Below are 60,948 nucleotides of genomic sequence, written 5' to 3'. Positions count from 1 at the left end.
GTACGGGATGAAAGGCTCATTCATTGTACGTTTAGCCGCGAAATCTGTGTTGGCGCATATCGAGTGCCTCATAAACCGTTCAGCCCCAGGCCGCCCAGTTAAAATCAAGTTTGACTTAATCATGTATTCTTTGCGACTCGGGTGATATCCACCCGTTTCCAAGTCAGTCTCCAAGACTGAATTAGCAAAATTAACCAGAAATTGGATTCAGCCTGTTTGAAGAGCATAGCAGTCTTTATTCACAATCCACAGGGAATAACTTAGAAGCGGGTACTGTTAAAATACATCATAAAATAAAAAGTCTTAAAAATGTCAGAAACATGTTACTTGTCTACCCACCAACACAAGAAAGCTACAAATCAATTCTATTTGTGACCATAAGTGTATGAATATAAAAGGATACGTTAAAACTACTTTGTCCATTCACTCACGAACTTATTTATCAGAATTATAGCCGTCGCTTTACTCTTACATGAATCTATGAATTAAATAGTAGCACCTCTTTTGAAGACGCTTGCGTGACTTGCACTTGTGTTACTTAACGAGGCTTTAGAGATATCACAATTAACTGTAATAGCATGATGTAGCATGTTCACATGATGTCCATTATTTGTCACATTTAGCTTCTATACATATCAAAACCTGCTTTGTTTGTTTGTTAACCTAAAAGATAGTTACAAAGAGTCAAATCTAAGACCAGAAAGACCACAAAAGTTACCGAGTAACTGCGCTTGGAAAAGAAAACTGACGGAGCACATTAAATACATGTACAGTGAAGACCTCTCGTACAGTCAGAAAAAGGCTAGGATTACAACACAAAATCGCCACTAAATTCAAATAATGATGATGTTAGTTTCTTTTCATATATATGTTACTAGAGAGACGGAAAAATATGCCTTTTTAACGTATTGACACAGCAATTTAATTCCATCGATTTCTGCAATACCTTAAAAAAGTTTAAATATTTATTTACTTCTTCATCCCCCAAAAGCGTTTTTCGGAAACAAGCCGACAGGGATGTTTAAGTATAAAATATGGAGCACCAAAGGCCTTCATTAAATATATATATCTACCTTGAGCGATAATTTGTTTCTAAACTGACAAACATTCAAACGGGTTACTAATACACAAAGTAAAAGCAATTAAAGAAGAGAGATTGATCTTTGCCACTCCTGTATTGCGCGGTCCAATAGACATGACATGCCTACTATTGCGTGACTTAGGTGAAGTCACGAGACTTCACTTTTTAAACTTTCACAAAACATGAGCTGCATGTGAAAAAATAAGTAACGTCAACTTTTGCAATAGAGCGGTTTTCAATTAAATGTCGAATGTAATCAGACCATTATTTAGGTTAAGTAATTGCCTGACTACTTCCGGCACTCGATCTCAAACTGCTCTGTTGGCCGAGTAGTCTAACTGGTAGGTGGCTTGGTTTTGGTTTTACAACTCGATTGAATAAAGCTCTACTACTGGGTTATGGGACATTCACAATTTCAGGAGTGACGTATCATCAAACCCCTTGCATGGGATGATGCAAAATATCTATATACCTAATGACTTAAAACACAGCGAGTTTATCTTCTCTTAGAGACGCGATCAAGGACAAGGAAGAGCTCCTTCGTATTAGACCCAAGTGAGATATTTCAGTCTCTCAGGCTCTCATCATAATTACATTTACACATAAAACAATGCTGGTGATAACCAATTTTCAACATCATCTTGATACTGTACAATAATTATTTGAAATCCACATTAAATAACAGGCCAAATTCAGGTCCCCAGTTTTCCTGATGGTAATTTTAAGAGCCACACAAGCCATCTTTATTGATAAATTAGTTTTGGGGAAGTGATGTGAAATAGAAATACTTTCCACTCTAGTCTATGTTATTGCATAGACCTGTAAAGCTTCAACATTGAGGAAAGCATTTTCTTGAAATTTTCTTACAAAAGATATATTTGATAACTCTTTCAAAAACGCTTACAAAGACTACTCATTCACAAGTAGTTCTCTTTGCATCTTTGCACAAGCCACTTATGAGCAAGGTTTTACTCCTCTACAAAGGGCACTGAGTTTTACTGCTCTACAGAGGATATGAAAAAGAGATTTGTTGTTATGTAAAAGAACAATCAAGATTCAATACCAACAGGAAAATTTCCTTGTTATCTACATTCTACAGGAGGGATGCTTGGAGAGGGTATGGCATGTGATGATGACGAGGACGACGGTATAGATTTATGTACCTCATGAACCTCTTCAGCTTCGGCTGCTTCTGCAATACAACAGAAAGATACAACATATTACTATTCATACCGTATGTTTCAAAACCCATAGCCATCAGCATGGATAGTGAGTTACATTTTGAAATGATCTCAATCAGAGAGGCATTCCCATTTATCTCTGAATTGCTTTCTTGAGAAAACTGGAAAATAATAAAAAACTCGTAAAGGGTTCGAAGAATTAGAACTCGCTTGCTTTCTTGGTAAAAAGGTGAAGAAAAAAATAGAAACACACCTCTTTTCTTCTTGAGTCTCTTCCTCTTTCTGTCAATACTGGCGACTTCAGCTTTAAGGGAGCTGTACATTTTCCTCATTTCATTTATCTTGTCCTGGAGTAACCTGATACGTTCCCCACCATCTTCCTTTGCTTTAATTTCCTCTAGAAAAATAATACAAGAGAAAACTTAAAATTCTTTTTCACATGTCTGCAGAAAGCTTTGCAAAGTCCTCTTAAAAATGCTGGCTGCTTGAAATGTTAAAGGGGAAGTAGCAAGTGGATTGGGGTCACTTCAAAACAGAAACCTTGCTGCTGAGTATCTTTGATGATGAAATGGATTGTGACTGGAAAATGTTTGGCTAGTTTCTTTCAAGTTCTCACATCTTCCTTTCCAGAATGCCCCCAAAACAGACCACGATTTCCTCCTCTTCAGTTGATTCTACTCTCTTGGTGTTCTAACTGTATTCTGTTTTTAAGTAAGGATATCTTAGCACAGTTTTGACCACAATAGGTTTAATCCTCCATGATACTTTTTCTTCAAGGAAGAACATATACAGTCTGTAGAAAGATGTTTCTTGCATCAAAGTGAGTTAATTAAACCTTACAAATGTTTGCCTTTATGCAAACATACCAAATAAGAAAATAATGACCAATATTTTTGCTGGTAAACTTAAACACCTTTTCACTGACGACTTATAAATTAAAATTGATTTTGTGTTCGTTAAAGGCTGGTTTTCACTAGCGACGGAGTCGCAGTTGGAGTCATAGTCAGAGACGTAAGAGTGCTTACTACCTAGTGAAAATCGAAAATTGGAGTCGTGAGCAGAGTCATAAGCTTGACAGAATTGGAGTTGGAAGAATCAGAACGTTTCCATTTCTTCCGATTCTGTTTACGACTCCGTCGCTTATGATCTAGTGAAAACAGATTATTGGAGTTGGAAGCAGAAGCAGAAGAACCAACCAATCATAAGGCCTGGAATCGAGATTGGTTTATTCTTCTGCTTTTGCTTCCGACTCCGACAATCTAGTTTTCACTAGATCGTAAGCGACAGAGTCATAAGCAGAATGGGTGTTCTTCTTCTGACTCCGTCGGTTTGATTTTCACTAGATCGTATCTCTGTCGCTAGTGAAAATCAGCCTTAAAAGGCAAAAGTATAAAGTTCTGGTCTGTACATGTATGTGGGAGATCTTTAGATTGGTGCTAGCCTTACCTAGATCCATGTCAAATGACATCCTGGGACGGCGGGGTGATGAAAATACTCTCTGTGACTGACTATACACTGGACTCCCTGGAGCGTCACTACCTGTGCTGTCATTACCAGACGTGTGGCGATGTTTCTTCTTTTCCTTCCTTTTCTTATGTTTCCTGTGATGATGCTCAGAATTTTTCTTCTCCGGTTTGCTATCCTTTTCAGTACTGTTATGTTCACAAGTATTTTCAGTTGTATCTCTCCTAGGAGAATTATCAACTGGCTCATTAGTTTTCTCACTGTCATCACTACACTGAGCAGAACTGGATGCCGCTGAATCACTGACAAGATCTAGTTTAGTGTCCTCTGATGAGGAGGAGGCTGAAACTGTTTCCATGGTAGTTGTGGTACCCAGTGTTTGCAGTGGTTGATTTCCTATCTTAACTACTGTGTTGTCACTGAGCAGGTCTTCAACATCTCTGTCTTGCATACTGTTCTCATTTTCAACTTTGACCTTCTTGGGCTCTGGGCATGTCTCACTGGTGTCTTTGAAATCTTTACTAACTCTTTCTGGAGATGCAACACTTTTTATTAAACCATTTACAGTTCTCTTACTCTTATCTTTCCTTTTTCCATTAACATTACCAGAGCTGTGCTCAGATCCTTGCTCCACATTAGAAATTTCAGATGACACTCCATTTCCACAATAAGAAGTTAAATTCTTTGAGATATCCACTGATTCGCTACTGCACACAAAATTCTTCTTTTCCTCAGTTGTTGTATTTTCTGTTTCTCCTGAAATTACTTCAGGGATTGGCTGAACATGGTTCACTACATCTGCAGATTTGTTCTGTTGCTCTGTTTACAAGAAAATAAAGCCACAGTCAGCAATTTACCTACTATATTTTTCAGAAATCTTCCCACACCAAATAATACAGTTACAATGTAATAACAAAACACATTTAAGGGAAAAAAGAAGAAAAATTGCTCACAGGCAATAAACTCCCCGCCATCAAGAACATTAACAGCAAAATACTGGAGTTAACTTGCAATGGATTAGTATCCCATTTGTGAGTAACAGGACTATTCCTAGTTGTTCATACAAACTTGTGCCTGTGGCCCATGCTCCTGGGGAGCATTTTTTCTTCTTTAAGAATCCTCTGTAGAAAAATAAGATGGTGGCTGTACATTTTACCACAACACCATGCGAGCCTAATACAGTACAAAAAGTACAACGAAAGCCAAATTTTTGCAGTATTTGTCACTGTACTATTGACATTGTGTGTGCTAGGTTTGATGGTTTTAGAACGTTTCTGTACATTTTTATGAGCGTTTTCTAAGTTTCCGTGCTCTAAGAATTATGGGTAAATGTACCAGTTGCCGTCTTTTTTCCTACTGCAGATGCTGAAAATAGAACTTTTTGGCATCCATTATATTATCTTACCGGTTAATGATGGTTCTGGTGTAGTTGACTTTTGCCGCCTTCTTGACAAAGGACTTTTCACTGAAAAAAAGGATATGATAAGTTTTAATTCCTATTTTGCATGCAGGGCTCTTGTGGTTTTGGTATCTCTACAAAGTCTAGATGTGTTTGGTCCCAAAATATTTTTTTCGATTTGAACATGAAGGTTGAGCTTTAGATGACATGCATAAGCCATGCCCATCCAAGTTGACTACAAGTCTTGTCCTTGTAGGGTCATGACATTGCTTGGGGAAAGACAAATCTCTGAGCTTCTTGAGAAAGTGGTTCCTTTGAAACATTTAAAACCTTACGCAGACCACAGGAGTTATGGTTACAGGAACAGTGAGCATAACAATAAGTCTGCTTGTTAAGTATCCTTCTATAGTCATTTTATCGCTGCCCTCTGTACACTGATGAAAGTGAAAGTTGGAAGTGAATGGCTTCATGTGCTTTTCTTCATGTAATGTGATATAATTAGATGTCAGTGACCAAGACACTGGTCAACTTAGCTGGGCAAGGAACGTTAAGCCATAAAACATTCGTTGTTCATAACGTCAAAAAATGGAAGTAAACACATAACTTAATCTCCCACAAATTCATGTCTGACTGTCAGTGTACAGTTTTTAAAATATCATTTCTACATAGCCATCTTACCTTCATCCAATCCATTCGACACCTCTGAAAGCGAGTTCCTCTCTGACCTTGTGCGGCCTGTACCTCTGCCAGGGCCAGTTTTAGGTGACTTGCCAAGAGATGGTGACACTGATCCAGACCTTGTGGAAGGAGAGCATGGTCTCTTCAGTACGCACTTAGAACCATTTGATGCTGATGATGGCTTAGTAACTACTTCCTTGGCTGGTGCCACTGCTGCTTTAGATGTCCGCCTGCCAGCAGGCTTTGTAGTGGGCCTTGTCATGGGCTTAGGAGTGGATTTTGAATTGGAATCCGGTCCTTTGCTTGTACCGCCAGTTCTATTCCTTGTCTGTCTTGTACCCCATCCTGCAATCTTTTCAGGCTTTATCCATTCATCATACCTTGAACAAAATGGGGCAAAGCTGCTGCAACTTAAGTGATCTAAAGATTTTTTCCTAACAGTGATCAACATGTAACATGAACTAGCAGACAGGTTATGAGAGTAACCAACATCAACAATAGGTCACTGTTGGTCTCAGTTTGAAAATGAGCACTAGCTGAAAACGTTTTATACGAGGACTTCATTAGTTTGCTCATTCTTTTTTTTATTATTTGCTTGCTCATTTCATTTGTCCATTAAACTCATCATTCGCTTCTTTAATCGCTTGTTGGTTCCTTCAAGTATATGTAATGAGCATTCTACATACCTATTATTCCAACCAGCATAGTGAATACAGTAAATTGCACCTTCACTAGATTCAGGGTCAATATGAATTATCTGAAATAAAAGCAAAAGCTGATTATCATTCATAAGTTTGTTGACTGTTTCGTGTGTTGCATAGGCCACCATGTGGTTCAAACCATTAAGATCACAGTTTTGATTTATACTCTGAATCTCGTCAGTTGCTAGTATCAAGTGAAATGTCATAAACACACAATTTACACCATCTAGGAGTTGGCTGCCAATAGTGGAAGCTCCTGGATGTCTCAGGCACCCAACATCCATTTAGCGATGCCGTTGTCAATATGGCCTTTAATTAACAGCCAGTGATACCCCTTTGAATTATTCCTGAAAAATGTCAGTACCTTTCACGACAGATTTTAGATACACAACAACAAGTGAACATATTGCATGAGGCTGAACCGCAAGTACATGCAGCCAGTCTGGGAGGGTCACTCAACAAATGTGTACGAATAAGATTAATATATAAACGGGAAAAAAAAATGCTTAGAGTCTAAAACTGACTGACTAACTATATTAGCAAGAGAGGTTGGTTACTAAAATGAGTAATTAAACCAACAAGAAGGGCATGATCATTCAAATTGATAGTATACAAGAGTTTGTTACTACTAAAATCTTAACTAGTTGACCATACCTTGGCATCATAAAGCCGGTGATTTCTCCCTCTTCCATACTTGACTTGTACCTTATCACCAATTTCCAAATTTAATTCATCCACAGCCACATCAGATTTGCCATCAGAATGTGGCTCACTCACATCAGATGAAGACTCAGGACTGTTGACGACATCCACAGAAACATCTTCCTCAGGGCTCTTTGCTTGAGATTCACTTATCATTCCATTATCAAGACTTTGCTGACGTTTCATTTCCCTGATCCTTGTGCTTTGTTTACATTCTGCTTTCTTCACAACTATTTCATCATCATCTATGTCTGGTAAAGGTTCTAAACACTCCAGATGTTTTTCATCACTGCTGTCTTGGGCACTGTCAGGACTTTCTGGTTTGAGATTCTTGTCATTACTAATGCTCTGTTCGCCAACTTTGTCTTTAGCTAATGGATTTAGTCCTTCCTTCTCGTGAACTTCAAAAGGGTAAAGATATCTATATAACAGCAGAAAAAAGATGTTTGAAACAACCTTTAAAACCTCTTTAAACAATACTGGGCAATCCTGGGTTTCTAAATCTTTTTGTATACTGTATGGTTCCATAATGGTCAATATTGAGGCTCACCAAGTGATGCTACATGCTGATGCCACAACAAATTGTTTAATGAGAAAAAATCTTTTCCAAAACTTGACCATACAATATTTACCAATGAATGCCATCATAAACTGATGACAACCAAAAGATTTAGTAGACATATTCCAAGAGATATAATATGCTCTGAGTTTTAGAGAGTAACTATTCTCAATTAATAATTATGCATCCTGGGAATGGAATCAATGCTTTTGGTTGTTTGCTTGATGTCTACATTGTATGATATGTCCCTATTTCAATCAATACTGTATTCCAATGTTTTGAACAGAATAAAGCACAGTTAAGTCTCCACACTGTTGAAATTCACAACTCAGATGTAAATGGAAGGTATATACATGTGGGTTTAATAAAAGCAGTGATGTGTAAATCTGAGGACTTGATCACTCTCCAGGCCTGCAAGAGAGCTGAAACTGTGAACAGTGACATTTACACACTAGATCAAGGGTACAAGAGACTCAAAGAGCAACAACACTGAAAAAAACAACACACACTTTTTGTAAGCCATTTTAATGTGATGTGATGCACTTGGTGGAACAACTGGAATGTCCATTTGCTGATAAATTTTTCTCCAAAGCAATGATTCACTGGAAACCTGCAAAAGTTAGAATACATTGGTAATTATTATATAAAACATCTTTCATACAGTACCGGTCAAAGGGACTGCAGCACCTACACGCATGTAAAATGCGTGTAGTCTGCGTGTAGTATTCGTGGACAGTGCATGGCCCGTGTGTGTAAGGTGCGTGTAATTACATGCATGTAAAATTTACTGATCTGGTAGTTACACACATTTGTGTGTAATTTTACACAAATGTGTGTATTTTAATTGGAGCAAGAAACCTTTGTTACTCATACACGCAGTTGCGTGTATTTTGCAAACCAAAAAGCCACTACTAACTTGTATTCGAAACATGCGACTTTCAATGTTCACAACAAAAAGTAAATTCACAAGCCAACAAGCATTGCTAAATTACTGGACTAGCTTGAGCACCTATCAAAATACTCTTTCTTAATCTGTAGCAGTCCGCACTTGTGCTTAACATCAAACCCCTGAAAGATCCCTGAGCTTTCGTTTACGTTAAAACACATACAATGTACGTCGCAATGTAATATTTACCCACACAAGAAATGTCATTGTCAACTCCTGTTCCTTTGATAACAATGAAATAGGGATTCAAACAGAAACTCGCGGATTCTCTCTTAATTTTAACAGCGAAGAATCAAAACTTTTTTTCACAAAATCTAGACGAATTTGTTAATTTTCAATTCATCAGATTCGTGTGTAAACCCGCAATATTTACACTCGGTTCGTTCGATTATTTGGCTTAAATTACAATACATTTCACTCAGACTACTGATAAGCTAAGGTCGAGAAAAACAAAGGGATTTTCATCTGTGGGTTAAGTCTGGTTGACAGATCGTCGCGTGTCTGTATATGTATTCGCGTATGGAATAAAATGAAGCAGTGACTAATTTCAAAACAACTCTCACATTGCACAGGATTTCCACCTGGGGTAGATCTTGGTCACGTGCTAGGCAACGCTTTTCAAGAAACAGATCGAATTTCATTTTTACCACATCAAAACAATGTTTTCAGATGGAGAACATTCGCTTCTGAGCTATTAATGACGAATCTTCAACGGCTTTTTAAACTTAAAGAAGGATACCTGATGTTTAAAAATTAACTGAAAATCTCAAGCAAAATATCATGTTTTGCTGTTATTTCATGTCCATCAAGCCTCAGTTTGTCAGTCGCTGGTGCTTTTGTTGTTTCTCATGAAAAGAAAAAAAAAACATGGCCGGAAAAGCTTTTGAACACCGGTTAACTCCGAATGCTTCGGAGAACGAAATATTTTTAATGAATCTCTGGATTGATTTAAAGTACACTGATTGCTGTAATTTAGAATTGAAAGAGACATTATATGTTTATGTTCTGTTATCTCAGTGAATCCTAGCTAGCATGCCTGCCCGCCGCTGGTGCCGCTTGTTGAAACTACAATGGATAAATACTTTTACTGTAAGGGGGTAGGCCGGTTTAAGGAAACTGTATCGCAGTGCTGTCCAGTATGGTAAATGTTACACGGTAAATGTTTTGTTTTAATTACACGCACTTGTAATATTTCATTCCCATTACATGCACTTAATGAGATCCAGTTGAATGACTGCAAGTAATTTTACACATAATATCACGTTTACCGCGTGTAATTACACGCATTTTCGTGTATTTGCGCGTAAGGTGCGTGTAAGGTGTGTGGACACTGCATGTAATGTGCATGTAGTACATGCCCTTAATGTGTGTGTAATGCTGCAGTCCCTTTGACCGGTACTGTATTCCAAATACCTTGGAACAGTAATAATCAGCTGGGTCCTTGGATACTCAATACCTTACTACTTTATTGTACATGTCCAATTATCCCACTTACACCTGCACTGGCCTAAACTGGCTTTGGGGAAACATGGTTCTTCTACCACTTGTAATGCCATCAGTGTTCACACCAGAAATTGTCTTAGATAATCAGCTGCTATATTGGTAAAAGGTCTTATGAAGTATGCTAAAACCAGCACAATAGGATCAACTGGGCCAGAAATACAAACAATAAACCACTAAACGTTTTCCTCTGAAAAAACGGAATGAAATTGTGGGTTGTTTTAGCATCAATTGTTTGGGCAAAAGAGCCAGAAAGAAGCATGTGTCATGCATAGAAGAAAATTATGGGAAAATTCTTATGAAAAAGAAATTCTTATGGGTTAATTATGTTGTATTTTCAAGGCTGCTGCCTAACAGGTGCCCAGTTGCTTGAGGTGCCTAAGTTACAAGTGGGGGCGACTTAAGTTTTGTTCAAGGCCTAAACATGGAGTTTTCATTCCCATCTAATCAGTCCAATGACTGTAACTTTGTTCTACCAACATAAAATGCCTGCCAACCATTGCCAATTATTGTACATTTGTTCCCTAAATTTAAGGGTTCCTGGCTAACACACATTCTGACTGCCCGGGATGTTGCTCATGAAATCGGTTAAAAATTCATTCATGCAATAAATTAAACAAGAAACAACAGCTACTCTGATCCTGTTTTGCTTTTATCACTAGAAATATGGGCCAAAACCAGTAACAAAGTCTCTCTCTGCTCACAAAACAGCCGGAAACAGCTATATTTGAAATTCGCCTACGGTGCACTGCAAGCTCAGTGCTGAAAAAAAGCTGCAGCACTTGTGTGGATACATCAATTATTGAATTTTGTTCAGTTTGACCATAAATAGTATTCTTCCTCAGTCATGACCTGAACACTTTGCTGAACGCTTGATTCCAAAAATTGATTGATATTAGACCATACTAGTGTCTCATGGAAAATCTCAACAGAGAGAAAGGGGCTACCCTGGGCCCCTCCCCTAAATTTCCACAACTCACTCCAACACCCGCCTCCCTCCCTCCCAAAGATTGACCATGGCAAATTTTATCCTGGGCTCCTTACAAATTTCCTTAGGTAACAGCCTTGATTTTGAAGTTTACCTCTATTTGAAGGTAAACTGTACATTTACAAAAAATTACCAAAATATTGTGACATTTAGTAGTCAGCTGATTGGAGTAAAAAGAATCAAGAAACAAAACACTTAAGAGCTACAGTAATCGCCCACATATAAGAACCTGAAGTTTTCAATTTAGCCTAAATAGGTTCTTATATAAATGGTACTTAAAGCAAATTTAGGCTACCAAGGTTCTTAAAACAGGTTCTTATATTTTCATATGAATTTCATCTGAATATACTATATATATTATAAATATCATCTCATAATACAGTATAAATCATTTATTTGTACCATAGAGCAATGCCTATAGGCAGTTCAGTGCCGTTACAGTATATGTCCTTAACAAAACATAACAAAGCAACTCATGTTGAGAAGCTGAGGCATTGCTCATTGGGAACTTACATTGTTTTGATATTTTACAATTATTTATTTCATTGGGATATATTTTTATATTCTACATTTAATATTTTGTGATTCTCACAGAGTTGGAGATGGTCAGAAACCTTTCTTTGATACTGTAGCAGAGTACAGTACTTGAAAATACTTGGGGAATTATTTGAATGGCAAACACAATAGACATACAACATGGTACTTAAGCTTGAAAGAAAAAAAAAAGTGATCTTAATTCACCAGTTTCTACCTATACACTTTTACAGCAACCCCACTGATAAGAACCTAACTTAAAATGTTAGCCTTAATAGGTTCTTATGTGGAGGGGGCTTAAAATGAAAATTTTAGCCTAACAGGTTCTTAAAATCCAGGTTCTTATACGTGGGCTATTACTGTATTACAACTAACAACAATAGAGGATAGTGTGCCACTAGTTACCTTCTCCATGCCTCCATGATGTTGTACTATCCTATAAAGTTTGTATAGGTCTAAATCTTGATTTCCCAACACTGGAGGTCTTGCAATTGGTGTTCCTAAAAATTTACAATAAGACCATTGAGAATCCCATCAGGAAAGGTTAAGTCTGCATATGAGCCAAGTGGCCCATTTGGCCTTAGAACTACAAGCTGAAAAGGAAGAGGCAAAATGGAGACAAACTAAATTTAGGGCTGGCGACACTGCTTACTCAACACTTAAAGTGCCACTAACACCCCAATTTTTTTTTCCTAATATCAATTTCATTTTTCTCCTAATCACCACTGCCAAAAAATATCATTGTAACTACTTTCGTTAACTTTGCATGAATTTTCAAGTTTGTTAAATTGCCTTTTTCCATGTTCACAACAGAGGAATAGAGGAGAATGGGACAAGTTGGCTTCTGATGTCATTTCGGGAATAACAATATTTTGTTTCTGAGAAGAATATACATGCGAAAGTGTGTGTCAAAATCATTGCAGAATGCAAGGAAGATGTGCTGTTGGAGACAGTAGCAATACAGAATGCGTAGGATAGAGTACTCCTCTTCATTCAATACCTCTATCTTTATGAAACTTGATTGGAAATGAGAAAAAGACCAAAGTGGGCTGATCTGTACAAAACTAAAGCCAGGGAGCCATAGAGGATTTCTTCGATCTCGCGTTCGCTGCTACTGTCCTACAGATTTTCATGGTCGGTATATTCTCTAGAGGAAAGCTTGACATTGTCAAGGTACTGCGTAAAACAGGAATTTGGGAAAAGCTGGAAGCCATCTGACTATTCTGAGCTTGAACAATCTTCCGAATACCAAACCAAAATAAATAATGGAAACTGTAGGTAAAGAAATTAAATGCATTGCGTTTTCTATACTTGAAATAGTAACTTTTCTAAACAAATAGTAAGCAAAACCTACGTCCTACAATGAGGCGATCAAGATTGTTGAAGCTTCGACCTGGTGGACTAGCTATGTATTTGTGGACTTTAATAAAAATACACGCATGCCAGAGGTCGTAATCTGGCCACATTTCTCACTGACCATTCTGCGTACACAATTGCTTTGTTCTTTGAACTTTGTTTTTGAGGAATGAAACATATCTAAATTACAAACTTAGAATAGATCAAGAATTGATAAATATTCGAGGAAAGTGAAACAAACTATTATTATTTGACTCTCTAGCTACCGGTGGAGATTGTTGTGCTGAAAGAAGAATGCACTTGTCAGTCACCCTAAACACAATCTAATAAGTCGAGAACTCCCAGGTTGTTAGCATACCTAAACTAGACTTTTCAAACTAACAGTGATTAGAAATGTATTCAGTTAACTGATACTATACTGAACCTCTTTTCAAGATGTTGTCGAAGGATTTTCCATGATTTACTGGTACAAAATATGCACATTTGTGTAGTTTGCGATGCTTGTGTTCGCACACAGTAATTGAACTACGGTTGGTTGACAATAACGAAGTGAAAAGTTACCTCACCTTCAGATATTGTTTGCCGACATCTCTGCTTATCTCTTACGTTAAAACTATTTTCAGTCATTGATCTGGAGAAGTACATCGCATTTTAAGGTTGTGTTTTGACACTCTGAAATCTGCATGTTCTGAAAAGTCAAATTACCAACTCTTCATGTTCATTGACATCTTTCCGACTCTTTAATAGCTGTAAGTTAACTCTTCAACCATTATTTGTACCTTTATAACCCAAATTGACCAGCAAATTGTCGATCCTAGCCTACATTACAAAGCGGCAATCTCAACTGGTGACCCGGCTGCACTTTGAAATGGAAAAAAACACATACACCACAGCCGTCCAAATCCTACCTAGACTCCGAATTGTAATGCTAGATGATACAGTTCTTTCACTTAAAAATCTTGTCCAGTTTTGATAAAATATGAATCACAAATACCCAAAAATGTTTTGAGAGCTCTTGCAAGTCTCTTGAGTGTTTTAGCTCGGTTCCCGAAGTGACCTCAGCAGTAGCCCATCCCAGATCCCACTTTGCATGGTTGTGAACATAGAAATTACATATTCAAATACCTGTAGAAACAAAGGGATTTTATCCATCGCGATAATTTTAGAAACTAGTAGATTATATTACAGGAAAAAAATTTTTTTTTTTGGGGGGGGGGGGGGGGGGAACTGGCACTTTAGAAAGCCTGTGTGTAAACAAATTCTGATATTTAGATTGATGAAGACTACTTGTTTAATTTGCTCCACTCCAGAACTCATTAGAATTTTGTGTTATTATTTGGTTAATGGGACTTCATGAACTTTGAATAGTTCTATTTGTCTAATTACTATAAGTACAGGGTGTAAAATAAACCTACCTTGTTTATTGTTCTAATTTAGGTTAGGACCACAAGTTTCTCAGTCCACAACTGTAAAGCATTTCCCTCATTATATTAAGCTATTTACATATTTTATTTCTTTACCTTTCTCTTGCATGAATGCCATTAGCTTTTCTTTAAAAGCCTTCTTCTCTTCATCTTCTTCAATACTCCCCTCATCTTCTGAAGAATGAGGCTTCTTAGAGTCTTCTTCACTGTCTCCATGAACTATTACATCAGAGGAATTTTCCTCCCAGATTCCTGGAATTCTTCCAGTGTCTAAATAAGTCAGTGCTCTTTCTACAGCTGAAGACAAATAAAACAAAATATGAACAGCTCAATACTCGCTAATCCCTCTCTCTAACATATATGCAGGTTTCAAGTTAGGATTCAAGGCATGACCTTATCCCAATTTGGCAGGTCTTGGAATTTTTATCATTGGGTTATTCCAGAAAAAATCCACACACCCCTCTTGTCAAATCAGCTGTTGAGACTTAAATTGTTTGTTTGAACAACAACATAAATCAAATGAATTAAATGTCAAAATTACATCAGCATTTAACTATGAAATCATTCAAAGACTATTTTCTTTCAAAAAATCATCAAGAGACCACTTTGTTTTCACTGTTATGCGAAAACATTCAACATACATCAACCCCTATTCCCGGAGGGTGGCCGTTTATTAGGGGTTTGACTATACGACTAAAAAGAGAAACCAAGTTATGCAAGCGCTTGGTGAAGTTAGCAATTTTCAAATTAAAAGTGGGCATTCCTTCTCTTTTAATGTGTCAAAATAACTATGTAATTGTCACTACTTAAGCACATTGCAAGAACATTCTTTTAGTTTTGAAAATAACAAAAATGATCTCCAGAATGCACTCTGATCATCTTTTCTATTAGGTGTAAATTAAACTTTTACGACCACCAAAAAAAGGAAATCCTACCGGCAAGCAGGACATGAGAGGGGAGGGGTTAAAAATTAGGGGGAAGGGTGGGAGTCAAAAAACTTTGCCATCCATTGATGTGTGTGATTTTACTGAGATAACCCATTCCACTATTTCCAAACTAGACATCAGATATTACGTCCCATGACCCACACTTAAGATGCTTCAAGATGCCTCATTGCATCAGACACGTAATTCAAAAATGAGAAGAGACATGATCAATTCAGCTAGATACCCACCTGCTTTTAATTTTCTGTTTTCACCTTTCATTACACCATGAACTGGATCTTGATCCTTGGAGAAATCTTTTGCATCCTTAACATTTATCACATGGCTGAAAAATAAGGATAAAAAAAGACAGCATTGTTTGCATCACAGAACATCTCTTTGGAAATCAGTTTCAAAGCATTGTCCAGGGAGGAAAATTACAGTTGAACCAATAGTAAATGACTGAAGGGCAAATCCAAGGGAAATGTGTTGAGTTGCAAATAGCCATTTTTAGTCAGGTCCAACTGTATTATTAGGTGCCTCTTGAAGTTTACTTCAAAAATAGACATCATGTCATTTCTCTGCATGAATAATTAACATGAAGCACCAAGGCTTTTGTAACCCAGGGTTCTCATTACAGTACCGCTCAAAAGTAAGTTACCACCTTCTTGCGAGATGAGATTATCTTCTCACGAGACGAGACTCTCGCCTCAAGAGATGAGACTTGTCTCGAGAGATGAGACTTTCGTCTTGCAAGACAACAGTCTTGTCTCACGAGAGCTTTAAAAAACTGTAAGTACGGCTGCCTGAACTTCTTGCAAGATTTTAATAGCTTATTGTAAAGCAAACAATACAGCAACAACGCAGCAAAACTTTGCCTTTTATCGATCGATCAACAGACCGTTTAACTTGGTTGCCCCATGTACACGTAGGTGAGTTCAACATCAACACAACTAATTTGACCAAAAGATCGCAATCTTTCCATCAATCGCTCAACTGAGGTTGACTTGCTTGGAAAGCTCATTTAACAATGAAATTAAGATCAAGAACAACCACCATTTTATTTTGCTTAATACATAACTTTCAATATTCAAACTGACGTTTTCTGCGGTCTATTTCACGTTCCAATTCTTTGGATGCCACGTGTGTTTGTGTTTTGTTAGCAAAGGTCACGTTTTCAACTTGTTGTGCAATCAAAAATTCACTTCCTTTCTCCCTGTCAGATGGAGCATGTACAGATTTACCAAAGTTCTCTTTCCGTTGGTTAATAGATATGGGCTACTGACCAAGTGTGAGGTCAAGATGGGTGGATATTGGCCAAGTTCTTTTTTTGGGTGTTTATGGACTGAGATGAATTGAGTCGAGGTCCATGAACTCGCAAAAAAAGAATGAGGCCAATATTCAGCCATCTTGACCAAACAACCTTGGTCAATAAAGGATTTATTATATGGCTTTCTGGGAAATTTTTCTTGCGGGACACGGCGGGTAGTCCCGAGTGGGCAAGATAGCTCCATCTTGCCTGCTTGGGTAGCCAATCACAACGCAGGATTTGATTCATCTTGCCCGCTCACGGAGCAGGCCATATAATAATACGATTTCTAAGATTGTTTACATTCAATTTTATTGATGAAAACAACAGTTTTCGATTCAAAAGTGAGTTCAAAGGACATGCACACTTATGCAAATTCACTGTGTTATGGACTAAAAATAATCAGGGAACTATTGACACTTAACTCATCAATTACTCAAGCACTTTCACCAACGTCTTTACTTGAGATAAAAAAAAAATGTTTCCATTCAGTTTCTTCATTTGAGATGATAGTGTTGGGTCTTGCAAAGCAGGTTTCGACTTAAATGCTGTTGCTTATGCAAAATCAACATGCTGCAATGAAATAATTAAAGTGACCACCGAACGCAAGTTTTGGTGAACGTCTTTGATGTTCGTTTTTCATCACTTTCATTTAAGTTTTTCGCTTGTAAGTTAAAGTTGGCTCTCTCGAAGCGGTGTTTAAAACAAGAGCCCACAAAACCAGATGCTCTCGCAGGGTAAACTTCACAGCATCGCCAGAAATTAATTGTTTTCTCGCAAGCTAACTGCTTGTAATTTATTCCAAAATATACGCTTCAATGGTTCTTGCGAGACGACACTCTCGTCTTACAAGGCAAGACTCTTGTCTCGAGAGAAACAAGATGAGAGGTGGTAACTTACTTTTGAGTGGTACTGTAAGTCCACGGTAAAAAAAGCTGCATCTTCTTTGGATTGGTAGAAGTCTCTTTGAAAGGCTTATTCCAAGCATAGGGCAGGAAAATTATCTTCTATGTGCTAATCCCAAGGTTTACCGGAAGTCTTGTTATTTCTCTGCACGACTGATTCACATGAAGCGTCAAAGCTCAAAAGTCTCCATATTACTTAATATACCATATTGCTTTGTTTGGGGGAAGGCTTAAAAGAGCCTTTACTGAACAAAGATAAATAGCTTTGTTGGTAACTAGTACTATTAACTTTTCTAAACTCTTTTTATAAAAACAGTTCTCTAAAGTAAAAATAAATAGTTAAGTTATCAACCAGTTTTAGAGCTGTTGCTGTTACATTTGTCATCAACTTACTATTTTCCATCTTTGAAAGAGCGGACGAGGCATTTCTCTTTTGTTTTCATCAAGTCAACCTCATTCTTACTTGGATTGACACCCTGCAATACCACAAAATTGTATATATATTATCAATCAGTGGAACACCCATTGCCATCCACCCAGCCTTAGTAACAATACAGGTTTTTTGTTTCATACACAATCAATCAAATTTTCTCCAATGACTATGACAAAAGGAAGCATATCTCATAAAAGAGAAACAGACTGATATTATCCAATCAAAGGTGACTACACATCTGGATTAAAAAAAATTATGGTGAAAAATAACTACATGTTCTAGTTTTATTGCATTTTTGTTTAAAAAAAAAATTAATAAATAGTTTCTGAAAAAAAATGAGACCAACAATTATTGTTTTACTCGTACATAAGGTTACAGCACTCTTAAAAAAAAATTTAAAAAAAGGTTATGACACTCACAAAATTATATCTTTTCTTGTTTTTTCAAATTCAGTGAAAAATGCTAAAGTGTTGCTGCTCAAGGCGGCTCATTTTTGTAGCCTTGTTTTATGGCCTTGACAAGAATATATATATTTTTACATCCAGGAACACATTATTGGGAATGAGTTCCATGCAGAATGTCAATGGAATGGAAACAGAATATATAAGGACCATATAAGGAATGTGTACAGAACAGGTACAGGTATAAAATCCCTGTTTGATTATTACTGAGGGGTTGTGAGACAACTTTACAAATTAGTACTATATAGCAAGGAAATCTCACCAAAGCTGGAAACCACATGTTTCTCCTTTTTGATCCACTTTCTACAATGACAACCTTAATTAAGGGAAAAAAAAAGAAACTATTTGATAACAATTAAGAATTAAGAATTTATACCAGAAAAAGCTATTTCCTGAGGTATTACAAAACCCCAGATTCACAAATAATGCAGAGACAGTTATCTAAACCTTGCCAACAATGCTGTCATCAAATAAACACTTCTTCTTTGTTGGAGCTGATCTCTGTTCATCTCGCTCTGTTTCAGAATCATCCATACTTAAAAGAACAAAATGAAAATTAACAATTGATAAAAATTCTTTCAAGAGCATAAAAACACTGTCAAGTAGACAGGTGCTTAACTGAATGAAGAACAGTCATCGTCAACTCAGGAATAATGTTTTGATATACTGCCAGAATCTCAGTGCCAACATTTCAGAAATTTATAACAAACAGTTACTATTGTTTATTTCTTAACCTTGGGATAAATAAACTAGAAAAAAATGACATGATTACAAAGTAAATCCAACGCTCAAGAACAGGCTTACCAATAGCCTTCATGTGGTAGCTCTGACACATTGTTTGATTTTTTTTTTTTACTTTACCCCAGAACTATGGTACCACATGGCATACATATTTCTAATAGAGATTTAGCCAAGCCTAAAAGCCTAGCTCCATCCGGGTTGTTCAAAGCCCGATTAAGCTAACCCAGGATAAGCGAGAAATTTGTTTGCAGTCTTGTAACTTTGCAGGTGAGGTTCTCTGTTTATATTGTTTGGCCTTCTGTTTTGAGTTTGAATAACCTCAAACTACACAAAACATAAGCCGTGAACAACAATTTTATACAAGAAAATTTTGCACTTTAATCCTGCCTTGGTGTTAACCAGTCCTGATTACAACAAGTTAGCCTCAGTTGAGCCCACAATCCAACAAAAACTCAGTACTTGTTCAGCAGTCACCATCAAAAAAACACTTGACCTCAACGAGCTTTTAACTTGAGCCCGTGATATGGTCACGTGATACTGGTCAGCGGATACCTTGTTTTGACTAGTGTCAATTGACCATGGAAACTGTACATTACCTTGCTGCCTGACTTAGTCTTCTCTTTTTCCTTTTCTTTCCATCCTGAAAAAGAAATGAACTCAGTGCTTTGATAAATTTAATGCAAAGGCAAATTTCTTGGACATATAGCATGATCATACACTCTCCACATTGCTGATCGTAGCAGTACGTGTATAACATATGAACTGAGTGAACATCCTTGTTCATTAGGAGTCATTCCATAGCTCTGAGCATAGAGCACCCAACCAGTATTTTAGAGATCAGGAACTGATCACATAATGAACATTATATCTCTCTCATTTTACTACCAAACTTAAACTTTACAATCTTTCCTTATTTCTGTTCCCCCCTCCCTTTAAGTTTTTGCAATCAGTTGTATAATGTTAGATGTCAGTGCCTAGGAATAATGTCACAACAAATACAACTGGAAATTTTCTTTATTTCTACAGATACAGGTTTTACGACAACCTTAAACTATGTGTATATACCCATGCCACTGGCTCTTTAATTGCTTGCTTTACCAGTGAACGCACCCTTGTAATGCACCTTTTGCCACAAACACTAACCGATTTTTAATGCCTCTTTTTTATGTTGAATTAAAAATCGAAATTTTCTCACATGGAGTATAGGGCAACTTTTAATACAACATTTTGTTTGAAACAACATGTTGCAGGCTTTTGAAAGCCATTAAAAATCCTGGAACATTGTTGCCCGAATTTTGTTTTTCGCACAATGTTGTGATAGAAAATCGTCTCATGTAACCTAACGTTGCCAACCATTTGATAGCTTCCTTCCCAAGTGCAAGGGTTGTTTTCTCTCTTTGTCTTCCATGTGGAATTTAAAACCATTTTCCAGTATTGCCTTTCTCGACTTTACTTCGGTGATTATTGACCGTGCGGCCATGGGCCGAGCACGGTTCTAGGTTTATCCGTGGTTTATTATTATTTTTTTTTTTTGTCAGTGACCAGACGCAGACCTCCGCTCAGCCAAATTCCGAGTCACGCAACGTGTGATGTTTTTTCCGCCAGAAGCTGTTAAAACATTAATACACGGATAATTTTACGGATATTGTTTCCTTTGTTGTGGGTAAAATATATTTTCTTTTGGTTTTATCGAAGCGTTGGATTCAAAGGGAATAATAAATACGCTAAAAAAAGGTATTACGTCAGCCATGGAATGCGTCGACGTTGCAGCTTTCACTTTCGCTACGTGACTAATAAGATTGTGTTTACTTTGGAAGTTTATTTTGCCAGAAGCGACGGTCATCAATTTATTTGCAAGTTTGCGAGTATTTCTTGTGGTTTTAGGCAAATGAAGTAAATTCTTTGGCTCTTTCATTGCAACGAGTTCATAGATCAGAAGGAAAATGAAATATTTGCAAGCCAAGCAAAGAACATGTCAGGACATGCAATGATTACGTCATTGGTAGGGAAATAACCACCGTACTAAAGATAGCCGTCGATAACGTAATTCTTGAATAATGTGACTCGTGTGACTTCTTTGCTAGCCCTTTACTCAAGGAAAAAATTAAATTTAAACTTGACTTTTAAGAAAGAAAGCTGTTGTTAATAGTGTTCGTATCTTCATGCCCATATATATCCCAAAGAAAGTTCCAGATTAACACTATTACGTCATCGGAGATTTCGCAACGGCTACGACTGATGGTGCAATAGTACAGTCAGTGTTGATCAAGTGATGTGATGTCTACAGTAATCAATGAATCATCAAGGATTACTTTTGAATGTGCACTGCGTTGCGACTGTAGTGCTAAGAAAACAGTTAAATTTTAAAAGCGCGGTTTTAAGATCTAACAGATCTTCTTGTTTTGTTTTAAAAATAAATAATAAATGAAAGAGGGAAAAGCACTTTATAGTCAGGGACTGGCAAACTACTGGCCCTCCATACATCAACTAAAAATTCTTTTATGGTTTCCATCTGCAAAATCACTTGAGATATCAGAGAATGTTGCTAATCATGTTAAGGTTAAATCCAAGTTATGTACAGGTAACAGTGAGCTTGCACTTGCAAGTTATAGTGCAGACACTAAGACTGTTGCCATGTTACTTGCTGGACTATGCACAAGTTGTAACAAAATAAAAAAAACTGAAAACACATTCAGTACATATAACACTGGATTTGTCACAATATTATTTACCTGCACAACTGGGGTACCAAAATTTTCAGGATCTGTGAGGGGAAGATGGTCAAGGGTCTGGAAAGAATAAAAACAATGTATTGTAAAGAAAAGCACGTGCGTGTAGAATTCCTCATAAGTGATGCAACTCCAAATGTACATGTTGGAATATGAATTTACTCATTTAATGCCCACCTCACTTTCGTTGAAATGTCGTCCCCCTTTCAAACACAGAGAAGTCCTTCTCAATGTTCTTTCATCGCCATCATCAAAAACTTGAAGAGAAGTAAACATATATGTGATTAACAGCTTGTTTTGGTTCTGTATAGCTTACCTCTCCGGTACCTTAGATAACGAAAAAGAATTCTTACCAACAGTGTAGACGCTGGCGTCGGTGAGTTTGGTTATAACTCCTTCCATAAATTGGCCATCGGGATTCTTGGCTTCAACCACTGCTCCCACCTTCAGTGAGAAGAAAAGAGACATCTTACATGTGGCAGAAAAGCAGTACATACTGAACAACATCAGCTGATAAGAGATCGACAAGAGAACGAGAGAATGGTGCCTGAACAAAGAAAGGAGAACGTACCTTCAAAGAGCCTTTGACACAATCATCATTAATTGTGACCGAAGTGTTTGTTTTAGTAAATGTAACCTACAGAAAGCAAGAACATAATCCAAAATAACAAAGGATGTGAGAAACACGGCCTTTCTCGCCTCTAAGAACAGAAATCCACAGCAGTAACGTGTGGGGAAACCATTTCAATCTTCACTGACCTTGCATTTGACAAGCTTCTTCACAACCTTCACGTTAGCTTCACAAAAAGCTCCTCGATATTTGGCACTAACATCCGTTCCTACCGTTAAGAATGGGGGTTCCTCTGAAGGCTGTGCCTGACGAAAGATGAAAGAACAGAAAGGAACGAGGTTTGGAGCAATTAATGACGTGAGCAAGGAGTTGCTTTGAATTATAGATGATCTTATCCCAAATTCCCTGAGTTTTAATGTTGACTTGTCATAAAACCAGCGGTTAGCAAATGTGCCGGTTTAATCAGAAGCAAAGGCTGAAAAATGAGGCATCCCTGCAACAACTTTAAGAGGAAGAGAGAGTGGCTTTAGCAAGTTGATACGAGCACGGTCACAATGCAACGACTGCAGATCGAGTGTTATCGTGTAAACGTCGTGCAACGTACTGTATACGAACCGAGGTTTTCATTTCAGTAACAAGCCATAATTCCACAGCAAAAACCATTGACTAGAAAATACTTTTAGTTAAGTTCATCAGCTTACAGAATCTTGAGTTCTGCTCAGTCTGATACCTGGTACTATAAAAGCATGTAAGAAATCTTCGAATGAGCATTCGTAAACAACATGTCCTGACCAACTAACCAAGTTGACAGAACATGCTTGTCTCGAAGCAATCGCTCATTCTTTTTCTCCCTGCATAACACAGCTTAACATTCATATCTACAACAAGGGTATCGCTATATTCGAAAATACCTTTATTTGCTTCGAGAACTGTTCCGACAGAGATGCGAAATGAGTAGGAAGACTAATGTGAGATAAAGCTAAAAGCTAAACCCAACTAGTAACAAAGTAAGCTTATAGTTAGCAATTTAACCAACAGAGTATGATTGCACAGACACATCACTGCTTTCTTTTAAGACTACAGAGAATCAGGAACATATGCAAGACGTAAACAAACAATTGAGCGGCTAGATTCCGAGCTTTTCTTGGTAAGAGCATTTCTGTTTTCGAGTATTCCATGCCTCAAGCAAGTGTGCGCTAAAAGTTGAACCTTACGACGACTGAATTGCTGCCAAGCTTAAACTGTACGCTACAGGAAGTTGCATCTCTTTGCAAGGATCAACTTAACGTAACATATTACAGCCAAAACTCCGGACTGTTTCTACAAACTACAAAACAAGAGTAAAGTAAAGTGAAGAAATAGAAGAGGGACTGACAATGAACATCATGGAAAAATTTCTCGGAGTGAACGTAAACACAACTAAACTACTGCACATTTTAAGTCAACTCACCATAAGGAAACTTAATCTATGGTCCTGAGACCACAGTCAGCAGCGCTAAGCAATCCGTCCCTACGATCACCCAAAAATCCAACGAAAACTTCAAACTGAAGAGAAACTTGCGATGGCCGACAACAAGGACGCTCGACTTACCCTCCTCAACCAGGGGCCATGGGGGGTCCTTATCGCTGATTGGACGTTCCGTTCAGAACCTCCTCCAGTGGACCTCAGTTTGCTCTTGGTCCACACCATATTTGGCAGATTGGAGGCGAAATTGACAACTTTCATTGTGCTGTTTTACTTCCGGCACCACAATAACATCCGCTTGGTTCGTATTCGCGGGAAACTTAATTAATCCAAGCAGACGCTGGCTTCAACGAAGAAGTAACTCATCGTGTTTTTCTTTATTGATTTAATATTTACTAACTTGTCATAATCGTTGTCACAAGCTCACTGTTGGTTTGTAGTGACCTTTTATTTAAATAAACAATATTTTAATTTTTGCATGCACAAAGCCAAACAAAATTTACAAAACCTAAAAAATTACAGGAACCAAAAAAGTTACTTGAGAAAAATAGCGAGAATTTAATTTTAATTCGAAAAAGTAAGTGAAAAACAAATAAAGGGAGAAGATTGGAGATGAAATCAGAAGAAGGTAATATTTAACTGATTATCAATTTTATCAATAAAATCAGGAATTAATAATAAATCATTCCAGAATTTCCTTTTGCAAATGTAATGCAAGAACAGAATTGTATAATTCAATATTTCATGATTCGCAGAAAAATAAAACAAATAAAAGAATCAGTCATATAATACTGAAATTGAACAAGAAGATGAAAAACCAAAACACCGCCTTCCTGAATCATACATGTGTTATGCTTGGACTACATCAGTCCTTGCATGGAAACTCCATCTGAGGAGGAGAAGGAATAAGGCAGGAAACTGATCATCAACAACTTCCACTATGAACTTTGACTTGTTAGATTCTCTCTCTCTGGGATCCACTCTGGGCATGTTGGAGAAAAGATAAGGACCGCAGTTCGGGGATTAATTTCAAAATTGCCCAATAGCCTACCAGTACAAAGTAATTTGACCACAGCTACCAGAAAACATTAAGCTTTATTGTGCAAACTTTGCAACCTTAATCAAGTCTGGGTTTTTGTAGGTACTCTAATATTGGAATACCTCTGTCTCAGAGCAAACACTATAACAGGTGTTTAGATAAACTTACCATCACAGATAAAATAAACACCAGAAACACACATCATTAAGTTCTATTTCATGATAAATAGTCCAAACAAACTGTGTGAGAATGAATAAAAATGCTTCCTTAGCACATTTTTTGATTAATATTTTGATTTTTACAAACAGAATTATTCTCTCAGTGATAAGGATAATAATGACCAATCTGCCCTGAACTGGACATCTTTATAATGTTAACAGTCCAATGAAAGGGGGATGTTGGAAGCATGTCTATTATCTCTAAATCCTGCACTGCCACCTTTTAGAAATGGATGACCTCACATTGCCATATTCCCCAATCAGGCTTTACAAAGACAAATATGTTGTTAGAAAAAAATAAGCAGAAACAAATGCCCAGCTTTTAAACAAGATTAAGAATTAATAAGCATTATCCTTTAAACTTCAAACCTCTGGATCAGTTGAACACAAACTAAAAATGTAATGTAAAATGTATTCATAATTATAATGAGAAAAAAAAAATAAGGACGATGATGATGAAACACTAACCATTGCTTACAAACAAAACTGCTTTTAACTATGATTCCTTAATAAAGTATAACAGCTAGTTTTCTCAAGTTGATATTTGCCCAAAGAGTGAGAATCTGACACTAAATGGTTGTTTCCTGTCTGGGGTTGGGGGGCTGGATGGGGGTGGTTTTGGCTATATTCGCCAAGAACATTTTGAAAACTTAAAGCATTTCCGCAGACATGGTTTACTTGATTCAAAGTGGTATCAACTCCTGTCTAGGTTTTTTATTTTCTACCTTGTAACTGAACAAATGTGAAATAATAGATTAAGTACAGAAAGAGAGAGACTGTATTCATTTTTGCTTGTGTATACTGCAATCAATATGCGAGACCTGTAATGCCTAATTACTAGTAGGATACTAGTTGGTAAATAATTTGGTCAGTTCCAAGCTGTCTTTGTCGAATGCAGCCTGGTGCAAAACCAGAGCATGCAAGAAACACTCATTCCATACCTGCCAACTGTCATGCCTGAGATGCAAGTCTCACATCTGTAGGTCAAAAACATTGTTCCCTAACCTACTGATGCCTACCAACTACTTTCTCACGCCTAGCTAGCTGAAAAATTTGAGCAATATTTCAGCCTTACAAATAAACCAATGCACTTTTGAAAAATCTTATCCAAAGTTGAATCAGTGTAAGAAAAGAAACAAAAGTACATGTGAATGATGGCACACTCTCTAGAACTGTCTAATTTTAAACAGAAATGTATTGGTGACAGCATATTATGTTTGGCAAAACATATACTGTGAATGAGAGTAGGAAATGCTCAAAACATTTTCAAAAGCTTTGGAAACCTTAAGAAATCATTAGAGGTACTTGGATATGTTCTCAATCAGGTCCTCTTCCTAGCATAGATTTGACAATTTTACTTCTCCCATTACTCCTTATTTTTTGTTTTGATTGAGAAGATATATCAAACACTCGCAACAGTGTTTCATCGCCCATCCAAACACCTCGCATTTCGTCAAATATACTCCACAGTGCGTCGTATTTTCAACTCTCTGGATATCCCAATGAAACGCTGTCTCTCGTGTTTGATATATTACATGAAAAATGTTTTGCAACATAATTGAAACTAATTAGGCCGAAGGCGATACAGATATGATTTAATTATTAAATAACATAGACAGCAATAATCATAATCAACATATAAAAGTCGCAACAGACAAAAGTAACAATTTCAACGAAAAAAAAAAAAAGAGGTAAAAAAGACTGATCATTTGCTAGTACCCGTAGTTTCGTTCTTGCTCTGTTTCTTATTTTGCTTTGAAATCTTACTTGTCCTGATTTTATTTTTGTGATGATAAATTTTACTGTTCCCACAGTTTGGAAATTTTGGGTTCTTGCTGCTCAGCTTGTAGTTGTTCCTCACAGACATTCTTCCAAAGCCTTGATTATCCTTATTGCCTTTTATAACTACTTGCTTCTTTTTTCCTTTGTGGTCATTTGTTGATGTTTTTTTGGCAGTTATTCCACTGAATGAATACAATCCAGGTCTACCTTTCTTGGATCTTTTAAACTGGCCTACATGTAGAAAAAGAAAACAACAGAAGATGTATAATTCATTCACTTACTAAGTATCAAATATATCTTCTGTATAGACCCTTTTCATAAATGGCTGCCAATTTAAAATTCTTTTGTATGCATTTAAATTAGCCTCACTAACAAACCAACACTTCACTCTCCCTTGCTTATTCTGTATATGACAAAAAAATGCATGCTTACACTGTTGTAAAGAGCTCTTGAACATATCTCAAATTCAGTTGTGAATAAAACCACTTAGTCTTTTGGTCCTTGCATTTTTAATCACTTTTGTATCCACATATTCTGTTCCATGGATTTTTTAGCATTGTTTGCATTTTGTTCTGTAGTTGATAGTCAGAAAGTACGAAAAACTTTGTCAAGTCTGTATATATATGTGCTCTATGGGTGACCCCTATCATTGACCAATCAGTGACCACATTCTAATCAGGTCAAAATATCCAAAGTTATCTCACAATAGAGATTGAGACTTCCATGTGATTTGTATAAGTGTAACTTACAGTAGATGGTATATTGTGTGAGTGCCATGCAGAAAATTAACAATGAGTTCAAACCCAAAACAAAACAGCCCTCAACATTTCCAACAATAAAGTTTCAGCAATTCAATATACCATACATAATAGTAAACTGAATAACATCAAATAACATACAGTATATAGTAATAATTATAGACTTTTGGGAAGCAGCATTGGCATGGCCGAGTGGTGAGAGTGCTGAACATAAATTCTGAAGGTCACAGGTTCAAATTCCATTCCGATCACTAGCTGACTGGTGTTGGTCCATGTTTGTAAGTCAACAGTTGGTCTGTCTCTTGCCAGCAAGATTTTTAACCATGTTATTTTCACTGTATGTTCACATAATTGCCCTAATGAAAACCCATTTGAAAGCCCCATTGTGGGAATGGTCTATTATCCGTTTGTAAAGATAGAAGATCTGCACAGGTTTCACTGACATTTACTTCACAGCTCACAGCTTATTTTTCACAGCTCACTAAAAATTTAATAACTTCATAGTCATGGCCATACCTAGTTGTGGATTTTCTGAAGACGGAAAGACTCGTAACTGTCGACCGTGGAATTCTGTTTTGTTCCTTTGTAAAGCAAACATCACTGCATCTCTTTCCTACAAACACAAGACCAATATTGTTATGATTTATGCAGCATGCTACAAATTTAGACAGCAACAGGAAATCTTACTCATACCTTCTGAAAATTCTGTGAAAATTTAAAATGAAAGAGAAAAACCCATGCATCACTATTCAGCTTGTCCCATGATTGCAAAGTGGTTTGAAGTGTGGGTCAAAATTCTCAGATTATGTTCCACCAAATTATGCTCACCCATTTGATTGTATACACCATTCATGTACTTGTGTGTACTGACCCTGTGAACAATTATTGCCCATAATCTATGATAATTCACCACAAACTATAGTTTTAAGTCAGGGATAAGAAAGTGCTGTTGAAGAAGTACTTAGCAGATGATGAACTCAAAAACATGAATTTTTTAACAACAAGAGAGTTGATTATACTTTATACAAATATCATGATCTTCATGCAGAATAAATTTTAAAAAAAAGTCCAAATGACTCCTGTGGCATGATTCAAGAAAATGAAAAACCCAAAATGAGATCAAAAAACATTGACATGGTCTAAAGAGCTGTGCACAGTATTAGGTACTGGTCTGATGACCTTCAAGTTACCTTGAAAAGAATGAACCCAAACCCCTTGCCAGCACCTGTTCTACTGTCTCTTACAATACGGACATCCTCTACATCTCCACATTCAGCAAAGACTTGTCTCAAGGGTTCCTCCTCTGTATCTGCAGGATCAAAAGCCAGATTAATGTTTATTCACCTGATGCTAAAGTCTGAATAGTGAAACTTGACATGCTAGTCAAGATCCGAGCCACCATCCAGGTTAAATCGTATACTCGGGCAAGATATGTGATCACTCTTTTGATTCAGTAATTAACAGTATTTTTTGCAGCACTCATACAAGCAAACATACTAGCCTTAAGCAAGCTCTCTTAGAGTTAACCCTACTACAAGAACTGCGATTAAGGAGAGTCATGCAGCCTCTACTTACATTGTGCAGTTCCAGAAAATATCCATGTACCCACCTCACAGAGGACACAGAAGACTATTGGAAATTCCTAGAGGTCGATGGGTCTCAAAAAAAGGCCAAAAATTTAAGTAGGTTTCTCTTTTCCCGCTAACTTGAGCCAAAAAGGGGCCAAGGAAAGCTGAAAAATGTACTATGAATCACGTCGGTATCCAATTACTGATATCCAATTACAAAAAGTTCAAACTGGATACTTGTAATTGGACACCCACATGATCGTGTGCCCATTACGTGACAAATAGGCACGAGGAGAACCAATCACAATTGAGAATTTCGTTCAAGATACAGTTATAATAATTAATAATAATAATAATAATAATAATAATAACTGTTTATTCGTATTTCCAAAGAAAAAGCAAAAAGGAGATAAAAGAGGTTATCCATTACTAATTTATCTCCTTATCAACAGTGCATAAAATCAAAGAAAATTTGATAACTTCAAACAGAAAGCATTTCATTGCTTTATTTTTCATTTTTCACTAAGTAGAACCGGAGATAGAGGGTTTTTAATGTACTCTTGCTGTGACGCTTGAGAGGATACCAAACCAAAAGGACAGTTACTTGGTGTTCTGCGGTTGTTGGCAGTGTTTAACACAAATCTACCAGAGTGTACAGCTAAGTGATACAAGAACGAAAGTTGCTTATTGCCTGGAACAAAAAGGTGGAATGAACCAGTTGACTCACCAAAAGGTAAATTTCCAACGAAGATTGACCTGGTATGATCATGCTGAAAACATAAAAATAGAAAAGATCCATGCATCAACAAAAGCAAGACTTAAATGATTAACCCAATACAAAATAGACTGTTCACAGTCCCCTATTTTTCTGTGAGATCGTAGATGTCGATTGTTGAGTTCAACGGGCTGCCATCTTGGTCTCTGGATGCGAGTGAAACTGAGGAGAGTACAAAATGCTGGTGGGTAGTGGCGGTCCTACCCACAGGCATTTTGTACTCTCCCCAGTTTTGCTTGCATCAAGAGACCAAGACGGCGGCCCGTCGAACTCAATGATCGATACGATCTCATGGAAAAATAGGGGACTGTGAACAATCTAAATACAAAACCGTAAAAACACATTTCTACTCGCTTCTTCAACTTAACAATTCTGTTTTTCTACCTTCTTGTTTTGCCCAGTTAAATCAACTCTGATATGAAAACCATCAACTTCCATGCCATTGCTAAAGGGAAAGAGAAAAGATACAATCACAAACGTCAGTGTATACTAAATCCACACTGTGGCAAAATATGTTTAATAACGAGAAGTAGTTAATATTTTATTATGTATACAGAATACAGCATATCTTGAAAACAGTACAGATCTAGCATCTGTGAATCTGCGGCAGAATTTTCAACTGCTAAAGAAAATCTCTTTTCTCTCTCGTCTATTCTTTTGAGTCTAGGGTATTCAAAATTACAACCTACACTTCGTCTTCTACTTTCTACAAACACCATCCACTTGACTTGTGAGGTTCTTTAAATAACTTACAAGAATATCTCTATTTATCTACTAAATTCCAAGATTTTTCTACCCTTCTTCTATCCAATGAGAGATTTGGAAAAATATTTCAAAACATTTCATTTCATGTTTTAATATTGCTACTTTTTATCCTGAAATGTTCTTATTCTATATGTCAAAAATAATAATAACAATAACAATAATCATAATAATCATTCTATAACAAAATGCTTGATCGTGTTTGGTTCTCCGTGCGCCTATTATGTCATGTATTTGGCGCAAGATCACATACAGGTATCCAATTTTACCTTTTTGTAACTGAAAACCTATAATTGGAACCCATGTGATTCACACGTCAATTACACGCATTTTAATAACTTTTGTTTGTAATGTTTCCTAAGTTTTCAAAACTTATGAAAAGTGCTACAGACCTTTTTGCTCAACAAAAGTTCTCAAAAGACATTTTTAATTCAAAAATTTGTTATAGTTATGATTAATTAGTAATTGGACCTTGTGTTGTACAATTCAGGGAGTAATCATGCTGGTAATTTTAAATCAGCCTTGTGCAATTACCCCTGAATTGTACTCCACTCCGTCTAATTACTATTACTAATGATAATAACAACGACGATGACGACGACGACGACGTTCAGCACTACCAACTATTAAGCACATAGTTTTGGGTCATTGTCAGTCATTTCTAGCACACAATCACGACAATAAACTGAGGGGTACCTGAAGAATCATATGGAATTGTTCTGTTTTCTAGTACCTTTCTCCTTTACAGTTTTTTTTTTTTGGGGGGGGGGGGGGGCTGTCACGGGATGACTTGTGTTCTTATTCACTGTTTTGTCGCTAGTAATAATTCCACAAGCAATTTTGTAAGTTGCCCAGTCTTACCACAGATTTTTTCTTTTTCCTTGCGTACTGAACTAAGATTAAGAGCAATTGCAAACATTTGCATCAAGCATTAATGCAGCCATGAAAAAGTTTAGAAAAAAGCACATGACTGTGTGTAAAGCAAAAGTTGGTATCTCTTTAGTGGAGGTTGAACTAGCTAAATAACAGAAGTATGCCTGAGAAAGGAAGGCAATTAGCTATCACATCCAGAACAATTGCAAGAAAATGTAACATTTAGGTAAAGAATACATTAAATCTTAATACCTGTCTAATGATTTGACAGCACATTCCTTCTCTTTGAAGACAACATAACCATTGATATTGTGTCTGTCTGAATGAAACTCTCTCCTGTGAAAACATGAATGAAATTACAGTCTGTTAGTAAATCACTGATCAGAACAAATATTTCATATTTAGTGAGTCAATATTGATCACTACAGGTATTCCATTGGTAACTTACTCAATCACATCATAAAGATCTTTCAAAAGCAATTAGCTATTTTCAATATATTGAAATTAAGCATGGCATCAAATGTTATTCATTTCTATTGTTTCTGTCTTCTTAACCTCTAACTATCCCGCTGAATTTTAATAACCTTATTTCTTGTACTTGTTGTCACTTAATTGACAAAGGTTTGATCTTTATTATAGCAAAATCTTCATATTTTGTATTCCATGTCTGGAAATACACAAATGTCTTAAAAGATCTTGTCAAGGAGGTGCCAATATTTCAACACAGTGGTGGTTTTGGAGTAAATCTTGAAATGTAGAATAAGAAAATGCTTTTATCTCATTATTGTTATCTTTAGGGCATGAAGTTTACATTCAATAACTTGACTTGTACATGGACTGGAAAACTCTCAGTTATGATCAATAATTAACTTAATAAGTTTACTTTTTCATGGCCACTTTCCTTGACAAATCTGGTTTTGCTAGTGCCTGTGAAAAAAGAAACTCAATAACTAATAGCTAAAATAAAGTTCTAGAATATGGCCCTCTTTACCAGCCAGCTGTGCCACAATGATTAGCTAGTTTACAATTTGCAAATCCTGTGCAAGGTAGTGTAGTCTTGTCTTTAAGTCAGAGAAGTTTGGTTTGAATAAACTCAATTTTGGTTTCGTTGTTGTAATTCTTGTTGCTCAGTATGCTGTCATAAAACTTAACAAAGTTTATGTTTTGTAGTTTCTGCAAACAATTAATAATATGCAAGTGCATCACTGCAAAAACAGAAAACAGCTGAATAATCAATTATTCTTATTGTGCATAATGTTTCATAAGACAAAGCATGGCTGACGTAATTCCTACAATAGGAAATTATTAAGCAGTGATGGGGGGAGGTTTCCTTTACTCTTTAAGAGCATAAAGAGAATGGAATCTCCATTGCCCAGGTTAGGTTAATATGTGATTATGGCAAAGTTTCTAGTCAAAAAAGTTATCGAACCTGTGTTCTTTCAAGCTTTTCTTTAGAAAAAACTACATTTATTTGATGGCAAATCAATTCCAAAAAAAAAAAATTAACAACTTCAAAGAGAGAGAATTTCACCCTCTGGGGATAAAGGATATGATTTCAACTCTTAAATTAGAATACTTTGAGAAACCACATCAGCCTTAGCTGGTTTTTATGCAGGTCCTCTATACATACCCTGCTGAACTTGGAAAATGTAGTACCCTGAGAAAAACCGCGGAGCAAGGTGAAAACCAACAACAAACTCATATGACCCTGGAGCAGAGTTGAGCACAGACTGCATTTGTGAGACAGACTGAGAGGCGAACAGTCTCACCACTGCACCATTCCTCCCTAATGCTCACTGCGATGCTTCAGTAAGCAACAACCATGGACTTGTTAACAAACCAAAAATATTTTACTGTTGTCAGGGCAGTGATAAGTTGTGCATTTATTTCAAAGTAAACTGTGCATACTACATTCAGAAAATATGAGCAAAAGCTTATAAGAAAGTTATCATCTTTGACAGAAAGTAACATAAACCAACATAAACCAACCAAATTCATTAGGATGTATTCATAGGCATTCCTTCTATTCCTTCAGTTCTCATAAATATGACATAGTTGCAACTCAGCATCAGGTAGATTCTTCTGAAAGCTGATCAATACTTTCCTTGAGATTTTTCTTTCACTAGCTTGCTCGCTTGTTCGCTCGCTCAAGCAGTCTGCTAGTTTGATCATCTCCATGAATTTTTTTTCCAAAATTAATGTCAATCAAAATCAAATGAAAACCAAGCAAAAGTCAAGCTGGCTATCATTTAGTTGAGATCATATCTTTGCATGTCTTCTTCAATTGACAACATTGGAATTCATGCTTCTCATAGGATAAATGGCTCAGGTGGAACATTCTTCCTGTAAATTGGTGCTCTACAGGTGATAAAGGTCCTTCAATCAGGACTGTCTACAAACATAGGGCTTTTGAGAAGCATAGAACACCCGGGGGAGGGGTACCCTGTTAACCTTTGGGTACAGCAGGTGGGTAGGGGTATACCGCTGGGATACTGAAACCCTTGCTCTATACTAGACCATGTTCACCTTTACTTTGCAACCCTGTTCTAGACTAGGCACCAAAAACCCCAACCCTCACTTTCGAGTTGCAATTGCTATTGTAGAACCTGGGGAAAAAGAAACCTGTTCTAGACTAAACTATTTATTCCCTGGCCACTTCTCCCATAAATTATACCCTATTATAGACCAAAACTGTCTGCTTTCTATACCCTATCTTCACCTATCCCAGACTAAACTGCCTGAAAACAAAACCCTTCACAGCAGCACAGATCCATATAGCCTTATGTATGGGAGTCCCCCTCCCCTCCACCTTCCCCCTCTTCCCCCCCCCCCCCCCCCCAGAATTAGAACATCATCAAGTAGTTACTGTTTTTTGACTTGCTTTCCATCAGTCACTGTTGAGTTCAAGATTACTGTTCTCTTCCTTTTTGAAAAAGACTCCAGTTTTCCACGGTTTAAAGATGTATGACTTTGGAATGTCACCAAGTAGTGCACCATAATAAGACATCACCTCTCTTGAGCACAAAGGTGGCTGTGTCGTAGGATCCCCTTCAGTGATCTGACCATCACTGCCTTCGCTTTCTTTGGCCTCCTCCTTGTAATCTGTTTGTAAATTATTATCTTCACACTCTGCACTTTGGTAATCTGACTCGCCTTCATCACTTTGAAAGTCTTCTGGGTTTAACCTAAGCTTTGCCAATAGATAGTGTTTGATAGCATGAACACCTCTGTTAATCACAAATTGCGGGGGATCTTCCAGAGGGTTATTAGATAAATTCAGTCCTGTTAATGTTCTAATGAATCCCAGCTCAGTTGGGAGAAAAGTGAGCTTGTTTCTACCTAGCAACAGTGTTTTTAAATTCTTGTGTTCTCCAACATTTCTTGGGATTTCTTGAACTTTGTTATTTCTTAGATCAAGCCACTCCAGACTATGAAGACAAGTAAAGAAGTCTCCTGGTATGAGACAAATTGTGTTTCCTTCAAGGTAAAGATATTTTAGATGAGAGAGATCAAGTACATCCAATCCATGTGGAATCTGTTGGATTCCATTTCTGTTTAAATCCAAAACATCAAAGCCCTTCTTTGCTACGCTTTCAAATGATTTTAGGATTGCCTTGCTGTCTTTGTCAGGGTCATCCATGTTAGTGACAAATTAATAAAGCTAAGCTGATCAATATTTTGTTTCTCAAGAACTTATCATTTTGAGAGCTTGCAACAATGTTACTCAAACTACAATAACTGAAGTAGATTCTAAAGTGCATCAATTATTAATGACTTACTGTTTGAGTTGAATATTTTATGTGATAAATTATGGGACAGGGTGCAGACTCCAGTTCTTGAAAAAAGTAAACTTTTGTGTCTCAGAAAAAAATGAAAAAATCATTCAAGAGAGGAAAAAAGATAAATAGACAATTATGAAAAGAAAATAAGCTCAGGGAATGAACCACTGCATTTAACTTTGTTTTATATAAGTTGCAAACAAGAACTGTTACCATAAATTGAATTCTATCCTTACTCGATCAGTACAAAATGGAACAGAAAAATTTAACTGTCAGGGAACACAATTAGGCCAAATATTTAATTTCTTTTCTTTTTTCATGTGTACACATACAGCAGACCAGCTGGCCATCAGTAATTTTATCTACTTTAATGCTGAAAATAATTATTAGTAACCAGTGTACAAAACATTTCTACAATAAGGTTCGTAAATTATTAATATCATGAAAACCTGTTTTTTATGAACACAAAAATTAGTAATCCACTGGCAGCAGGTATTTAACACAAAAAATACTTGAGAATAGTTAACTGAGTGTGTAATTGGGCATTTTAATTCAGAAATCCTTATGTAAACATTTCTTAGTTTGCTTCAATCTGTATAATCATCAGTAATTATAAAGACTGTGTATTCCAGCTTCTTGTCAAAGTTTTCTCATCTACTTTTCAATGACTTGTCTTCCATTAATGGAATATGGAATTATCAGTGCACTAACAGTATGATTGATAACAAGCTACAGGTCTACCTGTAAAAGATTACCTTTTATTACCTTTTGGTGTTAAAGCGCTACTATGACGAAATTCACGTCTTTCCTATCTAAGCCATTTCAAAACATAAACAAGTAGTCTCTATGAAACAAAAACTGTTGTTTACTCTTTTAAAAATGTCTCTTTCTAAGATATTTCCAAATTTGTGGACTAGTAGCAGACAAGAAATAACTTGTGAAAAAAACAACAACACAGTTTTAAATTTGCAAAACATGTTTCGGATGACCAACATCCATCTTCTTTTGCAAATTTAAAACTGTGTGTTTTTATCTCAAAGTTTTGTCTAAGATAATCAGAAACCTATTACAATGCACCTTCAGCTTCTTGGTTCCAAGGTATTTTCCTAATATAATTACATAATAGCTGTCTTGATAAAATTAGTATTCAGGTTTAATTTGCTGGTAGTTGTGATCTCAATGTTATTCAACCCAAATAATTTCAGGTTTGATAATGTCATTGATTGTAGGTCAGAAGGCTGATCATTCCTATATCCATATCTATCTTCTATCTGGTTAATACTTTTTCGAAATGTGTTAATTTGTTTTTGTCATGTCGTCAAAAGCAACTGCCACGACTTCCATGACTTCAAATACACAACAAGAGTTTAACAGCAAAACCAAGATCAGAATTTTCAAGCCTAATGTAGAGCCACACTCTCAGTGTTGTTGTATGGATGTGAAACCTGGCAAACAGCTAAAGTGGACAAGAAAAAGCTGGACGTGTCCTTACATAAGAGCCTTTGTTGGATACTAAAGATCTACTGGACAATGTGCATAACAAACAAGGAGATTAGAACAAGAGCACGGATTGAACCAATAAGCAAGCAGGTGGCAAGGAGGAGATGGACGTGGCTAGGTCATGTCCTTAGAATGGATCATCATTTACATCCTCGAATCGCTCTCACATGGGTACCAGAAGGCAGAAGGAATCAGGGTCGACTGTGAGAGACATGGAGAACAGTGAAAAGGAAGCGTAATGAGAAAGGATTAAAATCTTGGACAGAGGTGGCATCACTTGTAGAGGATAGGACAGCCTGGAAGCAGAGAGGTGACAGCCCAATTCTCCACTAAGAGACTGGAACAATGATGATGACCCAACCAGAGCCTCACAAGTTGACTTTCAAGCTGGCATTGATAAACAAGGTAAATTAGCTGCCAGGGCAAATTTGAAAAAAAACTGATCGTTTTTTCAGCATTCTTCAGTGCTCCTCTCACTGAACAAGCTGAGAGCTTTCCTTGTTATAATGCAATCTCTGCACTGCTTGAGGAAACCATATATCTTCTCTATTTTGCTTCACCAAAAGTATTCAGTTAGCAATCAAAGTGTTGTATATACAGACCTTTATGAGTTAATAGGCAAAAATCATACAGAGGAATCATTGTATGCCAGATGGACATCTTTCCAAACAAAAGAAAAGCAGGGCAGTTCTGAATGTTTCCCACCTGGCAATAGTTGTTCAGGTCTTTCAATTCCAGAAGTAAAAATCAAATATGTCTTATCCAGGAGCTAAAAGTAACTGGTTCTTGATGAAAACAGAAACTACTGAGACAGGCAAGTGCTCTTTTGCCATCAGGTGTGTTTGCACCAAAACTTGGGCATATGACGCTGCTGTGTCAACTACCTATGACCAAGATTGACCTTTGTATTGTCTTTTTTTCATCTTGTATTACATTAGTTGTTGTGAAAAAAACTGTCTTAAAATGTTTACTATTTTTGTCCTCCTCAATCTTTGTTAAACTGTCCTGAAGAAGGTGATTTGAAGTCTACATTAACCCCCCCCCCCCCCCCACCACCACCACCACCGAGAAATCTTCCTCCCAAGACTACACTAACCTCACTCTACTCATAGATATTTTTAAAAAATTGCACGGTTACCGGCGCAGTACTGCAGTGTCTAATCCCTTTGTGAATGGTCTGTACTGCCTTCTTGATCAATCATTGAAGCCCCACTTTATCATTCTTTCAGTAGTAATCCAGCATTGTGCCTTGTGTTGATAGTTATGGTCATACACCATAACCTGACTTGAAATGTGCAAAATACACTCACTTTGAAATTAGTTTTTGTTGACTTTGTTTGAGATGTTTCTCATAATTTCTGCTAGATTTGACCACTTACATCCAGGATCAATTACCTAGAGCAAAAGGCCTTTGACATTTTTGGATGTGTCAAAAGTTCATGAAAAAAATGGTGCACACACTGTGAACTGCAGCTATTTTGAAACTTGACAGAGTAAAAATAACATTCAAGTGGTTTTAAAATCGAAAATAGCTGTAAAATAATTTTTAATTTAAGCACTTACCGCTGAACGAAATCGTACACTCTCCACATCACCATAAATGGAAAACAACTGTTTCAACTTCTGTAAAGTAAAAACAATTAGATTTCTAATTTCCAATTATTTGTAAAACTTGTTTAATTTACAACAGGGAATTAAACGGCAAAGTTGAACTCAATAAAATGGATGTCTAGCACTAAGTTCAAAAAGGAGATGCCGGTCAGCTGCATGTCACTTATAAACTTAAGGTTACTGACAAATGCGTGTCATAACTTCGTAGACCGACCAGCAGAATTACTCCATCACTAGAGTGCTGGGCTTCAAAAATGCCGTATGAAACCATTGCAGTCTCTCTTTTCGCTCGTCTTCCAATGCCCACGCTGCTTGCAGCTTGTGGCTTTGCATGTCACGTTCGCACACTCATGAAAGCTCACTTGAGTTGCATTCTCCTTTGTGTTTTTCCCCAAAGAATTTCAAGCAAAAGAGAGACTGCTGGCAATACAGAAATAAAAGAGTGAAACTAACTAGAATAAAATGAGGTGTGGAAAACAAAAGAATGTACATATCTAAGTGAACAGTTTTGCTGGGAAGTAGTCCGCTTGAGTGTCTCAAGTCAGTCTCTTTTTCCTAGTCAGGAGCATCTCATAAATAAGGCACTTTAAGCTTTCATGGCATTTCTTTCAGATTACAAATTGCTCATGAAGATCTTTTTGGTCAGCTTGTGATTGTTTCTTCCTTAAGGTGTTTAACAATCATGGAGTATCTGCAGTGCTCCTCAATGATGTACAGGTAGAGGTGGCAGCTCATGTAGCCAATACAATACCAATGGCACAAATTACATTTAATTAAATTAAATTAACATGACACACTGACAAACAGACTCCATCCCAGCGACACTGTTCACTTAGTGGTGTACATTCTTTTGTTTTCCACACCTCAGTTTTTAATATTGCAGTTTCATATCTTCAATTATTTTTTTCTCAGTTCGTGGGTAGGTTTCCACCCACTCACGAACTGAATAACTCCTGTAATCTGATTGGTTCCATAAACAGTCGGAATTTTCCCTCCAACCTGCTCCGATGGGCAGAATCGTCTTGTTGATCTATTTTTGTGAACGAATTAGCAATAATCGTCAATCTTTTGCCTTTTTTACACGTTACACCACCTTTAAATGGCAAGGAAAGTAACTGTAAATAAATTCCATTGAGCACTTTGAAGCTGTGAGGTTTGTTTGATTTTTTGTAGCTTGGCACTAGCTGTAATGGTGTGTTATCCTGTGTTTCTCTTGCCATAAAATTCTAAGTAAAAAGTGAGTCAATTTCAGTCAAGTTTACCTCTCTAATCATTGCTGTATTTAAGAGAATTTCTGTGGAATACACTTGATGAATTTCCTCTCTTTCTGCTATTTAACTTATGGTAGAAAAGTCTGATTTCAAGTCATTCGCAACTGACATAAAATAGTTTGATGAAATAAATCTGTTCTTTAATAAATCTTTCTTTGTCTAGTATCTGAGTTACTCACTCTTTATGAAGATTTTTTACAAATCGTTGGTAGATGGCACATAAGCCGATTCAGTGACAAAGTTGCATAACACACCTATTTGTAATTGAAACCAATTACCGCAGGAAAAAACATAAACATGTTATTTTCTGGCTTAGGGTTGGTCCATATAGTGAAAAACTGTGACCTTGGGCTTGAAAATGCCCAAGAGCTCTGTACAGTTTTTCACTATATGGACCACCCAGCCAGCAAATAACATATATTTGTATACACATTTATAATATAACAATACCAATACTGTAACAATTTGTATTTGATGATGGTGACATGCTGTCCCTGAAACATCATTATTGTAAAAAAAATTTAAAACACCTTCCTTTATCAAAATCTTCCATTACACAGATTTACTTTCAATTTGACATATGATCTTTGAGAATCATTGTCCCCACCCTCTACACTTTATTTTGTACATGTACCGGTAAGTGTCAGTTTCTTTAACACACACTGATAGCAAATGGAAATAATTGCTTACTTTTCTGGTAAATGCCACTGGAAGATTTCCAACAAAGATTGTCCTGGCAAGTCTCCCTGGATCCTCTTCAACTTCATTAGATTTCCTGTTTTTCATTCTAGACTTCTTGACTAGGATGCCTTCATCTTCATCATCACTTAAAAGAACAGCGATTGATCATAAATTCCTCACTGGCACATTCTTTGCAATGAATTACTATTATAAATTGTTTTATTATATAACAGTCAGTGGTATACTGAGAGATAACAAATTGATAAAAACGATATGATATCCTCACATGTGAAGATATCATGTGTGATAACATTTCTCTTTTGTCCCTTTAACTACAATTAAATTTGTTGGTGTATGATCGAAACATCTTCAGATCTTCTTCGGTTGTCTTCCGCAATCTTTGGCAATCTTCGGTAATCTTTGGAAATGTTTGAAAACTTGGAAACTTTTGTCTGGCCTTTGGAACAATTTTGGAAAATCTTCGCAAATCTACAGAAAGTGGTCAGAAATCTTCAGAAAATTGTCAAAAACGGAGTCATCAGCACATCTATGTAATAAAAAGAACATCACATGTTAGCTCGAAGATACGAATTTTATGTTCTCGTGGCAAGAACAATATCTCACGAGTGAGCACAGCTCACTCGTGAGATATGGTTCTTGCCACGAGAACATAAAATTCATATCTTCTTGCCACCGTGTAATATCCTCTATTTATCCAGTTCCAGATATTAACCCGCAGCTGACAAGTTTACCAAAATTCACAGTAGAAATTGAAAAAAATTATATACCCATAGCTATACACTTGATTATAATGTGAGACAAAAGGCCTTGGGACACAAAATAGCATAAACAAAGCACGCATAAACAAGTAAAAATTAGCGATAAAAAAGAACGTTTCGGTGACATCATGACAACATTTTTTTGCATTTGACCTTGAAAATGGTGTCACGATGTCACCGAAACTTTGTTCTTTCTTATCGCTAATTTTTACTTGTTTATAATTTAGTCATTGTTCAAATTGGTGAGCCCTCTCCTCTCCTCACTTGGTTTGAGAGAAATCAAGATTGGAACATATTTGGGGGTGGGAAGTGGCAGGCGAAGATAACTGAAAGGCCATATGCAAGAGCATTCCCTAGGTTTCTTTGGCCGTTTTTGAAAGTGCTCAAAAGTATCTGAAGTTTGGCATGTCGGATTTGAGAAACATTGCTCTGAAGTTCACATTCAGGGATCAGTTCCCGTTTCACTACTGCTCTTCAGTCTGGTCTAACACCTGTACCCGTAATGTGCAAAAATTACAACTTGTCCAGAGCTTTGCGGCTCGGATAACATCTGGTGTAAGGAAATTTGAACACATAACTCCATCACTCAAAAACTTGGGGTGGCTCCCCATAAAAAAAGGCAGCTTTATCTCCGCAATGCTATCTTTGAATTTAAGTGTATGACGGGCTGCACCCTGACTTACCTGACGTCAAAGTTTGTAACAAGAGGACAGATATCTGACCGCAAAACAAGAAATTCCTGACAACTTAACATTCCTTTATGTAAAACCGCTGCAGGGTAGAGGACATTTCAGTACAGGATAGTAAACTTATGGAATTCCTTAGATAAAGATTTAAAACTGTGCAAAGGTTCAGTAAACTTAAAGAAAAATCTTAAAGCAAAAATGCTTGACGAGTTTTTAAAACAAGAATAGTGTTACACCTTTTAATTCATTATATTGTTTGCTTGTTGTATTTTATTGTATTTTTATTGTATTTGTATTGTTCACTGAAAAACCCATTTCTGGGAGTGTGCAATAAAGTTTTGCAAGTTTCATACATTCTTTCATTCAAGTTTTTTTCTCTGGTTTGCTCTTCATTTTTGAGAAATAACTTGTGCAAAACAACCTCAGTTTTCCTTGTGGCATCTTCTGGAGATCTTTTACTGAACAAAAAGCAAAAGAAACCTCTTGTTTCGATAAACAATGAAGTCACCAAAGCGTTGCAAATTGCCACTAGTTGTTCAAACTGATACAAGTTTTATATTCACATAATTAAACCAATATCTTATTGTTGCTTCATTAGTGCAATTGATAAAGACACTGAAAGGGCAGGAGTCGAGGCAGGAGTTGAGTTGATTTTGTCTTGACACTGGTTTGATATGAGGTCAGTCAATATTTTTTTCGCCTCTTTCTCCTCTTCTTTAGAAAACCAAAACATTTTTCATAAAAAAAACTGTGCTGTCAATGCTGCTAAAACCAACCATTTATGTTTGCATCAAAATCCACCTTCAATTAAGAAAGTTCCAGAGAAACCAAAAGATTCACCATAAACTTCATAATCTTTTTTTTAAAGTGAAGTTTAGTCACCATTGAGCTTCAATCTACGGTATTATTTAAAGTTTATTTAATTGGCCACATTAAGTGAAGATTTTTAACAATGACATATTGGATAAGAAAAAAAAGACAAAGAAAAAACCTAACTAAACATGATTTGATAAAAAATATTGAATCTACATAATATTGGTACAGTGGAACCTCGATATAATGAAGGGCCAAGGGAATGGCAAAATATGTTTGCTATAATGAGGTTTCATTGTATCAAGGTTCTTTTCCATACATTTTACTACTGCTAGAGAGAAGAATATTGTTCTTTATACCAACTGAAGGTTTGTTAAATCGACGTTCCAATGTACATGTATATCATTTTAACAAGCACTCTCATTGGTTAAAATGGCATGCACTTAATCTTGTTCTCTGATCTCTTGTGAGCAAAGCTGAAGGCAAGATCTGTTCAAATCCAAATTGCATACTGTGATTACCTGTCAGAGATGTGGCAGGTAAGATTACATGTAGCAAGACTACGGGACAGTATTACTGCTTGAAATCCAAAGATTTCACTGAAGAAGCAAGCTTTATTTGAGTGACGATTGACTTAGTAACATTAAGGTCACATTATGCAAATTTGACAACAAGTGGCTCTATAAGAGGTAAAGGCAACCACTTCAAATTGCTTGCCACACCTGTGATAGATCCTTGACATGCTAATAGCCTTTTAGCCAATGGGGATTTTCCATTTCTGGAGAAAAAGAAGTCCATAGACCCTCTATTTTGATCTTTCCACAGCCCCACCCTCTTGCATGTATCCCACACACTGGGTTAATATTTCACTAAGTTTGTGATCTCGAAGAACTCAAGACAAAACAGAGGGTTTGTCAACAGACTAGTGTCCAAGGTTTTTAGTGCTGAGCAAGAAATGTTAATGATGAATCAATGTAGAAAATTATATAATTTACCATATTTTGTATAAGTGGTCTGTTGCACTAACAATTGAAGGGTTTCGTGCAAAAAGGGCGTATGTGACATTTTGGGCCGATTTTTATTTTTTGCAGGATCAAGCTAATTTTTGGCAGACTGACTTGTTTTGACATGAAAAGCATCATTGCATAATTGTTTTTGTCGATTTGTGCTTCGCTTTCAAGAAATAAGGTATGCAAAAAAACTCAGTTTTCCAAGGGTATCTTTTGAAGATCTTTTGTCACGCGAAAAACAAAAGAACCTTTGTTTTGCTAAATGATGAAGTCACCGAAGCGTGGTATTTGCCACTAGTTTTATTATTCATATAATTACGTAATTCTCTTACTGTTGCTTTGTTAGCGCAAGCATATAAGGCGCTGAACTGGCCGGATGCGAGTTTGTTTTGTCGTGACACCGGTTCAATACAAGGTTGGTCAATTTTTTTTTTCTGGTCTATAAATTTCTCTACTTCTTTCAAAAATCAAAACATCTATTTAAAAAGAACCGTGCTGTCGAAGCTGCTAAAAGTAACCATTTAAGCTTGCGCCGCATCAAAATCCACCTTGGAAGGATTCGCCCCAAAAGATGCTGCTCGGAAAACTGAGTTTCTCTAAACTGTTCATAAAATGTAATCCAGAGGCATTTGAAGTCATTGCACAGCTAGCAGTGAGGGCAATTAAATCAAATATTCAAATGTTAGCTCTTTTCCACCAACCATCACCTGATGTGTCAGAAGTATTGACATGCATTTACACACACTTACCTTGTTGGTTCTTTCCTTTTTCTTGCATGGAAACAAAATTCCTTCATATTTGCTTAAAAACAAATGTTGAAAATACTTATTCTCTTTCACTCGTACATGTCAACTGACATGGTATTACATACACACATACATACATTAGTGTGGAAGTGCACCACTGGGATCGCTCAGGAGACTGCTGTCTGTCTGCTAATCCAGTGAGATGTAACATTAACGTCTCTTTAATTAATTAGTATCAGTTAGTCTTGTGGAAAGGAAGAGGTAGGATTGTGGCAGTTACCTGTTTGCACTACATTACATTTGTAAATGTGCAAAGGCTAAACAAAGATACTTGAAGGATCACATGTCAACATTTATTGTGTGCTTTCTCGTATACATCATAACATATCATAGACAACACCTAGACTACACGTGTTCTAGCATCATTAGCTCGAAACACTTAATATTATGATTAGTTGATTGTTAGGTATGGTATCTGTATTGTATGTCATGTAGATCTGTCTTACTGTGTAGGTATATCATTTTTTTGATGTTTCTTTCTGTTAATGCAGTTGTAAAGATTTAGTATATATGATATCCTTATTTTTCTTGTTTTCTTTTTAGGTACGTTATATATATTGTATGTCATCTAGATCTGTCTTCCAGTGTAGGTATATTATTTTTTTTATCTTTCAGTTGTAAAGATTTAGTATATACACTATAATATCCTTATTTTTCTTGTTTTCTTTTTTCAGTAGAGCATTTTTACATGAGCCGCTGGCTTGGAAGCTTGTGCAAACATTTACCACATTTTTCAACTTAAAATAAAGTTTTTACTACTGTTATTACCCCATTCTTGTCTCCAGTGTCATGTGTTATTTTTAAATTCTGTGATGTCATGGTCCCATGAACCACGAAAATATGCTCACCAAAAAGCCTTTGAAACTAGTCCAAGGCTTATTATTGCAAATTTACACCATGACTGCCTTTTTCATAAGTATTCACACAAATTGCTGTATAAATTCCAGGCATGAATTCGATCACTCTTTCATAACTGTTTGAGTTGCAAAGCAGTTCAATTCTACTTGTTTTGAAAGAAAAGATCAAGTTGTTTGTACTGGAATCAGCTTTATGTGAGACAAGCCAATGACAGCAAGATCTGCTACTACAAGACTTTGTATTATATAATAAGACAAGAGTTTGTCTTATTTAAGTTACCATTCTTGCATTTTGATTGGTCTCTACTTATAATCTAATGGAGTCCAGAAGCATAGATGACATCATTAACCTTCTTTTTGGTTTCTTTATTGCATAAAACAGATAGATTCCATGTTGCCATGCATCTGTTTATGTCAGATCACAGAAGACGTCAAAATGCTGTAAGAACATCAGTAATGCACTCGGCCATCGCCTCATGCCACTTTTTTGTTCTTACCCCATTTTGGCATCATCTTGTATTACTGAACAGACACACAGCAACAAGGAATCTATTTGTTAAACTGATTATACCTTCCATTTGTTTCCTGTTTTCTTTGGGAAATTCCTTGGGACTATTTTCCTGTTGAGTTTCCTTTTCTGTCGTTTTGGACATCTAAAAGAAACATGAACATTGCAAAGCAATTGAGGTCATGATAGTTCTAATAATAAGGCAAGAATTACATGACTGTATGTTTAAGGATGGTCATACTAACTGTTTGTGTGGATCCTTACTGCAAATGCGAATCAAATGCCATGTATCAGGCACACATCCATAGTCACAAATGAACAATAAGGGACTGTCACATGCACACAGGGTTCGAAAGAGTGTCAGACAGCACTGGTGAGAGCTACCCTTACCGGTGAGTTTCTAAGGTCGGTTTTCACTACCGACGGAGTCGTAGTCGGAGTCGTAAACAGAAGCGCAGAGCGATACCATCTAGTGAAAATCAAACTGATGGAGTCGGAAGCAGAACACCACATCCACTTATGACTGTCTGACTTATGATCTAGTGAAAACTAGATTGTCTGAGTCGCAAGCAGAAGTGGAAGAATAAACGAATCACGATCTTCGTTTCTGGGCCTCGTGATTGGTTGGTTCTTCCATTTCTGCTTCCGACGCTGGCGATCTAGTTTTCACTGGACCATAACCGACGGAGTCGTAAACAGAATTGGAAGAAATGGAAACATTCTGATTCTTCTGATTCCGATTCTGTCGAGCTTATGACTCCGCTTACGACTTTGATTTTTGATTTTCACTAGCTCATAAGCTCTCTTATGACTCCAACTACGACTACGACTTCAACTCCATCGCTAGTAAAAACCAGCCTTTAGAATGTTACTTATAGAATGTTGCTTTCATTGGCAATAATAGCATCACTTGAACATCACAATAAACTTTATGCAATCATGATCATATTTACACGTACACGTATGTGACTCAGACCAAAACTTTTCCTGAGTTTACTTTCACTTCATGCAAACTATTCAAATGGATCAAGATCACCAACAGAAAAAAAAAATATATTCTAAAACCTGAAGGAAACATGAAAATGCTTTCTTCCTCTTAATTGGAGATTTCCAAATGAGTAATATTTGATTTCTGTTTTTTTTTTCCAGTAAAGTGTACATGTAAGAGCCTCCACAGACTTACGAGTTCAGTTGTCGACAACTATTTGTTATTGACGGTTAAATGTACGTTATGGACAACTAAAAAGAAAAAGCAGTGTGTGGGATGAGTTCTGGACAACTCAATAGTAAATTTTTAGTTATGGACAACTGAGCAGTTTCCCTTTTCAAAATGGGAATTCAAACTGCTTTTATTAGTTTTGGACAACTATTGACAACAACTACATTTCTGACAGTTTTGCCTGTGTGTGGGAATCACTGGTTTAGTTGTTAACATCTATTGACACTGCATTTCAGCTGACAGTGGTTTGAGCATTGCGTATTGTGTTTTGAACATGCCGCTTGGAAAACTGAGCTTCTTGCATATGTTATTTCTCGAGAACGAAGAGCGCCCCAGCCAAAAAAAATTCAGAGCAATGTTTCTCAGGTACAACGAAGCCTACATGCCAAAATTCAGCTATTTTTGAACACTTTCAAAATGGCCAAAAAATCTAGGGGATGTTCTTGCATGCGGCCTTTCATTTAAAAACAAGAAGAGTTTTGAGAGATTGATACTTGCTGATTAACACTGTGCAGTACTTAAACATCACTCCCTTCATTTGATACCCAATTAATTCAGCCAAATGATAATTGGTCGTTTTCTGTTTCCCCGTTTCTTTCATGACCTTTCTATTGATATATAGTTTGTGGTAGTTTCCTTAAAAACAACCCAGGACCAGGTACAAATTTTTTCTGCAGGCCACCCGCAACGGTATTGTGTAACTTTAAGCATTAAGGAATTAGGAGAATTCCTTCGTTATGGTTTAATTTAAATTGTAAACCTTAGTAACAGAAAACAGTATGTTAAGTTCAAAGAAACAAATTCAGAAATGTTTAACATCACATGTGGAGTTCCTCAAGGTTCTGTTTTAGGTCCCCTTCTGTTTTTAATTTACATAAGTAACATTACTGCTTCATAGTAAACTATCATTCACACGTTTTGCAGATGACACAAACATATTCAGTAAAAATTCAAACCTACAGCAGTTAATTGAAGCAACTAATGAGGAATTAAGAAATAAAATTATCTTTATGGTTCAAGGCAAATAGATTACATGTATCATTAAACATAACTAAAACCAACTGCATCCTCTTCTCAAACATGAAATGTATTAAATCTAAATATGAACATTAAAATAGATGGAGATGAAATAAATAGGGTGAAAGACTTCATGCTTTTAGGAGCAATTAGTGTTGAGATTCATATACCACATAACCTTAAAAATTTTCAAAAATGTTGGGGTTATGCATAAACTAAGCTATTATTTGCTCACAAACGCTATTAAAAGCCTATATTACACTCTAGGGTATCCTTACATTGACTAAAGCAATATTGTTTGGGCTAACAATGATATTATCCATCAAATTTAATTTAATAGAATTGTACTTCTTCAGAAAAGGGCAGTAAGAATTAAAGCTAAAATTTGATGTAGTGAAAGTACAGATGAGATTTTTAAAGAATTGAAGTTCCTTAGGGTAGATCAAATAAATGAAGTAGAAATTTAAATAATTTCTCATGTTTAAGTATTTTTCAGGGCAATTAACACATAAATTAAAGCAACTATTGAAATAAAATCACATGGTACAAAGTTATGGAACACATCACAGACATAATTGTTATATTTTTCATAAATCATCAAGGTTCGAACAGACTATTCCTTATAGTTTCAGGGTCCAAAAATACATGAAACCTCATTGACAAAGAGACAAAAGATATCAAATCACTTTTTTTTTCCTTTTCAAAAATTGTGTAAAGCAGAAATATTCCATCAAAGCAGACAGTGACAGTAGTGGCAAGAAACTCTCCAGTTAATAGGCATTTTTTCATTCCATATTGCTTCTACAATATTGTGTATATGTATCTGTCATTATCGTTGTAAGGTAAGCATTTAACCTAGAGTTAAGTGATGACCGCTGCTTTTTTATAAACTCCTCCTCATTTTTGATTTTAAAGCCTGTTTGTAAGAATACTTATAATATATTGAATGTAAAAGTGATACTTGAAAGTTGAATTTTTCAACTCCATCAGTCTCTAAAACCAACATGCACTCTTACCTTCGGAGTAATTGGCACAAATTCTGGTTGGAGTAATCTTGCAGAACCAAACAATGCACCAAGCTTTTCATTTCCGTAGTTGCCTGGGTTTTTTGCAGTATTCTTTCCGAGGAGTGCTTGGGAAATTTCGCCAACCTTATATTCGGCGAATGACCGCGTGCATAAACGGGAAGCCATGTTGTTAATTTTTCATTTCGGCGTATATAACGTATTTATTCACAATGGTTATATCCTCTTAATAGGATGTTTGCGGGCGTTTAATGTTCATGTGGGTAAGGGCGAAGGGAGGACTGCCTAACGCCATTATCATTCCAAACCCTCAGGCGCTTCCTCCTCCACAGGCTTTTTACGCAGGATGCCTGAGGCAGGCCGCGTCAAAGTTTCGGTGGAGTTTCTTTTTTCTTCTTCTTCTCCTTCGTAGTCACATATGCAAATTACTCCGCCAGTGGCGGATCTAGGGGAGAGGCCCGGGGGACCAAGGCCCTCCCCTCTTATTTTGGGTGAAAAAAGAAGAAATGACTGAAGGAAGAAAATCCGGCTGGGCGAGTAAAACAACCCCCCCCCCCCCCCCCTTTCCGCTTAGCTCAAAGTCTGGATCCGCCACTGCAAGCGGTCTCGTGGAGGAATCAGTCCATGCGAAGTTGACCGAAGAAACATATTATTTTAACCATAAATTTGCGTCAAAAGCTCTCATCGCCTCGAAATTTCCTCAAGAGCATGCTCAATAATTGCCCTAACCATCGCTTTCCTACATCGCCGACCGAGTGGAAATTTAAGGTCGCAAATCTCTCAGATATTTAGACCTTGTCCTTCTGTGAAATCGACAAGCGAAAAATAATCGAAAGCTTCGTTATGTGCATGGTGGCCGAACGCAAACTTCATATATGACTTACTTAGGCTTGATTTCCAATAGTTTGAGGGTAAATTCCAAGTCCCAGGGACTTCAAACTAACTTGCAAAGACCTTGTCCTTGGCAGTGAACTCGACAAGCGAAAAATAACAAAACTTGGTTTAGTGCATGGTGGGCGAAAATAGTCCCTGTAAAACTTACTCAGACACTGGAAAGAAGTAGAGACCAGGCTGCGCAAACTTTTGCACCTACTTAGGCTTGATTTCCAAGAGCTTCGACGACATTTCCGAGTCCCAGGGACTTTCAATTACCTCGAGAAGACCTTGTCCTTCAATGAAATCAACAAGCGAAAAACAATCGAAATCCTGGTTATGAGCATGCTGGCCGAAATAAACCCCTATTAAACTTACTTAGAGACTGGAAAGAAGCAGAGATCGGCCTGCGCGAACTTTGATTTTGACCTACTTAGAGTTGATTTCCAAGAGCGTGGACGATATTTCCGAGTTCCACGGCCTTCAAACTAACTCGCCAAGACTTTGTCCTTCAGTGACCTGAAGATTTAAATAAATTTTCCGTTGAAAGGTATTTGGTACTTTTCTGAAAGTTACCAATTTTATCTTCAGATTGACACCACTCAATCTACAAAAGTCGTCAGCGTTTTCCTCTTAGCTTTTCCTTTCTTTAACTGGCTTTGTAGGCGTATCACCCTTCCATGTAAATTCTCCGTTATTCGTCGTGCATGCATCAAGAGCAAAGTGTAAGACGATCGCCTTCAGCCTATATTTCGCGCGAAAATAGTCAGTTTTAAGAGGTGATAAAAGTGGGCGGCATTCAAAAAACCCAAGTTCTCTGGCAGGCGGTATTTCTCGCGATTAGCGGCTTCGCCAAAACTTTATTTCAGCCTAGGTCAAAACTTTCCCTTAGTATTCCGCGCGCCTACAATACCGCCAGCTAGGCAGGCTAAAACTTTAACCACGCCGGGCTGGCGCGCGCTGTGAAGCGGAACAATCAGAGAAGACTGGAACTTGGTGTAAACGCCTGTCAATAAATAATGCCTCCGAGCGGTCCTGGGATTAGTCCAAAGGCGCCAAATCTCAAATGTACTGAAAGTTCACAGTTTTGCCATCATTTTGGTACCAAACATGCAATACTTTCTTCGATATTCGCTTAGAAAGAGACTGCCGAGGAAACAGTGAAAGAAAAGGTAAGGTTTTTTTGTCGTTCGTATCGTATTTTTTGCCCGGATAGTTTTTTTAAGCATTTCTGATCTACTTATCCGAGAAGTTTTGCTACGAAGAGAAACTTCGACTCTATGATTTTTGTTTTCGTAATTTGGCTTTCTTTGCTTAGTTTTTTAATGAGTTAATTTCTAGGATGCCGCGCAGAAAGAACACGCGCTTTGACGTGGATCAATTCATGAAAGCCTGGAAGGTTGCAAGAGAAAACCTGTGAGATTCTGTGAGTGAAAATCGCAAGCTATTGGCAGAGAACAATAAAGTCCAACTAGCCCAGGTTAAGGTGAGATGATATTTAATTTGACCTTTTTAAGTAATTCAGTGCTTTGTGAAAGTTTCATATTTCGAATATTCGAGAATTTTGTAAGACAGCATTATAGGCAAGTGGTGGGAGTGCTTTTACAGGGAGGCTTGTAATTCAATTTTGACAGGGTGAGAAATTTATAATGATGATGATGATGATGATGATTTTCATTATAAACAAGGTAATGGTTTGTGCATCCCTGCTGTACCTTCCTACACAAACATTTGTAAACACCCCCCCACCAGCTTTTTATGTGTCTGAACTCTAAATTAACAGCAACAACAACAACAATAATGATAATCTGTATTTTCTTTCATTTTGAAAATTACACGTTATTTGGTCCACAGATAGCAAGTGCTAATCTAGGCGGGCCATTCATCGCTTATTCTAGATTAATGAAATAACAAAAATAACTATTAATTTAAAATTAAAGATATGAATGACAGTTAAAATTAAACTAAATGACAGTAAAAATTAACCAATCAGTTTTATTTAGGAAAGCCTTGGACGATTATTACTTGTAATTTCTATTGTATTTTTAATGGTTTTTCATATGTATCATATTTTATATATCTTACTAATTCTTGTTTATTAGTTTTTAATTCTTAGCAGGATCCCGTTGATAACAGTACTTTGGAAAAGATTCCTGCTGTTTTTGTTATAACTTTGTAAGTGGCTAGGTTGTGAAAGTGACTCCAGGAAAGAATGTCAAACAGTTCTTGCTTTAGCTTATTTAGGTGTGAGGCTGAGGGACTGTGTTTCTCTTTTTAATAGATTTGAGATAACATTAGGCCAGATTGATCAACCTTCTATTGCTTGCCATGAGTAACTTAAAGTAAATTCATTGTTGTTGCCAAGTTCTGCAAATCCTACTGTCTGGACATTGGGTCACATTGTCCCCTCTCATTGTCATCAAGTGCTTGAAAAGTATGGCCAGGGGTGGGGATGGTAACAATGGAAGGGTGAGAAGCAAAGCATATCTTTCTGAAAAAATTAAGTGAAAATTCAACATATCAAAACAGATGGGTTGAAATATTTAGGCATGAATATGTGATGCTGATTTGGCTGCCTCAGCATGGTTTTCAGTAGACAGAAGCTGCAAGCAAACATGTAGCCTACATCCCAGAAAGGGTATTCAGTGATCCATCTTATTGCTATTGTGGTCTGCTAAAGGCATCTCCTGAGGATGCTAAGTGCTTTTTTTGTGGACACCCAATCATGAAACTTATTGAGGAAAGTGTAAAGGATGGAAAGATCGCTCCACAGCTTTTGTAATTAATGTTAAATCTGAATGTGAAGGTGAATTAATCAACATGACACGAGCGTGGGACAGAAAAATTCTGAGTCCCCGACAGGAATCGAACCCATGACCTCCCGAACACCGGGCGGGTGCTCTATCCACTGAGCTACGAGAACTCATGGAGAGCAAGGTCATTTAACTGAGTTCACATATGATAGGTGTCCTGCATACTGCTAGGATCAACGCTATCGAAGTCATCGTGAGTAGTGATAAGTTAATAAAGATGGAGAATTTTAAGCTCGGTAATCAAATGTGAAGGTGAATTAATCAACATGACATGAGCGTGGGACAGAGAAAAATTCTGAGTCCCCGACAGGAATCGAACCCATGACCTCCCGAACACCGGGCGGGCGCTCTATCCACTGAGCTACGAGAACTCATGGAGAGCAAGGTCATTTAACTGAGTTCATATATGATAGGTGTCCTGCATACTGCTAGGATCAACGCTATCGAAGTCATCGTGAGTAGTGATAAGTTAATAAAGATGGAGAATTTTAAGCTCGGTAATGAAATGTGAAGGTGAATTAATCAACATCACACGAGCGTGGGACAGAGAAAAATTCTGAGTCCCCGACAGGAATCGAACCCATGACCTCCCGAACACCGGGTGGGCGCTCGGTTGATCCTAGCGTTGATCCTAGCAGTATGCAGGACACCTATCATATATGAACTCAGTTAAATGACCTTGCTCTCCATGAGTTCTCGTAGCTCAGTGGATAGAGCGCCCGCCCGGTGTTCGGGAGGTCATGGGTTCGATTCCTGTCGGGGACTCAGAATTTTTCTCTGTCCCATGCTCGTGTCATGTTGATTAATTCACCTTCACATTTCATTACCGAGCTTAAAATTCTCCATCTGTATTAACTTATCAATGTTAAATCTGTACACAGTCTAACTCAAAAACACTGCTGACTTGAGATTATATTATATTATATTAGCAACAGCTAGCAAATTCAGATAGTGTACTCACTAGCAGCAGCTATAGAAACTTTAACATAGTGTACTTATTAGCAGCAGCTATAGGAACCTAAGATAGTGTAGTTATTACCAGCAGCTATAGGAAGCTAGGATAGTGTAGTTATTAGCAGCAGCTATTGAAACCTAAGATAGTGTACTTATTAGCAGCAGCCATAGGAAGCTAAGATAGTGTACTTATTAGCAGCAGCTATAGGAAGCTAAGATAGTGTACTTATTAGCAGCAGCTATAGCAAGCTAAGATAGTGTACTTATTAGCAGCAGCTATAGGAAGCTAAGATAGTGTACTTATTAGCAGCAGCTATAGGAAGCTAAGATAGTGTACTTATTAGCAGCAGCTATAGGAAGCTAATATAGTGTACTTATTAGCAGCAGCTATAGGAACCTACAATAGTGTACTTATTAGCAGCAGCTATAGGAAGCTAAGATAGTGTACTTATTAGCAGCAGCTATAGGAACCTAAGATAGTGTACTTATTAGCAGCAGCTATAGGAACCTACAATAGTGTACTTATTAGCAGCAGCTATAGGAAGCTAAGATAGTGTACTTATTAGCAGCAGCTATAGGAAGCTAAGATAGTGTAGTTATTAGCAGCAGCTATAGGATGCTAAGATACTGTACTTATTAGCAGCAGCTATAGGAACCTAAGATAGTGTACTTATTACCAGCAGCCATAGGAACCTAAGATAGTGTACTTATTAGCAGCAGCTATAGGAAGCTAAGATAGTGTACTTATTAGTAGCAGCTATACCAAGCTAAGATAGTGTAGTTATTAGCAGCAGCTATAGCAAGCTAAGATAGTGTAGTTATTAGCAGCAGCTATAGGAAGCTAAGATAGTGTACTTATTAGCAGCAGCTATAGGAACCTACGATAGTGTACTTATTAGCAGCAGCTATAGGAAGCTAAGATAGTGTAGTTATTAGCAGCAGCTATAGGAACCTAAGATAGTGTACTTATTAGCAGCAGCTATAGGAACCTAAGATAGTGTACTTATTAGCAGCAGCTATAGCAAGCTAAGATAGTGTACTTATTAGCAGCAGCTATAGGAAGCTAAGATAGTGTAGTTATTAGCAGCAGCTATAGGAAGCTAAGATAGTGTAGTTATTAGCAGCAGCTATAGGAAACTAAGATAGTGTAGTTATTAGCAGCAGCTATAGGAAGCTAAGATAGTGTAGTTATTAGCAGCAGCTATAGGAAGCTAAGATAGTGTAGTTATTAGCAGCAGCTATAGGAAGCTAAGATAGTGTAGTTATTAGCAGCAGCTATTGAAACCTAAGATAGTGTACTTATTAGCAGCAGCTATAGGAAGCTAAGATAGTGTACTTATTAGCAGCAGCTATAGGAACCTAAGATAGTGTACTTATTAGCAGCAGCCATAGGAAGCTAAGATAGTGTACTTATTAGCAGCAGCTATAGGAAGCTAAGATAGTGTACTTATTAGCAGCAGCTATAGCAAGCTAAGATAGTGTACTTATTAGCAGCAGCTATAGGAAGCTAAGATAGTGTACTTATTAGCAGCAGCTATAGGAAGCTAAGATAGTGTACTTATTAGCAGCAGCTATAGGAAGCTAATATAGTGTACTTATTAGCAGCAGCTATAGGAACCTACAATAGTGTAGTTATTAGCAGCAGCTATAGGAAGCTAAGATAGTGTACTTATTAGCAGCAGCTATAGGAACCTAAGATAGTGTACTTATTAGCAGCAGCTATAGGAACCTACAATAGTGTACTTATTAGCAGCAGCTATAGGAAGCTAAGATAGTGTACTTATTAGCTGCAGCTATAGGAAGCTAAGATAGTGTACTTATTAGCAGCAGCCATAGGAAGCTAAGATAGTGTACTTATTAGCAGCAGCTATACCAAGCTAAGATAGTGTAGTTATTAGCAGCAGCTATAGGAAGCTAAGATAGTGTAGTTATTAGCAGCAGCTATAGGAAGCTAAGATAGTGTACTTCTTAGCAGCAGCTATAGGAAGCTAAGATAGTGTAGTTATTAGCAGCAGCTATAGGAAGCTAAGATAGTGTAGTTATTAGCAGCAGCTATAGGAAGCTAAGATAGTGTAGTTATTAGCAGCAGCTATAGGAAGGTAAGATAGTGTACTTATTAGCACCAGCTATAGGAAGCTAAGATAGTGTACTTATTAGCAGCAGCTATAGGAAGCTAAGATAGTGTAGTTATTAGCAGCAGCTATAGGAAGGTAAGATAGTGTACTTATTAGCACCAGCTATAGGAAGCTAAGATAGTGTACTTATTAGCAGCAGCTATAGGAAGCTAAGATAGTGTAGTTATTAGCAGCAGCTATAGGAAGCTAAGATAGTGTACTTCTTAGCAGCAGCTATAGGAAGCTAAGATAGTGTAGTTATTAGCAGCAGCTATAGGAAGCTAACATGGTGTGCTTATTAGCAGCAGCTATAGGAAGCTAAGATAGTGTACTTATTAGCAGCAGCTATAGGATGCTAATATAGTGTACTTATTAGCAGCAGCTATAGGAACCTACAATAGTGTACTTATTAGCACCAGCTATAGGATGCTAAGATAGTGTAGTTATTAGCAGCAGCTATAGGAAGCTAAGATAGTGTACTTATTAGCAGCAGCTATGGGATGCTAAGATAGTGTAGTTATTAGCAGCAGCTATAGGAAGCTAAGATAGTGTACTTATTAGCAGCAGCTATAGGATGCTAAGATAGTGTACTTATTAGCAGCAGCTATAGGAAGCTAAGATAGTGTAGTTATTAGCGGCAGCTATAGACAGCTAAGATAGCACTGGAAAAGTTGAAAATTTACAGAGTATGTAAATAACATGTAATTAACATGTAAATAACCAAAAAAAAGACTGTAAAGAATAATTTACATGATTTTTCCCCTTTTACATGTTTTGGAGGTTTCATGTAAATAACATGTAAATATTTTAAGTGAAACATGTAAATGATGAAGAAAACACTGTAAATGTTTCAAAGCAAAGGGCTAAGATCATGTAAATAACATGTAAACTGTTCCTGCAAATACTGTAAATAGCCTGTAAATTTCTTGTGATTCAACCTGGAAACCCGTAAATAACATGTAAATTTAATACAGGGAGGGTGCCATAATACTGTAAAAAACATGTAAATAAAAAAGGGGAGGCTGTAAACAACATGTAAATAAAAAAAGGGAGGCTGTAAATAACATGGAAAATGAAAACAGGAGCCTGTAAATAACATGTAAATCGAAGAAGGGAGCCTGTAAATAACATGTAAATCGAAAAAGGGAGCCTGTAAATAACGTGTAAATCGAAAAAGGGAGTCTGTAAATAACATGGAAATCAAAAAAGGAGCCCATAAAGAACATGTAAATCAAAAAAGGGAGCCTGTAAATAACATGTAAATGGAAAAAGGGAGCCTGTAAATAACATGTAAATCGAAGATGGGAGCCTGTACATAACATGTAAATCGAAAAAGGGAGCCTGTAAATAACATGTAAATGGAAAAAGGGAGCCTGTAAATAACATGTAAATGGAAAAAGGGAGCCTGTAAATAACATGTAAATGGAAAAAGGGAGCCTGTAAATAACATGTAAATTGAAAAAGGGAGCCTGTAAATAACCTGTAAATTGAAAAAGGGAGCCTGTAAATAACCTGTAAATTGAAAAAAGGGAGCCTGTAAATAACATGGAAATCGAAAAAGGGAGGCAGAAACCCTGTACTATAAATGACTTGCAAATAATAACTTGAAGAAAAATGCATGGAATGTACTGTTTTATTGTAATCAAATCTGTTGACCTTAATTATAATAGTAGAAAATATGCAAATTTATACAGAATCAGAAATTTATTGCAATCAGAACAAACTCAGTAAAATTCAAATAGTTTTTATATGCCATGAATAAGGTTTACAATGTATACATTGCAACAAATAAAACATGTTTTCTTTTCTATCTATCCATAACAAGACGACTTAAATGTAATTTTGTGCATGGCCAAAATATTTTAAAATACCATGACTGAGCTCCTTTAACCGAATTCAAGCACTTTTCAAGAAGACTACTAAAATTCAAGACCTTTTCAAGATTGTGTGAAACCATGTCATATTGAGCCCTATTTAATTCATAAATAATAAAATGATTAAGAACTATACTGTTGTCAGCTACAACTAGTGAAAATTTGCAATTTAGGTGTATTACTAAATTAAAATTGTTTGCGAATGGATACCTGTCTTAAATATATACTAAATCCACAAAGTCAAATGCAACACAATGATAATACCTTTGTCATAAAATGAATGAATAAACTGTTTTTTCTTACTAAGTAATTAATGTAGGATTAAATTGGCCTTAATAATGAGAAATGGGGGAGGCATCATGGCCTCGTAGTTACATGTAGTGCGCTCAACTCCTGATCGAGCGATCCGGGTTCAAGCTCTAGGCAGGTATGTTGTGTTGTGTTGTTGAGCAACACACTTTACTCTCAGTGCCTCTCCACCCAGGTGTATAAGTGGGTAGCAGCGAATTTATCGGTGGGGTAACCCTGCAATGGACTGGCATCTCATCTAGGGGGAGCAGAAATAGTCCTAGTCGCTTCCTGCTACAGAAAGCAGGATAAGCTCCAGCCTGTTGGGCCACGTGGCTCGTATGCAGACTTTACCTTTACCTTATTATGAAAATTACTGCAATGTAAGTGTGAAGTATTGATCAACTTTTTTCATAGAGTGAATTGTTCCTTTGAAATAGCAGAAAATAGGGAGAAAAACCATTTACCACAAGATAGAGGTTGACATTTTAAATTCATCATAAAAACATTCATGCCAAAGGAATACTACATTGCATAACATAAAACAAGGCTTCTGACATCTTTTAGGCGATGTTTACAAAGTCACAGTTTCCTTCTTTTTCCAAAACTGTACAGAATCCAAACAGTACAAACATTTTGGACCCCTGACAAAACATTCACTGTAAGCAATATTCAAAATTTTACTTTTTCTTTTTGTGATAAAAAAAAACTGTACTGTAAAAAAAAAATTCATAGGGGCCTGTTGAAATTGAAAGGCCTATCTAGTACCATAGTTCCCATTGATAACACATCATAAGTTAATAAATTATTGTTCTGGTACTACATGTATGTAAACATAGCCTTTTCTTTTTATGATGAAATCTTATAGCTGCTGTATTGAACAATAAGTATCAACCTAGCAATCTGAGATATTTAAATTTGATGCTAATTCACTAACACAGGTACAGTGTAGGTGATACTTCAAAGCATTAAAAAATAATGTTTAAAGTGGTTGAATTTAAACCAGAAAGCTGCCAGAGCATATCAAAGTGTTGAAGGTCACCATGTTAGACTGTAATGCACCAGGGGCCCATTTCTCAAAGGTTCCAAAAAGTTTTCGCACCCAGAAAGCCATACCAAAATCTGAAATCGTATGTTTACAGAGCTGTTTTAATCGCTTATTCTCAATATGAACAAAGGTTTCCTTCACACAAGAAGTTTCAGGCATATACAGCTCTTAGTTTTTAGACACAGATCAATTAAAGATGGCTTTGTGGGCCCAAAAAGTTTCCAGGGCCTTCAAGAAATGGGCCTTGGACCCCTTATAGAGTCAGAAGTACTGTAGACTTCTCAGTGGCTGATTTTTTCCTGATCAAGCATCAGTGCCAAGGAGTATGCATGTATTGACCACTCTCAATTTTACTTCATCCTACAAGTAACATAAAACATTTCGTTAAATAAGATAAGTTATGTCTGAGTATGAATCAGCAAATTCTGTGTATGATATCAATCAGTGAATTTTACATTGGAGTTATTATTTTGTTTCTTATCATTCCAATTTATACTGTGACCTTTGAAATCGCACTGTAGCTGGTCATGTTGACTGGCCAAAGTAATTTTAGCTCTGTCACGTCTCGTTTCTGACCGGTCAGGATATTTATGCAAAAATCAAGTACATGTAATGTGAGCCAAATTAAACCCACAAATAGAGTTTGTTTGTTCCAGTCACTGCTAGACCATTTAAAAATTGGCTTAATATTTTTCTGAACGGATTTAACCCCAGTCACTTGAATGGCATTCCTATTGATCTTGAACGCATGACAAACAGCAAGCGAATGGTCTTTAGCCGTTCGAACAGATACATGTATGCATTGGTGTATGTTTTCATTAGAGGTCATAATAAAAAAGAGATTTAAAACTCTCAGATTTACAGTTGGGGATTTGATTGTTTATTCAAGAATGAACAACGTGACCGTCTCAACATGACATGACTGGTCAACATGACCGGTGAGTGAAGTTTTTGGCCAGTCAAGTCACCATTCTGGCCAGACATTGCCCATTGACCGGCCATTATTTTGAGCCCTGAATATTCATCAATCAAACAAATCTTACATCTACATCTGTAGCTAATGTGTGACAAAAACTTTGCATCTCTGATTGGAAGGCACTGAATGTCAGAGGATGTAGAAGAACTAAACTCAAAATGTGTGGCAGTAAATATTCAATGTTCACTATCTTCTACATCGTAATATTCATGCACAATAAATCAAACTCCTATCAAACAATGTTTAAATAATAAGTCAAGTTATTTGCAGGCACAATTTGATTGTTTCTTACACGCACTTATGCTCTATTGGTGGACAAAGGTACAGCTGATGTCATAAATGTTTGTTTTTGTTTCTTTGTTATGTATTACAAAGCAGATAGATTCTACGTTGTCACGCATCTGTTCAGTAATAGATCACAGAAGACATCAAAATGTGGTAAGAACATCAGTAACACACGCCTGAAAAATTCACAGATTCTGTAACACACTCTGGTAATGGGTTATGTGAATATTTTTTGTTTTTACCATATTTTGGTGTTATCTGTGATCTACTCAGGGCAGGAAAAAACCAGGTCTGACTTCCTCAGCCAAGTAAATTTTGCTCTTGGGCAAGTGAAAA

The 60,948-nt window shown here is 36.8% G+C and overlaps 3 protein-coding genes and 1 long non-coding RNA gene across 4 annotated transcripts in view; all 4 read right to left on the bottom strand.

Moving 5' to 3' along the window:
- Positions 1-410: 410 nt before the first annotated feature.
- LOC110045828 (AT-rich interactive domain-containing protein 4B-like) lies at positions 411-24,191 on the bottom strand. Its single transcript, XM_020751452.2, has 21 exons — positions 24,036-24,191; positions 22,774-22,890; positions 22,586-22,651; positions 22,368-22,458; positions 22,192-22,271; positions 22,018-22,074; positions 19,882-19,925; positions 18,992-19,079; positions 18,807-18,860; positions 18,044-18,126; positions 15,688-15,782; positions 14,610-14,810; positions 12,139-12,233; positions 8,275-8,375; positions 7,159-7,627; positions 6,490-6,560; positions 5,804-6,183; positions 5,132-5,191; positions 3,709-4,545; positions 2,516-2,659; positions 411-2,273 (listed from the first exon to the last, which is right to left on the bottom strand). The coding sequence occupies exons 1-21, from the start codon at positions 24,036-24,038 to the stop codon at positions 2,164-2,166; spliced, it is 3,246 nt and encodes a 1,081-aa protein (XP_020607111.2). The 5' UTR covers positions 24,039-24,191; the 3' UTR covers positions 411-2,163.
- Positions 24,192-25,126: 935 nt separating this feature from the next.
- On the bottom strand, positions 25,127-49,607 carry LOC110045830 (RNA-binding protein 34-like). The gene is made up of 12 exons (XM_089293044.1): positions 49,379-49,607; positions 46,190-46,271; positions 44,705-44,756; positions 40,677-40,812; positions 38,668-38,727; positions 32,709-32,752; positions 32,078-32,161; positions 30,575-30,635; positions 30,143-30,185; positions 29,038-29,156; positions 28,364-28,460; positions 25,127-27,320 (listed from the first exon to the last, which is right to left on the bottom strand). The coding sequence occupies exons 1-12, from the start codon at positions 49,553-49,555 to the stop codon at positions 27,013-27,015; spliced, it is 1,263 nt and encodes a 420-aa protein (XP_089149170.1). The 5' UTR covers positions 49,556-49,607; the 3' UTR covers positions 25,127-27,012.
- LOC110045829 (leucine-rich repeat-containing protein 27-like) lies at positions 34,667-38,149 on the bottom strand. The gene has a single exon (XM_020751453.2). The coding sequence runs from the start codon at positions 35,463-35,465 to the stop codon at positions 34,713-34,715; it is 753 nt and encodes a 250-aa protein (XP_020607112.2). The 5' UTR covers positions 35,466-38,149; the 3' UTR covers positions 34,667-34,712.
- An 8,149-nt stretch (positions 49,608-57,756) lies between the features above and the next one.
- The window catches only part of LOC149109956 (uncharacterized), a 5,900-nt gene continuing 2,708 nt past the window's right edge, over positions 57,757-60,948 (bottom strand). Inside the window, exon 2 of the long non-coding RNA XR_016207966.1 lies at positions 57,757-59,711. This is a non-coding gene — a long non-coding RNA (uncharacterized LOC149109956). The remainder of the gene's footprint in view (positions 59,712-60,948) is intronic.

This window comes from Orbicella faveolata, unplaced genomic scaffold, assembly GCF_042242905.1.
Source record: "Orbicella faveolata isolate gen_17 unplaced genomic scaffold, um_ofav_v1 contig_24, whole genome shotgun sequence".
In the NCBI taxonomy this organism is placed as follows: domain Eukaryota; kingdom Metazoa; phylum Cnidaria; class Anthozoa; order Scleractinia; family Merulinidae; genus Orbicella; species Orbicella faveolata.
The sequence above is the reverse complement of the archived record's forward strand: the minus strand, read 5'-3'. Positions and strand labels throughout refer to the sequence as shown.

Excerpts from the sequence above, each read along its gene's own strand:
- LOC110045828 (XM_020751452.2), bottom strand. Across the intron at positions 19,080-19,881 it reads AGACTAAGTCAGGCAGCAAG|TATGGATGATTCTGAAACAG; the intron begins GTAATGTACAGT and ends TGTTCTTTTAAG. Across the intron at positions 18,861-18,991 it reads ATGACAGCATTGTTGGCAAG|GTTGTCATTGTAGAAAGTGG; the intron begins GTTTAGATAACT and ends CCCTTAATTAAG.
- LOC110045830 (XM_089293044.1), bottom strand. The coding sequence starts at position 49,555 with ATGGCTTCCCGTTTATGCACGCGGTCATTCGCCGAATATAAGGTTGGC. Across the intron at positions 30,636-32,077 it reads GCTGTCAAATCATTAGACAG|CAATGGCATGGAAGTTGATG; the intron begins GTATTAAGATTT and ends CTTTCCCTTTAG. Across the intron at positions 30,186-30,574 it reads TAACTGGGCAAAACAAGAAG|CATGATCATACCAGGTCAAT; the intron begins GTAGAAAAACAG and ends TTATGTTTTCAG.
- LOC110045829 (XM_020751453.2), bottom strand. The coding sequence starts at position 35,465 with ATGGATGACCCTGACAAAGACAGCAAGGCAATCCTAAAATCATTTGAA.